General features: G+C 38.7%; 2 protein-coding genes and 1 non-coding gene across 3 annotated transcripts; all 3 read right to left on the bottom strand.

Moving 5' to 3' along the window:
* Window positions 1–33,986: 33,986 nt before the first annotated feature.
* Window positions 33,987–54,666, bottom strand: LOC139723553 (scavenger receptor cysteine-rich domain-containing protein DMBT1-like). The gene is made up of 6 exons (XM_071634793.1): window positions 54,501–54,666; window positions 44,954–45,265; window positions 44,213–44,521; window positions 42,853–43,161; window positions 35,832–36,141; window positions 33,987–34,687 (listed from the first exon to the last, which is right to left on the bottom strand). The coding sequence occupies exons 1-5, from the start codon at window positions 54,562–54,564 to the stop codon at window positions 35,837–35,839; spliced, it is 1,299 nt and encodes a 432-aa protein (XP_071490894.1). The 5' UTR covers window positions 54,565–54,666; the 3' UTR covers window positions 33,987–34,687; window positions 35,832–35,836.
* A 564-nt stretch (window positions 54,667–55,230) lies between these two features.
* On the bottom strand, window positions 55,231–55,303 carry Trnat-cgu (transfer RNA threonine (anticodon CGU)). The gene has a single exon. It is a non-coding gene; the product is annotated as a tRNA-Thr (tRNA).
* Window positions 55,304–67,024: 11,721 nt separating this feature from the next.
* On the bottom strand, window positions 67,025–72,010 carry LOC139723564 (guanine nucleotide exchange factor for Rab-3A-like; the record flags this gene model as incomplete). The annotated part of the gene is made up of 5 exons (XM_071634808.1): window positions 67,025–67,095; window positions 67,221–67,287; window positions 69,380–69,479; window positions 70,813–71,021; window positions 71,885–72,010. Coding segments are annotated over 5 exons (573 nt in total), but the record flags the coding sequence as incomplete, so codon positions are not given.
* Window positions 72,011–72,089: the final 79 nt, after the last annotated feature.

The following is a 72,089-nucleotide window of genomic DNA, read 5'->3' as shown; positions in this document are numbered from 1 at the left end:
GTACAGTAATATGGGATTAAGAACTGTTTAAATTCTAAACATGAATATTTACTATTTGCTTTAAACAACCCAGTTGTATAAAATTACTTTTAAACAACCCGGTTGTATAAAATTACTTTTAAACAACAGTTGTTTAGAGTTTTAAACAACTTTTTTTAAACAACTCAGTTGTATAAAATTACATTTAAACAACAGTTGTTTAGACTTTTAAACAACTTTTTTTAAACAACCCAGTTGTATAAAATGACTTTTAAACAACAGTTGTTTAAATTTTTAAACAACTTTTTTAAACAACCCAGTTGTTTAAATTTCTTTTAAACAACAGTTGTTTAGAATTTTTAAACAACAAAGGGTTAAAAGTTTAAACAACTACGTGTTGTTTAATTTTTAAACAACAGTTGAGCGATTCACCGGTTAACTTGTGGTTGTTTAAAATTTTAAACAACCTTGTTGATTTTTTTCTAACAGTGTAGGGTAATAAGTAATATGTTTCTAATCTTAGACCAGGTAGCCTGAAAACGATATCTTTAAAGTTTTGAATGACAAGGAAATAGTGGACCTTTCTGAAGGAGTGAAACGAAGCGGAAAGGGGTGGGGGAGTTCGAGGGGTATTTCCCTTTCCTGACCTGAACCTGAGTCAGTCAGTCAAATTCTAAATTATTGCTGCATTGTTTAATTCATTGATGAAATTATATGAAACTATTTTGAAGGGCAGTGACAAACCGGAGGGAGGAAGCATTTTGTAGAAGAGAAAAAAACAACAAAATAAAACTTTCCAGCTCGTGCATGTGTCATACATTGTGTTTCTAAAAAAAAAAAAAAAAAAAGAAAGAAAACGAGCAGCCCGTACCCCCTCTGATCTCTGATAGGTAGATCAGTGGATGCCCCACCCCAAACCCCGATTTGCATACTACGCTTGATGCATGTATAATGCACAAGGGGTTCAAGTGAACGACAGAGCAAAAATGCCGACATCCACTTTAATTTGTTTGTTTGTTTGTTTGTTTGTTTTTATTTCTGCATTCAATCAAATACAATTTGAATACAAACTTCAAAAAGTACAAAGACAAAGAATAACAAGTGCAGTGAAATAAATCGATAACAGTGCATAGATAGATACACATAGGTGATTGCATTGAGCAATGTAGATACACAGAAACATAAAATAAGATATACAGTATTTTTCAGTAAACAACAAAGATCATTGAATGCAGGAGACCACCATCGTAAGCGATTAAGCTTGAAATGGATGGAGGCCTCATAAAATGACTATCCAACGACACAACTCTCTTGGAGGAAGGTTATCAGGTGAGTGCAGTGCTGTTGCAGGTGAGAGCGCAAGATGCAGTTGAAGGAAGAAAATAGAGATTGACAATAAGATGACAATCGTTTGCCATAAATATTTGCTAGCTTAATTGGTTTGGAGAATATGATTGTATCAAATATCGTTTTAGTGAAGCTTTCAAAGAATAAATACTTGAACAGGACTTTATATTATCCGGGAGATTTTTCCAAATGTCCGGACCCGAATGTCTTATAGATTTATGTGTCACTAATAATTTGGGATTCAAAAGGTGGAAATTTCTACATATACGAGTAGGGTACGAATGGACAGAACTATTAAACCTAAACATGTTATTAAACGATGATGGAAGTTGATCATGTATATATTTAAACATAATTACTGCTGCTTGAATTATTCAAATCAAAAACCTTCAATGTTTTAAGCTCATGAAATAAAGAATCTGTATGAGCCAGAAAATGCGATCCTGTACAGATACGTATAACTTTCTTTTGTAATTTGAATATACAATTTATTTTGGTAGAGCCGCAAGTACCCCATACAACATTGCAGTACTTATGTATAGAAGAATTAAGGAATTATATAGTAGGAATAAAGTTGAACGTGGAAGAAAGATCTTCAGCTTGGAAATAATCCCTATATTTCTAGAAATACACGTTGTAACATGATGCAAATGCTCATTCCAAGTCAAACTTTCATCTATATATACTCCCAGAAATTTTGAATTCGTTTTCTTTTCTAATGGGATATCATCAATGCTAATGGGTATCAGCGTATCTTCACTATGAGGATGAAGTTTGAAATATATAAAATGAGTCTTTCTTTATATTCAAAGAAAGTTTATTAGACTTAAACCAAATTGATACTTTACTAATTTCAACATTTAAAGTATCATTTAAAATCTTAAGATCTTTATGAGAGTAAAATATGTTGGTATCATCAGCAAATAGAACAAAAGAGAGAAGAGAGGATGTTCTAATAATATCATTGACATAAAGAAGAAATAATAGTGGGCCCAGAATTGAGCCTTGAGGAACACCACATTTGATTAAATGGGGACCAGATTCACAACCATTAAAAGTAACATATTATCTTCTATTAATTAGATAATCTTTAAACCATAAAAGTCCTTGTCCCCGAATCCCATAATGACTAAGTTTGGAGAGTAAAATAGAATGGTCAAGAGTATCGAATGCCTTACTCAAATCGCAAAATATACCTGCCACATGTTCTTTATTTGCAAAAGCACTAATTTGTATTAATACTAAATCAGTTGAATAATTCTTTCTGAAACCATATTGATTGGGAATAGGTAAATTATACTATCAAGAAGTCTATAATAAACATTTTTTTCTAAAATTTTGGGTATACCAGGCAACAAAGAAATGGGACGATCATTACTAATTTCATGAGGATCATCTTTTTCATAAATAGGATTAACTTTAGCTATTTTCAGCAGATCAGGAAAAATAACTTGTGATAAAGAAAGATTAAATATATGGCTTAACGGTTCTGCGAGTGGATAAACTATTTCTTTCAATAACGTCATACTTATTTTATCAAAACCACAAGATTTAGAGCTATTCAAAGATTTGGTGATATCAATAATTTCACTGGGACTTGTTGGATTGAAATGAACAGACTCTTGATTTTGGTCAAAAAGATAATCTGTAAAATGAGCAGTATTGCTGATTTTAGTAGCAAGTTCCGGACCGATGTTAACGAAAAATGAGTTAAATGAGTTTGCATACGTATTGGGATCATTTATTTTGATGCCGTTTAATGTGATATCATCCGTTGGGGGTGAATCAGGCTTTTTACCTAGGACCTCTTTGATTATTTTCTATGTTGCATTAGTATTCGAAGAAACCTTTTTCATCCTGTCAGAAAAATATAATCTACGGGATAAACGAATCAATTTTGTCATTTTATTTCGATAATTTTTTACATATTTAAATTAAATTCAGTTGGGTTAAGAATATTTAACTTACACAAAAAAAAATTACAAGTGTTTATGGATTTCTAAATACCTTTTGTAATCCAAGGATTTCTTGGTTTACTTCGGTTACTTTTTATTCTACATAAAGGAATATTATTTTCATAATAAAACAACAATTTATCATTAAAACATTTATATGCCAAATTAGCATTATCAAAACTATAAATATCTGTCCATTCCTCTAAAAATAAATTCTGTTTCACCATTTCCACATTGCGTTTTGATTCTTTATAGTACCATATTTTATCACGTAGTTTGTTACTACCCAATTTACATTCACAAATTGAGAATATTGGTAAATGATCAGAAACTTCAGAACATAATATACCCCCGTAATTGTGTTACTACATACATTCGAAAAAATATTATCAATCTGAGTTGATGAGTTCGGATTTATTCTGGTGGGTTTATTGATAATCGACACAAAACCATATGAGTACATTAAATGCATAAAATTATTGTTATCGGATGTGGGGGAAAATTTAATGTTGAAATCACCAAAAATAAAAACATGTTTACTTTCATTACCTATCTTATGGAGATATAAATAAAATAATTCACAGTTCAGATCAGGGGGTCGATAAATCAAACCTATGATAATATTTTTAGAAATTGGGTTATCAATTTCAATGAATAACGTTTCTGCATATCGTAATGTGATTTCAGAACGGATTTTGAACTGTAAATTTTGCGCAATTCATACATTCCCCGCTTCTGTCACAGGTTGCTGGCCTTGGAGTAGCATGTGAAAGTAAGATGTACAAATTACACGAATCTGCACAGGTGTAGGCTTTAACTGTCGAAAAAGAATTAAAAAAAAAAAACTTTCTGAAATAAAAAAAAAAAGCTTTCAGAAATCATTTGTTTTAAAAGAGTTCAACCAGAATTACAATTATGAAAGATCATATGCATGTACGGCAATACTACTATAGCGGTCAAAATAGTATTCCAGAAGGCATAATTATGCCATCGCTGGCAATGAAAGTTTACGAAAGGCCTAAAGCCCCGGTCACACAGCACTCCACGTCTAAATCACGTACAGAAAGTTATGAAAATCTGGTGAACGTGGTAGTAAGTGGTAATTTTTTGGTCAATTTTGGTTTGGCCGTGCTTTGTAAGGGGTATGGCCGTTGGCGGCTGTTCCACTGCTGAAGCACTGCCTAAGCACGGCTAACCACGTCCAGCCACGTGTATGTACGCGGGAAAATCCATTTGTGAGTGATAAGCCGCTAAACACACGCTATTTCCCGTGATACCAACGCGTAACACGCGTCAGATGACCGTGCTCTACCCGTGACAGACGGCTAAACTTTTCGCGTCTCCTCAAGTTTTAATCACTGCCGGAACACGGATTATCACGTGTGTTTCACGTGTGTTGCACGTTTTTACCACGTGTGCCACCCGTGGTTGTCCGCGGAATAAAATTTTGAGCAGTACAAAACTTTTTACCGCGTCCGACGCCGTTCCAATTTTCCCCCACGTCCTGCCACGTCTATAAATCGACCGTAGCTCGTCTTAAACTCGACATCAACGCAAACAATATCGTCTGCTTCACGGGAGACCACTTTTTGACGTGTTTTGGCCGTGATTAATCCGTAAAGCGCTGTGTGACTGGGCTTTAAGGTTTGGCTTTTCGTGCAAACTCACCAGTGGCAGACGCAGTAGACAACAGTGACAAGACAAAAAGCGCTGCGATGATCATTTTGCTCATCTCGACAGGCGTTGCAACCGTGAAAAAAGGGTTCAACTGAACGTAGAAAGTGAGTGATAACTTATTCAAAACAGCGTTTGAATGCTTTCTCGATAAGGCGTAGGAAGTCCCCATATTTATAACCATTTTGATTGAGAAAAAAAAAATATGCCGCCACTATTCAATGCACTTGGTAAAGCGCAAGTGGCCACTTGACACAACAGGTGCGTGTCTGCACAAGTAAAGTGTTTCGTTTGATAACAAAACGACTTTGGTTGGATATATTCTTGAAATGGTACTTGCTTTTCATATAATATTCGGAAACCCAATTGAGACAATTACAAGGAGTAACGCTATATCTTTAAGAGATCTAACCTGCACGCAATGCATTTTTACCTATCAAAGAAAAAATAGAACTAATGATTCTTGTATAGACATCATGTTCTTTCTTGTAGGCCTACAATCGTATTAAAATGATTCAAGAGTGCAATGAACTAACTTAACAGTAAGCCTTAGGTAGTGCAAAACTTTAAAAACTTTTAGGGCTATGGTATGACGGTATGATTACACACAACATTGCTCAGTCCAGACCCGGGATCAAACCCGGGTCCTTAGGATCGTGAGTCAGACGCGCTACCGACTGAGCCAACTCACCGCCCGAGAGGGAGTAACTGCAGGTTTCTGAAAGTAAAAAATAGCAAGAAAGATCAAAAGCTCAGTACGTAACGCGTTTCAATGCACTAATCCTTTTAGGAAGAAATATTTGTGTAAGATGTTCAGGTGAGACGACTCATTCATCGCTCATACACAAAATGAGAGTAGTACTGCATCACATCATAGTTCCCGAGATATTCTTGGTATTTTTTTTTTACTTTCAGAAACTTGCAGTTACTCTCTCTAAAACAAAAATCAAGTGAAAGTGTTCACACTTGAAGGAGCGAATTACAGAAAAAGAGTGAGTTGAGAGTGAAATTTGAGTGAATTTTTAGTCAAAATTATCATTTTCACTATAAATTAGGGAATGACCTCAGGGATGATTCGAAGATTTGGAGTGATCCCAGAGGTCACTCCAAATCAATCACTCAAAATTCACTCCAATTTCAGTCTAAACTCACTCTTTTCTGTTATTCACTCCTGAAGAGAGAACATTTTTTTTCACTCGATTTGTTTTGAAAGTATTAAAAAAAAAAACTTTTGCTACAACTTCCATGGCTCTCATGATTCAAATCTAATCTTTCTTTACCAGCACATGTTACAAAGATGATGAGAAAAGGTAATTTCCATATTTAATCCAACACCACTGGAGCCTGTCTGGAGAAATATCATGTTTCATTTGTTAACATAACGAGTCTGACAGGATAAAGCTTTGGAGTGATACTTGCTTTTGATAATGTCATCCCACCGGCACCCAATTAAGACGATCACGAGGAGAAACACTATTTTAAGATCAAGTGTACACGCGATGCTGATATTTTTGAAGCCTTGTCACACCTTTCCGGGCTAGCTACGCGGGCTTGTTGCGAGTCGGGATTTTCCAGCACGCAGAATAATTTTCTGCGTGCGGACAAGGAAGTTGACGAGTTTCGCATTTGGGTCTTACCTGCTAGTAGAGTGGATTCCGTGTGACCTGCGTGAGCTTGAAAGTCGATCCGTTTTCATTTACGAGCGACATACGGGCACTGCGAAGTACGGCTGCGTGTTACTTGCGGGGGAGTTGCCTTAGAGGTGCAGCGGCTAAGGGCCTCCTACTGGTGTTCTGCGTGGACATCTGCGGGAAAACCCCCGCGACTCACCCGGAAAAAGTTTTGAAAGTGGCCAAGGCTTTGTCACACCATGTCCGGGGAAGCTTTGCATGTTGACTTGCGGGGGAGAATTTTTTGCAACCCGGAGCACCCCGCAGATTTCCCGCACCTGACAGTGCCTAGCACGTTTTTAGCACGTTCAAAACTAGATCCGAGTGAGTCGCGGGGATTGCCCAGAGGTCCAAGCAGAACACCAGTAGGACAGTAGGAGGCCCGTAGCTGCCGCAGTTCATAGGCAGTTAACCCGCTTGAACTACGTAAGTTGCCGTGGATCTGCATGTCATTTGCAGGCATTCTACTAGCGTAGTACGGGTGTTTTACTGGTAAGGAACTGAGTTGGTATTAAAAACATCCGTGTAGCTCGTCAGTTCTGCTGGCGTGGAGCGCGAGTTTCCAGCAGATTGCAGGCATACTGTCAGTTACTGGTACTTCCTTTCTGTTAGTAATTAGTCGAGAATCGCCTGCGGCCATGATAATGACATTCTGGGGTATCACTAGAATTCCTTTGCCGAGTTTTCAGCCCTCAAGCACTACCTTGACACGCAGGTCACACGGAATACACGTAGGTATAACCACTGGCGTAGCCAGGGGGGGGCGATGGGGGCGATCGCCCCCCCTAAGATTTGGACCGGGGATTTGGGAGGCGGGAAAAAAAATGCGTGTATACTGTATGCATGCACATGAAGCGGGTCCCCTTTGCAACCTTTCATCAAATAAGATATTTTTTTGAATATTTCACTCAAAGTGTGCACCAGATCGTTGAATTTCAATTCAAAATATGCAAAATCTCTCGTGCTTGGGAGGGGGATACCCCCTCCCAAACCCTCCCCCTCTGTGCCTCTTTCCCCAGCTTAGTACACTTTTTAGATTTACAAAAAAATTATGAATAATTCTGAGTGCACAAGACGTATCACTTATATTCCGAAAACTCAAGGTTCCCTCATGTATAAGGAAAATTTCCCCTTTTAATTGACCCTTTCCTCCCTCAGTCCCCCCCCCAATCAGTTTGTGTGTGTGTGTGTGTGTGTGTGAGTAGTATAGGTGTACGTATAGCGTCATAAAAATATGATTCATATTTCTATTGTTCTAGAACAAAAGAAATATGAAAAGACAAAAGAATTATGAATTATGAAATATGGATTATGATATGATTTATGATAAAAAGAAGGATTATGGCATGATTTATGATAAAAATATGGATTATGATATGATTTATGATAAAAAGATGGATTATGATATGAATTATGATAAATCGATGAATTATGATAATAGATATGAATTATGGATATTTGCATAACAATAGAAATTGGAAAGAACAAAAGAATGTATGAAATATGAAAAATGAAAGATGAATATTCATGAGATATGAATTATAAATATGAACGATGAATGATGCTTATGAAATATGAATATTTATGGATCGATATGAAATATGAAGAATGAATTATGAAAAATATGCTATTGTTTTAAGAATCCGCGTCATTGTTTCATCATATTCTTTTGTTCTCACATCGAGAGATATTTTCGAAGGCAATGGTCGAAATGGTCATAATGACGATTGCAATCGTATTCATGACATTTGTTTGTTTGATGACGTCACTCCGACAAGTTCGGACCTGTCCTCTGACCAACGCTCGCCCGATCGATAACAAAAGAACTTTAAAAATAAAGAAATACATAAAAATGGGACTCGAGCCCGTGACGAGTTCGGACGTGCCCTCTGACCGCCGCTTGCGCAATCAAAGACAAAAGAACTTATAAAATAAAGAAATACATAAAAATGGGACTCGAGCCCGTAACGAGTTCGGACATGCTCTCTGACCGATCCTTGCACAATCACAGGGTAATGTATACAAAATGGAGAAATACATAATGACAACAGAAATATTAAAAAGTATGACATCATCGCATAACTTTGGAAAGCGACGTACAGTTACTAAGAATAGTTTCGGAATGGGGATATAAAAACTCAGCTCCGAAAAGAACGGAGCATTCGAATACCCTGAAGGAATTGCTACGTGAAAAGCTGTCAACATGTTCTCATACTACGGCAATGCCTACGATACTCGTTCAACGGCAGCACTGCCAGGCATGGATAACGAAGCCAGCAGAGGTGAGCTTCAAATAGACACTATGGGCAACTCCGAACCAGTCGGGATAATGGAACAAGAACAACGTCGCGATCGTGATTTTAGGGGAGATGGCAATACAATCAACGCGTCTGGAAATGGACAAATTGACAAAGACAAGACAGCGTCTGGAACCGACGAGGCAGGTGTCTGGAACACGAGCAAAATGGGTACAAATTGTGATGGCTACGACGTATGCAAATTCCCCATTAACACAACGCCGAAGAAAATCAGATACGTAACGGTCAAAGTCTTCAAGGAAAATGTCTACGTTGATATCCGAGAATTTTTCACATTGGGAGGCAAGCATTTTCCAACCAAAAAAGGCATAACGCTACCGGTCGACGATTTCAAAAAGCTGCAAATGATATCAAAGATCCTGAACGCTGCTATCTACCGTGCACGCTACCAACAGCGCTGAAATTGTCCCGATAGCCGTCAACTAGACCGTCTGATTCAACGTCAACTAAGAGAGATCCATAATGGGAATGCGTCGAAGGAGGTGCAAATGCTTTCAAAGAGTTTGGACACCGCCTTCTACTGTCCGGCAGTGAGCGTTACATACAACACAACGTGTCTGGACTTGACCTTTGATGCGTCGAGACTGTTTCTTTCAAACATCATCAACTTCGTCTAGCCTTATTATGTGAAGGGACTATCCATTATGAAACGTAATCCTTCATTCCTTTGAAGTTTTGCCTATAAATAGGGAAATCACCATCAACTAAGCAGTTTCGAGAGCCAACTCGAGGGATTGTGGTCATGCCGTTGCTCTTATAGCTGAGAACCATGTCTTCTCAAGAGTCACAGTCTCATTCTCAGAGAACCTCTAATTTCATTTCACAGTTAAAGAGTTTGTTGAGTTCAGCGTATAATTCGTTAACTAGCTCGCAAGTACAGACAACCGTCGACAAGGCCGTTGCCGAACTACAAGGCCATCTCCATTCTCCAGCCACTCCAAAGGGTCGAGAAAAGTCATCCTCGGTAAGTGAACGCAATACTAATCATTCGAGAGATGTGGGTTTAGATAATAGTAGGAGCGGGAGTTCCCCGAATGTCCCTGCCAACCAAGATATTCCGGGCCCGTCTCATCACCAAGGCCCTGGCACAAATTACAAAAGAAATCCTCGCGATGCACCGCCACCGCCGGTGAATTACTTTTCTTCGAGCGATGAGGAAATGTTTTCTTCTCCCGAAACGAAAAAGAATTCAAATAGGAAACGTTCAGGAAGCATTGGGAATCAGAGAGGGGGGAACGTGCAAAAGAGGGGTAAAAAACGGGTCAAGAGATCTTCCGAGAAAAATGAAGAGGGAAACCCAAAAAAGAAAAAATCGAAAGAAAATCACATTCCAGTGGAAGAGAATGAAGAAGACATGTTTTCGGACATTTCAGCTTCACTTCCCTCATCCCCCACTTGGGAATTCATAGATCAAAGAATGTCTAAGAGATTTGGGGTGAGGGAAGTGTGGTATGACTTCAAAGCAAACACAAAAGGTATTTCTAACATACGGGATATGATTGACTACATTCGCTCATCGCTCGATGAACTGAAATCCTTACTCGTGTCTAACACTTCAGAGCGCGATTACATGCGTCTCGTATTAGTTTCGGAACAACTCAACGTTCCGATCGCTTTCCCTTGGGCCCTGGTAAGAGATTTTGACGTAGAACTGATTCTAGAACGAATCGAGCAAGTGTTGAATAGCAACCAAGACTTTTTCATCAGTCCGGGATTCACTATAAGATTCCATCATGTGGTGAATCCCGCCGGTGGACGGGCGTCGAAATTCGACGGCCTTCCATCGCGTCTCGCGGCCCTCAAGAAGAAGTCGATAATCACAGTGCCGAGGGACGAAGATAACCTATGCTTTGCAAAGGCAATTGTCATTGCAAAACTGCGAAAAGAAAACGATAGGAGATACAGACTGTGGTCAAGAAATGACCGTAATACCACGACAAGACTCCGAAATGAGGCGCGGGAATTACACAGGTTGGCAGGGGTACCTGAGGGAGAAGTAGATCATTCACAGTATGACTCCTTTCAAAAAGTGCTCCTTCCAAAGTACAAACTGGTCATTTATAGAGGACGATATGAAGAAGCGTTAATCTACAGCGGTCCTCAGGCTTCTGATACCATTTATCTCTATCTGTCAGACCGTCATTACGACGTGGTTGCCAATCCATCGGCGTTCCTGTGCTCCAAATTTGTTTGCGACGAATGTCACGAAACATATCGCGATCCCAGATATCACGAGTGTTGCCACATGTGTCGCGATTGTCAATCGACCGATTGTGATCGCGATAGCTTTGGTGAAACCGATCGCACGCTAGTATGCGAGAAATGTAACATGACGTTTCTAACCGTGAAATGCTTTCGAGCACATACTGTGAAATTATTCAACGGTAAAACAGCTTGTCAGAGGAATTTCAAATGTAACAAATGCAACAAGGTCTTTGACACGGATCTTGTTGATGGCGATTCCAAGAAACACAATTGCAACGAAATGAAATGCAATGTTTGTAAGCTTGTGGTCGACGGAAGGTATCACGATTGCTACATGCAAGTGACGAAAGAGAGTCCCTTCCACTCAAAAAACGTCAAGAAAAGTGAATCAAACCCTCCTCAACAAGATCAAAAGTGTGAAAGTTCTGAAAGTGACTCGCAGTCCCAAGACAGAAAAGCTAAGAAATCTCCTACCAAGTATATATTCTTTGATTTTGAGTGTACTCAAGAGACAGGATTACACATACCAAATTACGTGCACGCAACATGGGAATGCACGAATTGCATGGATAGGGAAATGTCGGCAGACACCTGCTGCGAACGATGCGGCCCTCCCGAAGACCGTGCCATAACATTTCAGGGAGCGAATACCCTTGATCTTTTCACAAACTGGTTGTTTTCTATGGAAAATCACAACTCGGTAGCAATCGCACATAACTCAAAGGCGTATGATTCGTATTTCTTACTAAACAAACTAATAGAACAAGGGATCGAACCCCACGTAGTGATGAATGGCGCTCAGATCATAAGTCTCGAAACACGGGAGCCAAAAATTAAGGTTAAAGACTCTTTAAATTTCTTTCAGATGCGGTTGGCAAAACTGCCCAAAACATTTGGCTTGCAGGAAATGAAGAAAGGTTATTTTCCCCATTTTTTCAACACTCCCGATAATGCCAATTATGTAGGATCACTGCCAGACAAACGTTTCTATGGCGTGGATTCCATGATGAAAGCAGACCGAGAACAGTTTAATGCTTGGTACGATGAGCTCGCGCTAGCCAATTATGTCTTTAACTTTCAGGAGGAAATAAAAGCCTACTGCGAGAGTGATGTCAATATCTTGCACCAAAGCTGCAAGATATTTAGAAGACACTTCAAAAGTGTGAGCGCAACAGAGGCTAATCCCGAAGGAATAGATCCATTCATGCGCTGTCTGACGCTTCCCAGCGCGTGCAATCTTTTGTTTCGAACGAACTACCTTAAGCCCAAGACAATCGCGCTCATTCCCCAGGAAGGGTATGGAAAGGGGAAAAGACAGTCCTCCTTAGCCGGAGAGTGGCTTCATTTTGAGGCACAGCTTTCAGGATTTCACATTCGACATAGTTTCAATGGTGGGGAAAGAAAAGCACACGGACGTTTCGTAGATGGCTATGCCGAAAAAGATGATGAAAAACATGTTTGGGAGTTTCTCGGGTGCTTTTATCACGGGTGTCGCGAATGTTACGGTCCCAGTGTCGAAAACCCAAAGCTAGGCAAAGCAATGGGTGTACTGTTTAATGAATCCATGAAACGTCTTGATGCGCTCAAAGAGAATGGATATATTGTACACTATATTTGGGAATGCGAATGGAAACAATTGCGCCAAATGGCTGATGTACATCCACACATTGCACACCTTCAAATGGCTTTTAATCAACAATTAAATCCACGTGACTCGTTCTATGGCGGGAGAACTGGAGGGTGTTCGCTCTTCTACGAGGCGAAGCCCGAAGAAAAAATCCTTTACTATGATTTCACCAGTCTTTATCCCTTTATCAATAAGTTCGGCAAATATCCTGTCGGCCATCCCAGAATTATCTATTCTAACTTCCCTTCACTGTCTCGAATTTTTGGACTCGTCAAATGTAAAATATTACCTCCTAGACGTCTGTTTCATCCAGTGCTCCCCCATCGCTCAGGGGGTAAACTTACTTTCCCTCTATGCAGGACCTGTGCAGACACCTTGAATCAGGGGCCCTGCAAGCACGCAGATAGGGAGCGTGAGTTAGAAGGCGTGTGGGTATCGGAGGAACTGAAAAAAGCTGTAGAGATGGGGTATACACAACTCCGAATGATCGAAGTATGGCACTTTGACAGGTATACAGTGTACGATCCCAAAACAAGAACGGGAGGACTGTTTGCGCAGTATATAGACAGCTTTATGAAAATAAAGCAGGAAGCCTCAGGCTACCCCGCCCATGCCAGTACTGAAGAAGAACGTGAAAAATACATTCGAGATTATTTGGCCCATGAGGGAATTCAATTAGACTCTAAAAACATCGCGAAAAACCCCGGTTTACGCGCCATTGCCAAGGGCATTGTTAATGTGCTGTGGGGGAAATTTGCTGAGAGACCAAATCTGAAACAAACGCGCTTTGTCAAAACCAGCGCTGAGTTGTTAGATTTCTTAAAGGATCGCACTATCGAATTACAAGACATTCTCGTTCTAAACGACGACATGGTAGAAATTCATTTCAATCAAGCCGAAGGCTTCGTGGACCACAACGTCAACACAAATATCATAATAGCCAGTTTCACGACGGCATTGGCGCGACTGAAATTGTATTCTGTCTTGCAGAGGCTGAACGATAGGGTCTTGTATTACGACACTGATAGTGTAGTCTTTAGAACAGACCCAACAGTACAACATCACGACCCCAAAACCGGCGATTTCGTTGGTGACTTGACGGATGAACTTGGTGAAGGCGAGTTCATTCAAACCTGGCTTTGCGGTGGTCCTAAGAACTATAGTTATCGCACCAACAAAGGCAACACCGTGTGTAAGGTGCGTGGATTTACCTTGAACGAGGCAAACTCCCTCGTTATAAACCATGACTCTATGCGCGAATTGATACAAGGTGAACCGGGATGTCTGAAGACTATTGTGGAAAATAGAATTCTCAGAGACGTAAAAAGCAAGTCCGTGTACACTTCCGAGAGAAAAAAAGACTACAGGGTAGTCTTCACGAAACGAGTTAGATTACCAGGTGGCACGACACTGCCTTATGGACACGCGGACATTCCTCGCTTATAAAGACCTCAATGTGTCTAATTGCCAATCATTCGCTGTTTATACATTGTCGCAGAAGGTGGTACTTTCTCATCAGCTCTGTACCTACCGCTGGCATTGTCGTTGCTAGGAAATCATGGATAAGTCGCGCGCATCATATATGTCCACAGTGCTCAGAAATGTACTGAAAAGTACCAATGCTGGTACAAATGTATTTTGTTTGGCGCTTTTTGTATTTCTCTTCTTTCTATTGTTTTATCTCGAGTCTTTGCTCACTAGAGATGCCCATTTGTCAAATGGAACGGATGGGTTTAATTTTTCCTTAAATAAAACTGACGTTATCCCCGATGTCAGTTCTTTCGCGGGCGCTTGATTGCAGCGCATTATACCGTTATGTTGCTCTTGAATATACCGCGTAATTTTAACAGTTTGCTTCATATCGTCGTCTTATTCTTTTAAGAAACTTAACTGAACCCACATCTCACGTATGATAGAGTATTCCGTTCACTTACTTCGTTTGACATTTGCTCTAATTTCATTTACAGAACTTAATATCTTATTGTGTTATTCATATAGCTATATTTGTACTATTTGATGCCGTTAATTACAATGGATGCCCGACTCAAACATAGTTTTTCATGTATGGTGGTCGGACCGAGTTTTTCAGGGAAAACCGAATTCGTGAAAAGATTACTGAAAAATGCCTCGGAAATGATCGATCAACCTCCTCGCAAAATTATATGGTTTTACGGGGAGTATCAACCGTGTTACGCGACAATGACACGATCCTTTCCGAATATTGAATTTCATGAAAATTTACCAGCAGATTTCAATGATTTGACCGACCCCTCCCGACCAGTGTTATTTGTCATCGATGATTTAATGGATGTGGCTGGTGATGACAAGAGAGTAGCCGCCTTGTTTACTAAAGGTTGTCATCATAGAAACGCGAGCGTTATTTATATCACTCAAAATCTCTTTCATCGTGGAAAGGAGTCTAGGACTATTTCATTAAACACGCAGTACTACGCTTTATTCAAAAATTGTAGAGACAAACAACAAATTGCTTGTTTAGCTAAACAGATGTATCCCTCGAAAACAAAGTTTTTTCAAGAGGCATTTATGGACGCCACAGCCGATAAATGGGGTTATTTATTCGTAGACCTTAAACCAGACACGCCGGAAGAATTTCGTCTCAGAACGAAAATATTTCCCGGTGAAGTTCAATATGTATATGTTCCTAAGATATAAATTGTCGCGTTCGTGTATTAAGTCATTTATTAGTTAAAAATGTCGCGCCGAGTGAAGACCCACGCAGTCCTGCTCAAGACCCTCGCACACTGCTCTCCTGATCAACGGAAACTTCTCATCAAGACAGCTAACAAGAACTTCATTGACGCCATCTGTGAATGTGTTTTGAACGTGATCTGCGGTAATGTCAAGCTGTCGCAATCCCACAAGAAAACTTTGACTAAGCACAAGCGAAAACTCCGTAAATTAGCGGATCGTCGTACATCTCTGGCAGAGAGAAAACGAATCTTAAACCAACGCGGAGGATTCATTGGTCTCATTGCCAGGTTGATCACGCCTGTACTCGGAACTCTCGCTTCTAACCTCTTTGCATCGCCAAAGTAGACGCTGTATAGAGGTACCGCGTTGATAATGGAGAATGCGCGCAAGATGGTGCTTGTGCCACAAACTATGCTTCATTCTCTCAAAAGTCAATCTTCATCACCTACAGAGCAGCGAATCAACGAATTGGACGATCAGATTCGTTCGGTGTTGGACAGGCCCGATCTACCAGAGTATGACAAGGCGTTGTTGTATTCGCAATACTTACAGCGGTTTTTGAAAGCGACGGACAACGTTAAGAAGCCATTGTCTATTGAAGTCGTTAGCGACAGCTCAAGAGACAATGACAGCACGCATCTAGTAACTCATGGACAGAGGGTCGCGCCAAAATCTGAGGACGCAGTGGAGCGTGACATCTTGCAGCACGTGCCTAAGAATTTTGTGAAAAGAGCTTCGCAGTTGCTGGAAAAGATGAAAAGGTGCGACGATGTGGGATGGACGGACAAAGGGGAGCTGATTGTGAGCGGGGAAAGTGTGCCTGGCAGTAACATTTGCGACTTAATGTACGACATTTTCAGAGAGCGAAGTGGTTATATTCCTACTGGTAGTGAACATTTTATTCGTGCGCTGGCTCGTTTGAACATTCCAGAGACTGCGTTGACCAATCTCAGCCGACGTGACCAACTTCAACGTGTTAAGAGGGGGAAAGATTTGGAGACCCCGATTCATCGTCGTTTAGATTCTCCAGACCCCAAAATGTACACAACCCCTACTACAACTAAAAGTTATACACGTACAAGGCGTACAAGAGCTAGTGATGCTAATGGTTCTCAAACCCCAAAGTGGCAATCTTTTTAAAATACGGCTTAAACGGTATGACCACAATCCTCGTTAACCCGAGCTGTTCTCGTTAATTCGTGTAATGATTTTATTGTATGTTAATTTACTACTCTTCTATTTCAAACAGTTATGTACAATTTTAAATAGTAGCCCTTACCATTATGATCTGCGTGTTGATCTAGGTGGGTGTTGAAGTACGCCATCGATGTTGCGTATGGGGTGATATGAAAGTGTGTACACAAGCATTTACATACTTAATATGTATCATTATATTTTACGAACGATGATTTTTTGATTGTATTAACGTTAACATCGTTACATATCCCCAACCAATTATTTCATCAGGTGACCCGCAATGTGTATATAAGATTGTACGGTCTATGTTCAGATGTGAAGGAGTGTATACATACATAATATTCTGTTTGAATGTATTTGAAATTTTGATGCTAGCTGTTCTTTTGAATTTGTCCGCATGATATAGCGATTGACTATACTATCTTAACGTTTCTCCACTTCAACATTTCATCGTCTGAACATTTCGACTAGTTGCTATGTAAATATTGTAAATATAAGTTCGTGTGACGTTTGATTTTATCTGTGGTGTTTACCGAATGTGTCATACATTTTATCTCCTGGCGTAGTTGTACATAATATGTCTTACTTCATGAAACGATGTAAATAGTCAAATCCTGCCTGGTTTATGCATTATTACATTCAGTGGTGAAAGTAGTTGTTTTTATTATTATTCGTAGTTAATTCCATAAAGACCGTCATATTGTACATATATCCACCACTTCGACGTTTCGTCGATTCGTCATTTTGTCATTTCGTCATTTCGTCATTTCGTCATTTCGTCATTTCGTCATTTCGTCATTTCGTCATTTCGTCATTTCGCTGTTTTAAATCTGTGCATGTAACGCATGCAAATTTCTTTTTTTTTAATGTCTGTTTACCTAGAATTAATAACTTTGACGAAACGGAAATACACTGTAAAATGTCTCACGCAGATTCTGCAGATTGATGACTACATCACCTCAATGGTTTATAAGTTGTTAATTATTCTTTCATCACCATGTATGATTTAAGCCATGCTTGAACATCGAAACATAATTGAATAATGTATTGTATTTTTTATATGAGGAATAGTTCTTTACGTATCCAGTGGAAATGTATATAGTTTGTTCGTTGCACGGTGTAATGATTTTTTTCTCACAATCACAAAACGTAGAAGGAAGCAAAGAAAAACAAGTACAACAAGGAGTAATTTATTTACATATTCATAGTCTGTTGTTTTATTGGAGAAAATAAAACGGGTACCACGTACAATATTCTTACGATACAAAACGCACTCGTTACATCTTATTTTTGTTTTGTCCTGTGTGATATGTGTTATACAGCGTGACTGAGGAAAAGAGAAGCGAGAAAGAAAACGAAGAGCGAAAGAGAAAATGAGACATATACTCGTAACGAAAATAACAAAGTGTGTATTACTATGAAGAACGAAACCCAGCCCAAGTTTAATCTAATATATATATATATATATATATATATAGGTTACCTAATTTTACAAAGTATTCAAGCGGTTGTTACGCTAGGTACGCTAACCTAAGTAATATATGGTCTATGAATTGTAAATGATAATATATTCCATTGGTAACAAACTGTCACAATCACTCAACGTTTCGACATAAAGGTACAAACTTAATTCTCTTATTTTCAAACTAGCTTTCCCAGACATGGAAGAACATATATTCATGATTTGGAGTTATATGATATATATATATATATATATATATATATATATATAATAAAAGAGAGAGAGAGAGTGAGGGAGTGAGAGAGAGAGAGAGAGTGAGTGAGAGAAAAAAGGTAATAGTACAGGCTTGCACATACGATATATACAAATTACTACTAAGTTAAATACTGTTAGATATCTAGCAATCCACATCAAGAGAGAAGTTTACACTACGTTATACACGCTATTACAATATCTTCTTACAAACTATCGAAGCTACGTGCGATTTGTAATAGAGTAAAAGATGTATCATGAACACGATGGGAAACATCAGAACGTCGATTAAACCAATCATTCACTCTCTTATCATTTCTCGTATAATCCTTGCCAAACACATTTAATACACTTCGAGTTGTTTGACCCCCCACTCGTTTCGTCACGTAATAGATACAATATTGTCCGCAAACTGTGGATACAGTTCCTTGTAGCCGTTTGGAATTAGAGGACCATGCCGAGGCATTATTGTCCAAAAACTTTACAAAGTCAAGACTGTAAGTTAAGGGTTCATATCCGTAAGAGTCAAAGAATTCGCCTTTTCCGTTGCAAAAGTAGAAAGCCACCCAGTGTGTTCCTGGTTTATCGCTAGGATCGGTATTCGCGATGAAGCACTGCATCGCCCCATTAATTGATCGCGGTAGACAATTTGACGCATATACTCCTTTGAAATAGGGCTTGACAATAGGATCGTTCTCTAAGAAACGTTGAATCTGCGATGTATCCATAGTCGATTAGAATATTTCGGCAGTCGGTTGTCCGGAAGAGGTTTTATTGGTAATCGTAGATGATGTTTCTGCTTTTATCAATCTGAATCAGTCCCTGTCCTTCCGAGTAGACGATACAGCGAAGAATGATAACGAGAGTAACGTGAATCGTGTTTTTAACGCGGAGTTAAGTGTCGAACCCAACTATCAAATTCTTTGCCATACCCTGACCAACGAACTAGGTATTCTTTCTGCCCATTGCGCATGCGCGTGCGTAAAACCTTGTCCACGTTGTAAGTAGTCTCCTTGTCTTTCGAAACTCTTATCAATTCCCTTTCATAGAACGTACCCTTCACTCGTTCCCCGTTGTAATCCTTTATTCTGTAGACAGGTACCCTCCTATTGACGCGGGAGCTGATTGTAAAGACCTCCCTCGAAAAATTTGCTTCGTAACCCTTTTCGAACTTTAGTTTGCTTTTACTAATACGAACTTGATCTCCGATTTCATACTTGAATCGTGGAGCTGTACGCTTCTTCCCTCGCATTGCCCTACCGTAGAGACTTTTTATGGCACGCTTTTGATTCTCAATATTCACGTCTTTTGGTTTCATGCCAATACTAGAATGAATGGTGTTGTTATAGCCTTTGACCAAATCTTTTATTACACCGAGATACCTGTAAGTGTTTTTGAATGTGAAGAAGCGCCACATTTTTGTTCGCAGCGTTCTATTGAATCGTTCAGCAACGCTGGCTTTGGTTTCATTTTCTGTTGTGTAGAAGTGAATGCCTTCTTTCTCGAGATATTTCTGAAAATGTCTGTTTGTGAATTCCGAACCTTTGTCTGTATGTAGCATTACAGGCACTCGGCCCTCTTTCAAGATGCTTTCGAATGCCCCGACAATGTCTTTTGATTTTTTGTTTTTTAAAGGAACCACCCAAGCATATTTCGACAGTACATCTATACACGTCAGTAAGTAGCGATAACCATTATTAAACCTTTTCAAATTTTGAACATCTACAAGATCAGCCTCCCAGATTTCGTCGATTCCTCTCACTTTCACAACATTTCTTTTAAATGTCTTTCTCGCCGGTGCGTGCATTGTATACGCATCTTGTTTCGTTAACCAGTCTCTGACACCCTGCAAGCTCGCTTTTTCAGTTTCCACCTCTCTCACCGCATTCCACAACTTACTGACACCACCGAAACTAGCTGGATGTTGAGGATCGTAATAGATTTCCTCTAACGCTCTCTCAAATGAATTAGACATTATTCGTCTCAGCAACCACACACTGCAGAAGCAAACATCAGAAATGGCATTCCTTTCACGTTGCAATGACATAAAAGGCATCAATGATAGACAAGGTAACGAGTAAAAAAAATCATTTGAAAATGAAACGCATCATTTATTGTACACGCATACACACAGTGCAGCGAATTTCGTTGCTTGAATCAATTCACATTCTATTAACATCTACATTCCATACATTATACAACATATACAGACAAAAATGTAAAACGTATCGCGACATTAGTCCAACAGTCATTTTCGGAGCGTGTTCCGACCAGCGCACTTTGTAGCGTTTGAGTCCTTCCACGAATTGCGCGCGAAATTCCTCTTTCCGCTCGTCCGGTATGCAGGCATATTGGTAGATGTTGACAAAATAGCATAGAGCCATCAGCGAACGTTTGTACTTGTTGGGATGATTGGGGTTCTCTATACAATTTTTGAGCAGGGCCTCTATACAATCGTCGAACCTCTCATTGCCTCGAAGCTTGATTCGTCGCACACGGGAAAATTGTTCCTCGCTTGCAATTGTCCGACATGCGCGTAAGATTGTCTCGGTGTCTACGGCGTGAAAGTCGGAAGGAAATGTGTCCTTTATCACCGTTAATAGCAGTCGTTCGTCTAAAGCACGTTCCACTGAGGGTCCGTCAAGACAATGTCGGGCAGGCCGGTCTCGAGCCCCAAGGCCCTGTAGACCACTCTCACAGCGGCCTCTATCCCCTCCACGTGTCTCCCTATGTTGACTCTTCTTTGTTCCAGCTGCTGTTGAGTCTCTCCCCTCAGAATAAATTTGATGTACTCCAGGAAAAAACCGCACTCGACGAGATCTGGTCTCATCCAGAGCACCCTGCCAACGTAAGGGTACACTCTCTCCACAGTCATTGGGTCCAAATGATGAACCGCCTGGAACACTTTGCGCTGTGGATCTTCGGGAGTACCGTCTATTGGAGAATCTGGCACGTTTTGCACCCGTTTCAAGACTTCGATGAGAGTTAGATACTCCGTCAACATCAGCAAGTCCACCTTCTCCACCGTCCTCTGCATTTCGGGACACCAGGTGTTGGCGATATTCGGCTGAGACATTCTGTAACATGTGATGCTCTCGGAAGGTTTCAAATTGAAATGTGTCCCTCTCGCATGTTCTTCGAGTTTTTATTCTTTTGCTTTGCAAAGGACGCCACCATCTCTTTGAATATGTATGAGACATCTATTGTTTTATGCAGGACGAGTCCGAACCCGTCACTGGCTCCAGGTCCAGTTTATGTATTTCTTTATTTAAAAATTCTTTTGTCTTCGCTCGCGTACAAGCGTGGGTCAGAGGACAAGTCCGAACTTATCGTGAACTTGAGGTCCAGTCTTATGTATTTCTTTGTTTTTCTAGTCTTTTGTCTTTGAGTGTGCGAGCGTCGGTCTGAGGACAAGTCCGAACTTATCGTGAACTTGAGGTCCAGTCTTATGTATTTCTTTGTTTTTCCAGTCTTTTGTCTTTAAGTCCCCGAGCGTTGGTCAGTGGACACGCCCTGACTTTTGTCTTCGATTGCGCAAGCATTGCGCAAGCGTCGGTCAGAGGACACGCCCCCATTTTTATGTATTTCTTTGTTTTTTAAAGTTCTTTTGTTTTCGATCGGGCGAGCGTCGGTCAGAGGACAGGTCCGAACTTGTCGGAGTGACGTCATCAAACAAACAAATGTCATTAATACGATTGCAATCGTCATTATGACCATTTCGACCATTGCCTTCGAAAATATCTCTCGATGTGAGAACAAAAGAATATGATGAAACAATGACGCGGATTCTTAAAACAATAGCATATTTTTCATAATTCATTCTTCATATTTCATATCGATCCATAAATATTCATATTTCATAATCATCATTCATCGTTCATATCTATAATTCATATCTCATGAATATTCATATTTCATTTTTCATATTTCATACATTCTTTTGTTCTTTCCAATTTCTATTGTTATGCAAATATCCATAATTCATATCTATTATCATAATTCATCGATTTATCATAATTCATATCGTAATCCATCTTTTTATCATAAATCATATCATAATCCATATTTTTATCATAAATCATATCATAATCCATCTTTTTATCATAAATCATATCATAATCCATATTTCATAATTCATAATTCTTTTGTCTTTTCATATTTCTTTTGTTCTAGAACAATAGAAATATGAATCATATTTTTTATATGCAAACTGTTCAATGATAATCTACATCAAAATATACTGCTACCTTAAACAAGTGGGACTGTTTCACGTCGATAAAACGCGCAAAAACATGCATCAAATTGCACCATTTACAACATCAAAATGCAAAAAGTTCTTACCGTGGGAGGGGGGACACCCCCCTCCCACACCCTCCCCCCCTCGCTCGCTCCGCTCGCTCGGGCTCGGTCGCTTCGCTCCCTCGCAGACTAACCGCCCCCCCTAAGATGAAATCCTGGCTACGCCGTTGGGTATAACGCAAGTAGCACGGGTCCAGCAGGTAAGACGCATACGAAACTCCCCCAAATTTTCGTCCTCCCGCAAAAATTGTTCCCCATGCTGGAAAACCACAACACGAAACATAGCTTGCCGGAAAGTTTTGAAAGGGCCTAAACTTGGCTGCGAGTAAATAGGGCTTGTGTGCGCAATTCTTGGCAACTATGGTACTGTCATGTGCGGGCAATCTGCTGGGACATCCGGTTAGCAAAATGTGTTCTCCCCAAGTCACAAGCAAGGCTTGCCCGGAAAGATGTGACAGGGCCTTAATACTGTCTTCACTAGATAAGAAAATGACTCTGAAAGAATACATTTTCGAATGATACTTTCTTTTGATAATATTACCTCTCCGGAACCCAGTTGAGACCATTATAACATCTAGGGAGAATGCTAAATTTATCGAAAATGAAACTTACGCGCGATATGTTTTAAAAATTTTACCTCCATTCAATACCATAGCGACTCTGAAGGAATAATTGTATTCTTGAAGTGGTTCTTGATTTTGGTAAGGTCATCCCTACCGCATACCCAATTCAAACGACATCAAGGAGTAACACTATATTTGTTTTTAAAAAAAAACCCCAAACACATATTTTCCAATCTCAGAAATCACGCTTAATGTTATAACATGTATAGCCTAAGGGTGCTTTCCCTCATTTCTTTAGGATTTGAAAAGAATAAGTTTTCAAAGTGTAGGCCTCATGCAATTAAAAGTTATCAAAACCATTGCTGCTGATGCTATACTGCTATGACTTTTCCACTGAGGCAGTATTCTACTAACATTGACTAATATTGGCAGTAACGCGCGATCAGTATATTCGACAATCCATCAAGTCCTGCATGGTCGCAATACACTGCTATAGTACTGCAGAAATTATCCTAAGATTATCTTGTCAAACGTGTAATTGGTGATGTCATTTTATAATCTCTATCGGAGAAATGTTAATTGAAGCTACCGAAAACAGCCTCCTAAAATCAGCTTCCGAAACAGAAAATACAAGAATTTGCTTAAAATGACAAAGCGCAGCCACATAAGTGTGGCTTCCGAGACTTGGTCGAACGAAAAAACAAAAACAAGAAAAACAACAATAAACACACTCGTCTATCTTTTTCCGCAATTGTTTGTTTGAAAATCTCATAACGTTTGGCCGATCACTTAGTGTAGGCTACCTACGTCCAGTTGTAAGATGGTAAGATATCGTCTATGGCAGTTCGTTTAATTATCGATTTAATTTCATTATCTTCCATTCGTCTATTTTGCATTTTTAAAGATAGCATTTCTAAGCGTATATACGAAAGTATCATGATAGATGAAAACAATATTTGCCCAGTATATTCTGCATATGTTAAAATAAAAGTGTATATCCAATAATATCTTTTATGTTAGATTGTAAAGCAACTTGGCATGAGATTAATATCCTTTTCCAAAGATTTGGTCCATATTTCACTATGTGTTATATTCGACTGGTTTGATTTCGATAGATCTAATTTAGTCCGATCTGCAAGAATATCAGGACAATTAGTGTAATCACTAATCACAATTTGGTGTAAATCTCATGAAATCACCACGGACTACTCTCGTTTTGTCTTGGGTACGCGTTACTAGCACTAAAGGTAGATATATGTGTATCACTTATTTTTGCAACGCGCGTCTGTTCTTAGACCCCCTCTCCTCAGGCGGCCAATCACGTAGTTGTTGCAGGTTCTTAAAGACACCCTTTAAAAGGTTGGTATAGTTTTGGCTGAGATGGGCTTCAGGTGTCCCACTTTTTGTGAGATAATGAGAAACATTTTATGAAATATAAAAGCGCATGCCATTCTAAGAGGGATTCAAAGTCTTTTGATGAAAATTGTTTTTGAAATGATTGAGATATTCATAACAAAGAAATCTAAATCAAAGGCGGTTTCTGAGTATGACACAAAAAGTTTAAAGCTCAATCCTCATCTCAACCAATAACATACTATCCACTGAAGGATAAAATCAGTTAGGAATTTAACCCTCTATCGCTGGGTTTTGGAAAGGACGCCATCAAAATTACCCCCCCCCCCCCCCACAGATTGTTGGGAAGGGAAGCTAGCAAAGCAGCGTGACGTATACAAGGGCCTACATGCAGCGCGTATGAAATACGGCAAAATGTCGTCCGAGAAAAAGGCCAGCTCGGGCTGCTTTGCAAAAACATGGACAGTAAGTAGGCCCTAATGAGACAAACACTTCAGCGCACTTCCACGATATAAGAATTTTCGGAAGTTTCATTGAAAGTAACGATATTCGGGACCATATTTGAGTGTTGCTCAGATAAGATTTTGAAAACTTCCCGTAATAAGTAGTTTTATGTTTAATTTTCATTATTTTTTATATCATTATACATACATGACGTCATAGATTGTTTTAGTCTCCAGCGATGGCTACGTTATTCGAACTTCGCTCATGTGTTCTATGACATCGCTGCTTTCCATCAATTTGCATTTATGTTTGGGATTCATTCTCCTTTAAACCATGTACGCGAACAGGCGTATCAAGCGGCATCAGAAACCAAAGTTGTAAGTATGAAAAGAGAAATGATCAGTAATTGAGAAAATCACCCAACAATAGCAGAGTTTGTTCTTGTTTTTTCTTCCATTTCTTGGATTTTTTAATAGCGTTTTTTTTTTGCATATCCTTAGATATCGTAGTATGATACACTGCATTATTATGATTCATTATACATTTGTCACCACTCCATCCCTGCTCTCCATTCGTTGCTATGTTTTGTCATTTGCCGCTGAGCGCTATGCACCTCCATTATAGACTTAATATGATCATGAAATCTCATTTTAAAAATTCGAGTTTCGAAGGTTCGTATTACCGAAAATCAAATAAGGTTTGTCATTGCGAAGGTTCGTTAACCCGAAAAATGAAAGAAGGTGTGTTTGTTTTGTTTTTTCGAAAGTTCATCATTCCGGAAGCAAAAAAAAAAAAGTGTTCTTTTTAAAAGGTTTGTTAATCCGAAAACAAAATTTAGGTCGTCATTCCGAAGATTCGGTAGTACGCACCTTTTGGTCTTTTTTTCGGATTTCAGATTTTCGGAGCCCTATTGTTTGTCAATCTCTAAATTCTTACTTCGACTTGTGTTTACTGCAACTGATTGATGATAAATTGCCCTACATCGACCTAAATAAGCATCGATTATTAGAAGAAGCCATGGTGAAAATCAAAGCCATACATACTCGGGTTGGATTCAAACCAACGATCTCCTGCATGAGTGTTAGACAGGGATATCGTATCCACAGTTATAGACTACAGAGCTTCCACCCGACGGCCGGTGCTATCTATTCTTGTCCCTCGCAGCAGCGTGTCCTGCAAATATTGTATAAAACAATTCTTTAGTGTACTTGTTTTATGGTAATTGTTTGGCAGATTGCCCTTCATCAGCTTATAAACACCAATTATTCAGTGTTTTAGAAGTAGCCGTCATTAAAAAAAAAATGGAATACATATTCGGGTTGGACTCGAGCCAACTGTCCAGATTATGATAGACAGTGAGATATTAAAAGAAATGCGTCTTCTTTACTTAACACCAAGATTCCGCTATTATAAAACGGCCATTTGCTAGTTCATATCCTTCAAGGCAGTTGGTATTGTTGTGTAACAGTTCTTTTTTTTTCCAGTTGAATAGTACATTTTGAAGAGACTTTCACCTTCTAAGGATCTGCAAACTTCATTAGATCGTACTGCTGCGTAGTTGGCGTACGTACTCGAGCAGGAGTCGAACCTAAGACCTCCTGATACTAATAAAACACTGATCAATTCAGTGCTTATTTACGTCCATGTAGAGCAATTTGTCAATCAGTTGCAATGAAAACACCTCGACGGAAGAATTTCATGAATTTGAATAATTCCGCAGTACCCGCTGCATGCTATAAGGATTAGAACAAACACTTCTGTCGGACAGAAGCTCGATGGTCTAGTGGAGATGACGCCTGTCTGGAGAACAGAAGGTCGTAGGTTCGAATACTGCTCGAGAACGTATACGCCCATGATTTTTTATTATGGCTACTACTAAAATACTGATCAATTCAGTGCTTATTTACGTCGATGCAGGGCAATTTGTCAATCAGTTGCAATAAAAACATCTCGACGGAAGAATTTCATTAATTTGAAAAACCCGAAATGGCGGCCATTTTTAAGGCAACATTTTGGATTTCTCAAGAAGGTCAAAGAGTTCTGATAGTTCTTGTGTGTTTCGAAATTTCTTAATACCGTATGGGGATTTTACCTAGTTCCATATACTGCAAAAAAAAAAGTATCTAGAAAATGACATCTTGTACCGGGGTTATTTGCGTAATCATTATTTTGTTAGAGAAATAAGAAAAGCTGGCCAGTTGGGTCGTCATTAAATTGATTCAAGGAATTCCAGGATTCCAGGAAGAGCCCAATTGTATAAATTGACACTGTTGTTTTTTGCAAATCTCAAAAATATTAAAGTACTTTTGGAAGTTCCTTGTCTTTCATACACACACACATACACACGCACACACACACACACACACACACACACACACATACACACACACACACACACACACACACATATATATATATATATATATATATATATATATATATATATATATCCGTTTGGTATATATCCGTCGGGAATATGTAGTTTGATGAGGATTGAAAAAGTGCTCAATGCTGTAAAGCAGAGCCTGAGGATCGCGACAGCGTGAAACCGCCCTGACAATGGTCCTGAACAATGGCCAGGGTTTGAATGCTTCATTATTTATTCATGAGAAATTCCACTATCACAACTAGTCTTTATTCAGCTTCTGGCAGTATCTGTGTAAAGTCAAACGCCTGTCGATACTGTCGTTGAGTCGCGAAATTACAATGAGTACCATCTGTTCTATCGTAAACGTGGTGACAGGAAGCAAAGAAAATCAATTAGAGTGTATACACTTGTGTATATGGAGCCTTAAATAAATCTACTGTGAAACAAATCGCCCCAATGATAAATGCTCCTGAACTCTTTACCAAAAATGATCTCTTTTTATCGAAAAAGCGAAAAATTTGTCAGACTATTTAATTAGTAGACAGTTGTATTAAAATGAGGAACTGAAGATCATTTATGCTTATTCATATCCCAAATTTAGTGATATGTGAAGCAAAATTTGAAAAATGAGTGCCAGCTGGAATGAAATACATTTTGTATGGTGTTTGCAAGCACTTTACCGTGCATGAATTCAGACTAGCAGTGCCCAGGGCAATCCACATGAATTATTGATTAAGCATTCATGTGCCAGGGAGCGCGAGACTGACGCCTAGTCAACAGGTGGTTCAGGCATGTCCATTGTTCAGGGCCATTGTCAGCACACACTCACATACACATCATTGGTTCCTGTGCGAAGTTCAAGTTTTGTACAGAGGGTTAAAATGTGACCAAAATCTGAAACCCTACTTCAAAATCAATCTTAGATTTAATGAAACTGAATTATGCTTTCATATCCAAATTACATTCAACCAAATTGTACACTATCCAGCTATTACTCATATCAATGACAGTTTTATTGGATGAATAGTTTTTGAACTATTAATGATCAAAAGTGGGAAATGTTTTTTGAAACACCTAGTATTATCATTATTATTATTATTATTATCATTATCATTAATTTTGTTATTATTATTATTACTATTATTTATAGTGCGCTTTTCCCACAAGGCCCCAAGCGCTTACAATTAATTCAAAACATGTACGACAATATGTATAATTGGATGAATGTTACAGCTACGAACTAGTTGCTATTGAAAAGATGTGTTTTCAAGGTTTTTTTTAACACACTGACTGATGGAGACTGTCTAACGGTAAGTGGTAAATTGTTCCAGTGCTTTGAAGCGGACACAGTAAATGTCCTATCACTGGCTAAGGTGCGAGTAACAGAGTATGTGAGACGAAGCGGATCACTAGATGATGTCAAATTTGATCTCAAATGATCTCAAATTTCTAATATATATATATATATATATATATATATATATATATATATATATATATATATATATAATTCAATTTCCTCACATATTTTGCCACAAACAGAACTTATATTTGCTGAGGAAGACATACAAAAAACACCAAGGAAGAAAACTGAGGAATTGTGTTTTGCTGCTCGATTGTGATCTATGTCACGAAGAGATGTTAATGCCCCCCCCCCCCACACACACACACACATGCAAAATCCACTGATAAACTTTCTTGATTTTTCTGTTTTCAAACCAAGCAATCAGGAAGACATGCCCGTTAATGTCATAGTGATCTATGATGCAGGTAACTGCTGTTACTAAATTGTGTGCATAAATGAATGTCATGAGTGACTTATGACATTATGCCAGAATAATACTTGCAGATTTTAACAGCTGAATTATACTTGCATACTTCCTCTAAATTCCTCTAATGCAATGTGATAGAATGAAGAAGTGAAACATTTCTGTCGTCGTTTTATGTCTTTCAGGGTTCGAGGGTGGTCATTATCAAACATTCTGAGATTTTTTTCCAGCTGAATATATAATGTTCCGAACCGTTGTCCCGCCATAGAGTCAAACTTACGTTATTACAAAAATAATGATGAGAAGTTCATAAACTTATCATGGCTATGGTGGATTATGACAGTTAACTTTCCAAAGTGAACAATATTTCAGTTACAAGAAAATATCCTGGATCAACATTTCAAAATGCCGCCTTTGCTTTCAGTTTTTGTCATTATCACACACGTAAACTGCCTTTATAGTACGAAGGCTTGAAGGGATGGTATAGTATTGGTTAAGGTGAGAATTCAGCTTTTAACATTTTGCGAGATATTTAGAAACCACTCTATGAAATGGTAAGAATTCTACAATTCTAAGAGGAATTCAAAGTTAATTTTATGAAAATCTGTTTTGAAATGGCTGAGATATCCAAAACAAAGTAAAACAAAGTGATCCTAATAAAAGTTGGGTCTCACCTTTTATAATACAGTTCGACCTCGATTATCCGGCCTCCTTTTATCCGGAAATCTCTATTATCCGGACTCGTTCACGCAGTGAAGGACTTTTTTTTTTCATCCAAAAATTGAGAAAAAACAATGACTTTAAACTCAATTAAAATGTTTACAAAACTCACACGATTTACCTACAATATTCCCGACAGAACAAACATAAATTCACACCACATTATCATCGCAAAAGTAAGCAGTCATCACCACCGTTGTGGGGTACGCTACCTGCCTAGCTGCCAGTGCACCGGGACGGCAGCTTGGACGGCAGCTTTTTCATTAACATTGCGTCTCCCATATCCGGCCAATTCGCTTATCCGGATGAGCGCCGGTCCCGACATGGCCGGATAATCGAGGTCGAACTGGTAATCGCTTTCCTCTGGATATCTCAGTCATTTCAAAACAAATTTTCACCAAATAAACTTTGAAGTATTCTGTTATTTATATTTATAATCATTGTGATTTTTCATATTTCATAAGGGGTTTATCATTATCTTACAAAATTATCACCAAAAACCTCAAACCCCATGTCGAATCAAACTGTACAATCCCTTTGAAATACCTGTATACCATGGAAGCATAAAGGTGCTTCCTCATAATGTCGAATTTTCGTATAGGCCTATATATCATGCATAAGGAGAACTACTGGATGACAAGGTCTCGGATGTTGTCTGGATCTACATCCTGTATAAAACATGATCAGATGAGAAGAACTTTTTAGTTTTATCATCTTTCCCAATAGGGTGTTGGGAAGTTATTATAAACCAAGAATGAAAATTTCCCCGCCTAGCAAGTTCTGACAACATCTTAAATCTTCTAATCGAGAAAGGTTAGCTCTCTGTTTTTCATGTAATCGCCATCTCTTATGATGCGGGTTGTATCTGTATGGTTATCCCGGATATTTTAGCAGAACCACCAGAGTAAAGATTTTGAAAAGGAACCAAAAGTACCATCCATCTTCTGTAAGTTTTGACGACGTAATCGCTTTATGATTTATCTAAATAATGAAAATGTGCGGTAGTCTCATACCGTGGAGTGATCTCACATGGTAGGAAAGAAATTAAAGTTGTCATCAGTTTGTTTGTTTGTTTGTTTGCTTTTCCTGGAGGCGCACAATTGTATCACTGTATCACATGTATTTTCTCCCTTCTTTTTATTGCTGTTATTTTGGTTTTGCATTGTCTTTATATTATTGCATTTTCTAGCTTTTGTTTTTGTTTTCATAACAGCACCAGAAGGCATAGAAACACCCTTATAAAGCGCCATAAATGCAATTATTAAGATTATTATCATTTTTATTATCATTATTACTATTTTTATCTTACATTTTGCTATATATGATACAATTTTGTTTATCAGTAAAAAGAAATTGATTTGTTATATATGAAATTTCGTGAGAACCATGACATAATGCATGCACATACAGCACCTACCATTTTACTCCTGAAGAACCAGTTTGAAATGCTCTGGCGTCGTAAGTACTCTGTATTGTTGGCGATGGTATGCTTGCAGGCATCAATTCTTGATAGGTGTTTTTAGCTCACCTGAGCCAGAGGCTCAAGTGGGGGTGCGCCTTTAGCGTCGCGCGTCATGCATAAACTTCTTACATTCACAGCTTCTCCTTGAAACCCCATGTATGGATTATCACCAAGCTTGGCGTGTATCGTGACGAGGGTAACAAGATCTCTTTTTTTTTTCTTGTCAAATGGGGACCATGTCACACGACCACCCAACTCCCATCATGAAATTAAGAATTCTTTGAGAATCTTTCCTATAGAACCGGAAGTGACAGAGCTCTAAAGTTTATAGTGTCATGAGTCGGTACATTGATGACTGCGGTTTTAAGTCCTTATCATGCTGGATTATACGGGTGCCCCATCAAACAATGTGTGTGTGTGTGTGTGTGTGTGTGTGTGTGTGTGGGAGGGAGGTACCAATTCGGGTCTGATTTCTGCGGTTTCATCTTCTTGAATACGCATGGTCAATTTTCTTTCATTTTCTTTCAAAATCGCTGAAGGAGATACAAATGGGCACACCAATCTACCCCACTCAAAGTATATCATTTTGTAATTCCAGAAATAATTGAGTAAATGGTATAAATACATATGTGATTGCAGTTTCATGTTAGCTTCCCTTCGTTTTATGTAGGGAGGGGGGTGAGATGACAGTGGGGGCCAAGTTGAATATCTTCTTAAAAACGCATGGTTTGTCACCAAACTTGGGATATCACTATAGACACCTGATAGGGTGTAGACGGATTGTTCGTACAAATTATCACTGTGTTCCCTCTGGGCCCCCAGTATGCTCCAGAGCCACCAATTTACGCGAATTAAAAGAAATGAAAATCTTCTTTAAAACCAGAAATGCTCTGTGTGCATACAAATGCACAAAATAAGAGAGAGTGGACGCCTTTTAAAGTTGACGTAATCTGCAAGGAAAACTCAAAGTTTGCAACACACTTGATCCTGCAAAAGGCGGATAAATCACAGTTCAAGGGGATCCTCACTGAAAGGATTACTTACGGAGTAGTAACTGACCCGTATTGAATAAGGTAAGAAATTGATTACATGAAATCAATATAACAAAAACAAATCATATGCTAATCACACCAATGATAATAATAATAATAAGGAATACGGGGAAAAGTAAATGAGCTATTATATTTCGAAAATCTTCGTGTGCTGTGCAAGAATATTTAGTGTGTATAAAACGTATTTTTTCCGTTGTCATGTGCTGTGGATCAAGTACTCCTGTAAAGTCCCGTTAGACGACGTGTCAAACCGACTAATACTGAAATTCAGATCTTCGAACGAACTGAAATTTTGTTTCCATCCTTCAAAGCTTATTTCTCATAAAAGAAACCAATGTCACTCAAATTTCCCACAAGGAAATTTCTTCATGTTTCAGAAAGCTTACTTATACTTTCGTGATCGCTGAAAGATAGTCAGGTATATAGCATGTAATTCTTCACCATTCCACAAAAACTATTTTCCGTGATGATAATATGTAAAGTTTTCCTTGTGTTTTTGGTCCCAACGAGATTTGTCTATCTTTTTTTTTTCAATTGCAAATACCCTAGTCGGTGCTATGACGGCAATGAAAAAGGAAACAGCAGCAATCTTTCAAAGAATTGATCCTCACCTTCTGTTTTCCATTTTTGGCATGATGATTTGTGTTTGACGATAAAGCAAAACATTGTATTCACACATATTGTTTGATGCAATGAATGTGATTGTAGGGTCGAGATTACTATCAAGTATTGTGCACGAGCTGTTAAGATGCGAGGCTCATAATCTATTATTATTCCCATCCACACTGCCACATAATCATAGTGGTGCACGTTTTTCTCTACTTAAGTCTTTTTGGTTCCTCCGATGTTTGTACATGAACAAACAAACGCCCTTCCACACACAGAGACGCAGAAACAATAATTAGTGCCAATGAACAATAAGTTATGAGGCAATAAGAAATTAAAAATAGTATCATAAGATCTATATGATCACTACTGATGTAAAATGATGAATAAGTATACTTATAGGATTAACGATAGTTTCGTTGATTTGACATTTAATCCTTTTTTTATCCTTTGATGTCTTCTTGGATAGGTATTCCTATGCATTTATATAGGGAAACCACAACTTTCAGAATACTTCAGATTTTTGACGCCGAACCTGTACACTACTTGAACTTGAATTTGAAAACGGAAAGTTCGAACAAAGTGCCATCACAAAGTTTTAGTAGTCCTGAAGACTTTGCAAGCCATACGATACTGTATTGATCCTATGGTTATAAATGCATCTTCTATTTTCGGGCACCCATCCAAAATGCAGTATCAAACTCGTGATGCGAACCAACCTAACATTCAATTTTCAGTGAGTTACTGCAATGAGTTTAATTTATTTTGATGTCTTGAGAGGGTGTGGAGAGGGCAGAATTGCTATTCCTCGACATGAAATACGTACCTTAATAGTGTATTAATTTGATGGAATGACCTTTCCCTCCAAAACGGGTGATAGAGAAAGAGAGAGTCGGCAAAAAAAAATTACAGTGAAAAATAAAAAAGACAAACAAATAAGCAAACAAACGAGTTTTTCGATGCAAAGAAACTTTATTATGGCAATGTAACCGCCACCTTGGTGAAATTTCTGGAATAACCGTATAGTCGAAACAGAGAAAAACAAAGACAAAGACAAATATCTACTTAAACATCATAGCTATATAATCCGTTTTCACTCCGCAATGCTTTTTTTCCAAATGAAATGGGTGTACAACATTCACCTAAAACTTCTTCATTGGAATTTGCCTAAATTTTGTCTTTAGACATCTAACCGATTTAGAGTAAGAACGAAAAAGTACACATTTATCTTGAAGAAAATAAAACCAAATAGAACTGTTGAATTCCTAAGTCCCCTCTTGTGCAATGTTTACATGTTTTACTGAAGGCTGAAGAAAAAAAAATGAATTAGGCATCATTGTCCTTATACCATTGTCATTCTCATTATAAGCCTATATAACCAACTAGCTTCAAAAATCAACTATGAAGTTGCGCATTTCCCATTTAGTTAGCTGGTGAAGAATATAGTGTAGTTATATATCAAGAATTTAAATGCCATTAGGAAGAAAAATTATACATCAAGAAGTTTAATGCCATATGGAAGAAGAATTATCTAAATGATTTCGTAAAGAATTCCCAGCTGTCGTAGCTTGCACTGCTAAGAAGGCATCTTCATCTTGGCCCTAAACTCTTCGTCGAACTGCGAGGTCATTCGTCAAAACAGTAATACAGTACCTAAAAACGAAAACATAACATTATATTTGATAGCAAACATCTGGCTAAACAAATTAAGAATACAATGAATAATTCCAGAAAAGAGAAATTAATTGTCATTGTGACATTAGAGCAGTTCTTGCGGAAAAGCATGTCCTACCTATATCCAAAATTCCTACCTCTTTTTCAAAATTCAAATGAATAACAACTAATGTGCTTTCATGAACGTTGACGTGACTTACCACACGTTCCCATAAGTTGTAGCTATAAAACTTAAAAAGTGAAATCTTATCGATATTTAGCTTTCTCTATTTCGCTCCGGAAGTACAAGTAAATCTCATGTAGAGAAGTTACCGACGCCAATACCTAATAAGTTAGATATTGTATGCAGTCTTTACATTTCAAAGTTACTGAAGGTGGTTTGTAATCGTACTCGTAAACGTTTTTTATCGGTTTTTTTTCTTAAAGGAGACTTCCGGATGATTGTCAGATTTTTACATTTGAACAACTGTAAATTAGTTATGCTGAGGACAGAGCTTTAGAATATTGTGATAATTGGGATGAAGAATACGAATATTTTTAAGATTTAGAACAAATTGCCATGAACAAGGATGATGACATGGCAGAGTCACCAAAAGAATGCATGAGTTGGGGCTCAAGGAACCAGAACAAAAGAAGAAGGCATGCATAGATTATACACAGGTGAACTGGCAAGCAAACGGTATTGTAATGGAATTACACTGATATATTTCTAAAATATGTGAACCTCCTATGTCATCATCCTTGTTCAGTGTAATTTGTTTAATGTTTTTACAAAGCATTGACTTGTTTCTCTGCTCAAGAACCACAATAAATTCCACAAATCTATACATGGACTTGTCGATTTATGTACTACATGATGTAAAATTACGAAAATCGTCTGGAATGTCCCTTTAAATTATTATTTGGGGTGCTAGAATGGCTGATTATAATATCGCTTCAGAGAGGTCATCAACACTTTACTGTTAAGAATGAAATGGGGGAGACCGCTCTTACGACTCTTAAGTTCAGGCCATATGAATAAAATGGCATATTCTCCAGGCCATATAGGTTAGACAAAACAAAAGAAAGAAAGAAGAAGAAGTGAAGCGAATAAGTGTCAAAAACGAACTTTCCAAGCCCTCACTTTATTTAGGTACATCTCACTCCAGCATCTTCGAAATGGAAGCAGTTGTGGACTCCTATCCCACGGTTGGAGCAGCTGAAAATGCACTGTTCGTTTCCTGTGCACTCGACGTCGTCAAGGAAGATCGGCCCAGATCCTTCTCCGAACTCTGCGCTGGAGAAGGCTTCAGAGGCCTGGGAATAACCGAGACGTCTGCAGACCACGTTGGCATCCTCGATATCCCAGAGATCATCACACACAGTTCCCCAGGCACCATTGTACAACACCTCCACCCTTCCTTCACTTTCCGACTCGCCCCCAACTAGTCGCACTGAGACAGATAAGGTCGAATGAGAAGGAAGAGCTGCCTTAAAAATATAAAATGCGACTATAATTCGTTTTGAAGTTTGTGAATAGCTGATGGTTTTATTTCAGGGCGCAATTAACATTCCCACTAATGTAATCACCGATATTAGGGATTTGAGTAGCTCATGACATGAATAATTTCACAGAATAAGCCCATAATGTATGTGCTGAAAGAACGAGAGGAAAAAAAACGAAACTTGCTTACTATAGGTACAATTAACGTTAATAGCATAGTGCCTGTTCTTGTAATATGTCAACAGAAAAATCAAAATGTTTGAGAAAGCTACACTTTTATAGAACTTTCACGGTGACTGAGTGCCTATTACAACTGCCAGCCAGGCCAAAACATTTGATTTTAGTTAAAGCTACTTTGATCCACCAATAGGAAATTAAAGCTGTCCTGAAACAGGTAATCGTTAGTGGAACATGTTATTTCACTGCAAGTGACACACACTGCACAAAGTATACAAGGATAATGAAAAAATAATTTGCTACTATTCCTATACCTACTCTGGCCAGAATAGTCGCCTTTGCCAATAAGATGTTTCGACATAATGGAGCTCAGACATTAGAATTTTGTTGTTTTTTCCTCTTTTTTCAAAGTAAAAATGGTATTGGCCAACTTATCGCATCCTATTAAGTTTATTAAGAAGAAAAGAAACATTGTAGACAACACTCTTGCGTTCTATGAACTGTTATGTTTTTTGAGCGTAAAGTTTATTTCCAAGTTCAACAATAACATTAAAAAAAAAACTGACTGTGTCTTGCCACAAGGCATTTCAACTATGCAGTAACCACCCCACAGAATAGGTTCACCGACCCGACATATTATCCAATCTCAACTTGTATTGCTAATCTATGCTCATGCATTTGAACTGTTGTTTGTCCACATTCTATGCTGTTATGATATCTCTATAGCATTACGAGCACCTGCTTACATTTAAATGCACTTGTTTTGTCCGGTTACTCGCCTGACATGCCTGAATTGGCCGCACAGCTCGCCGAGTCGACATACCTATTAGTAGTCAGATGTTATTTTGGCACCATTGTGGCGCTACCTTGTCATATTGTTCGTTAATAGTCACATATCCCTGATCATGTACATTAATGGTTGAATGAGTTTCCTTCAATAGCCATACATTATCTGATGTCCATACAACAGCGGTACAGACTCTGTCTGAACTATTTTTACACTGGTTCCGTCCCTTTTGACTTTCTTTTTCCTATATTGTTTAACAAAAGTATACCAAAAAGGTGTATATATAATTTGATATCTTCTACAAACTCGTCATTAGAGTAAACGCCATGATTATGTATTACGTTACTCTTCTGCCATTTGCTTCTGTGTATTTTTGCTTCGGAAGCCCACAGAGACACTCGATTTGTTCTTGTTATTGTGTTGTGTGTGTTCTATGTCACTCTCTGTTAATGCCTCTGTACATTCTCACTTACCTTATTCTGCTTTTTCTCGTTTCACGTTCTTCTTCTCCGCAGCGATCTTCTGCTTATCGTGATTTTGACGTCGTTTATGCTTATAGATTACTTCAGTGTATTGCCTCTTTCTGACGACTAGTCATTTTCTTGTACCATCCACTTATCTACGATATCCTAGTTTTGCTGATATCGCAGACTTTTGTAATCTCGTCTCGTATCTTCAATTATGGCTAATTTTCTTAATGCTCCTTTTAATTCCGTATCGAATGATGACTTTTTTGAATTGTTTAGGAACACCAGTTTAGACTCTGACCCAGTTAGCGGGCTAACCAGCATACGATCCACCCCTTATGATGATTTTGTTACCGAAAACCTGAATACAGCAGCTAGTGAATTGCCTCATGATTTTAGTAATGATCTCACTCAAAATATGTTGTGCAATTATATCACAGTGAATCAATACAAAGATATGATTCACAACTTCTCTGAGGATACGTTTTCTTTATTACACTTAAATATAAGGAGTTTGAATAAACATTTTGATGATTTAAAGTTTTTATTAGAATCTGATGAAAGTCAGTCGCTATCGGTTATCGGATTAAGTGAGACATGGTTAACTTCCAATGCAGGAAATTCTTTTGCAATCGATGGTTACGATTTATTTGTTAATAATAGGCCTGATAAGAATGGTGGGGGTGTTGCATGTGTTGCATTGTACATATCATGTTGCTTTGAGTCTATTGTCCATGAAGGTATTTCTAGAATGGACAATGCTGTTGAATCTTTGTTCATAAAAATTCTCATCCCAGGATGTAGAAATCTTATGGTAGGCATTATATACAGACCTCCTAACTCAAACGCCAATGATTTTTAACGTATTACTCAGATTTGGCAAATTCACATGTTTTTCCGAAATAAGGATTGCGTTTTGCTCGGCGATTTTAATATTGATTTGCTCGGCGATTTTAATATTGATTTGCTGAAGTCTGAGCATGATAATATCTCTAGTGATTTTCTTCACACACTTCTATCCTCATCCTTTCTCCCGCTTATCTCCAAACCCACACGTATTACAGATCGTTCTGCCACCCTCATTGACAACTTTTTTTGTAATATTTTACCCCTCCCCGATTCTTTCAGATATGACTGATTATTTTCCAATAGTGACTTATTTTATTCATAAAACATCATCTAATATTAAACCTCTGTCATTTCCTTTGTTTAGTCGTAGAGTTTCACCCGAAAAGTTAGCTAGTTTTGATGTGGCTCTCGAGAATGCTGACTGGTCAGGAGTGTTTGGCAGCGATGATATCAATATATCTTTTCATAATTTTATGGAAATATTTAATCACCATTTAGATGATGTAATTCCAAAACAAAAAAGTAGAACAGACTATAAAAAAATTACTCAGGTTACCTTGGATCTCAAAATCAATCCTTCGTTCAATTAATAGGAAAAATCGTTTGTATCATAAGTATAAGTTGGAAAAAACTGAGCGATCGAAAAATAGATATACATCATACAAAAGTACTTTGACAATGATTTTACGTTCTGAAAAGAAAAGATATTACTTCAAGCAATTCTCGAGATATAGGTTTGATATGAAAAATACTTGGAAAATTCTGAAACAGGCCATGAATGTTCCGAGTAAACACTCTGACATTGACAAGATTAAAGTGAATGATGAATTAATGAATGATTCTCTTCATATTGAAAATATCTTTAAATTCCTATTTTTCAAAAATAGGTTAAAATTATGCTCAAACTATTCCTGCAACAGAAACTCATTCTACTGAATTCTTAGGCCAGCGCAACTCTGATTCCATATTTTTTACACTAACTAATAGATTTGAAATTATTGATATAGTTTCCTGTTTTGAGAACAAACGAAGTTCTGGTTATGATGAGATAGATAATGTTATACTTAAGGGTGTTATTTCCTCGATTGCTGATCCACTTGTTCACATATTTAATTTGTCAATCCTCAACGGTGTGTTTCCGGATAAAATGAAATTGGCTAAAGTAATACCAATATTTAACCCTAACTAGGCCGGGCTATTTAGGTAGATGATAGAGCCGGGGGGGGGGGGGGGGGGGCTCCCAGGCCCCCCCCCCCCCCCCCCCCCCTCCGGATCTCGGCCATCGACCGCGCGATCGCGACGAAAATTGGCACACGCATTGCCTATGATGTAATCTAAAGTACCATGAAGTTAATTTTTTCAAAAATTATCATTTACACTAAATTATGCTAATTTATGCATAATGATGCATGAAATCAGACAGTTTGGTATAAATCACTAAATAAAGCTCAAAACAGGCACAATTTTGGTGTAAATATTCTTTTTAGTGTCCTTAGCAAATGTAAGGGAAAAAAATTGCACAATCAGAAAAAATTTCCTTAGTATTTTATTGCTTTTTGAATTTCTTATGTATTACTTTGTTTTTCCGACTTTATGTTTTTCATTGTTTTTTCGATGAAATTCGTCCGTGACATTGTTCCGAACAAGAAAATGCGTTATTAATTGATTTTAATCAATAAACCCCCAAAATAATCATGCTTTTATGAAATTTGCCTGTAAACACAGTTTGCATTGAAATTGTACACAAATTCACGTTTTCGAGCAATTTTTGGTCTGACATGCCCATGCATATTTATGCGCAACTTCAGAACCTCGCACCCGAGCGTCGCAAGTTTGGTGTCAAAAGATGCGGGAGACTCGAAAGAAAAAAGTCATGAAACGTCGCGGCGATAGCTTCTCACGATAGCGATACATCGCGCGAAACGTCGAGGGGGGGGGGGGCCTCAGAGGCCCCCCCCCCCCCCCCCCCCCGGCCTAGTTAGGGTTAAGAAAGGTGATAAACTTGTAGTCAGTAATTATCGCCCAATTTCATTATTGTCCTCACTGTCTAAGGTTTTAGAAAAACTTATTTATAAGAGAATGAGCAATTTTTTGAAGGTACATGAAGTTTTTACGAACTCTCAGTTTGGTTTTCGTGAGAAACATAGTACTTCGCATGCTCTTTTATAATTCGTTGATAGAGTAGTTCATGCCATTCATAATCATTCTCATTTAGTTAGTAGTTTCTTGGACTTCTCCAAGGCCTTCGACACCATCAATCATGACATTTTACTTTATAAATTATCGCATTATGGAGTGCGTGGGAAGGCCTTGGAGTGGTTCAAGAGTTATTTGTTCGATAGAGAACAATTTGTTACAATTAAAAACAATGATTCAGTTATCAGAGAAGTTAAATGTGGCGTCCCACAGGGAAGTCTTTTAGGGCCGTTATTGTTCATTATTTATATCAATGATTTTTGTCGTGTATCTGATGATTTCTCTTTTATTCATTTTGCAGATGATACAAACGTATTTTTTGCCCATAATGATATTGATTTTCTTGTTCACAAAATTAACATTGAATTGAATAAAGTGACAAATTGGGTCAGAGCTAATAAGTTATCACTTAATGCTAAAAAAAACGAAATATATGATTTTCAGCAATACTGTTGATAGTTTAAACACAAATATAGTTTTAGATGATTCTCATCTACAAAGAGTATCAAATATTTAATTCTTGGGGGTCATTGTAGATGATAAACTTTCCTGGAAATCACATGTTGATAATACTTGTAATATAATATCGCGTAGTACAGGTGTTATTAATAGATTGAAATTTCATATTCCACAAAAAACATTACTTATGTTATATTCGTCGTTAATATTGCCTCATTTGAATTATGGAGTTTTAGTTTGGGGCAACACGCATCAGAATTTACTTGAAAGAGTGTCACTCTTGCAGAAGAAAGCCATCCGCATTATCTGCCATTCCCCTGTACGTTCTCATACAAACACGTTGTTTGCCTCCAATAAGCTCTTAAAAATTAAAGCTTTATTTTTGTATAATTTAGGCCAATTTATGTACAAGTATTGTAACAATTTGCTTCCATCTATTTTTGATTCCACGTTCCTAAAAAACCAATCATTTCATGAATATCCCACTAGGCGTTCCAATGAATTTCATTTACCCCTCTTACGCACGATCCTTGCTAAAAATACACTTATTTATATCGGCCCAAATTATTGGAATTCTCTGAATCATGATATAAAAAACGCCCCATCCATACATTCTTTCAAGAGGAGACTGAAGTCCTTTCTATTGCAGTCGTATGACTATGCAGGACACAACTAGCCATTTGGCATTCTTTCTCACGTACAGACTTACTCACTTTTTCCTCTTTGAAGAATAAATTGTAATCTTTTGGATGTCTGCTGCCATCTACGCTTTCGCCAAAAGAGTCAAAGACATGAATGTCTGTCTTATTCTTGTTCTCACGTCCCTTCATTTCTTTGCTTTTCTCCTTTCAGACGCTACAATATCACCTTTTTTTTTCCTCCACAACTATCATCTGTTTCTCTTGACACGCTTCTGTCGAAGATCGCTGTCTCTGTTGTGCATTTTCGTGTGCCATTTTGTCTTCTATTTGTTAATCGTTTCCATTCCGTTTTGTCCCGTACAGCCTTTTCTTCAGTAGTTGTTTTGTTGTCTAGTCTTGTTTCATGTTTGTTCGCCTCTGTTAGTCTTGTCCATCCCGTTTTGTCCCGTGCAGCCTTTTCTCCAGCAGTTGTTTTGTCTAGTCTTGTCCTATGTTGTTCACGTCTATGATAGTAAGTGTATTTATCTGTGAATCTATTTCTCAGTGGGCTTCCAGACTTCTTCCTCTTTTTTTTTCTCTCCTTTTGTTTTTATGATGCTTCAATCAATCTTTCCATTGATGTTATTATTCCAGAGGGGCCCACATTCTACAAGCTCTGTCTTTTTAGTGGGTCTCTCCATTTTTCGCACTTTAAGCAAAGTTATACATGTACTTTATTTCGATCACTTCTGTGTTTTTTTTTTACTACAATGTATAATTACTATAAGGTCCTCCTCAATTGTTTTACATTCTTTTCGATACATAATGTTCTGTTTACCTTATTCTCTGTTGTCAAAAGAAGTGTAACTTATATGTTTTGTCGAAAAATGAAATAAACTTTGAATTGAATTGAATTGATTTCTCTGAACTGTACCTGATACATTTTGTGAACATTTTATATACAAACGATTCTTATAACTGAATAAATGCATGAATAGAGTTGACTTATCTAATATCATCATTGTAATTATTATTATTATCATCATTATTTTCATCATCATATTGTTGCTGTTGTTGTTGCTGTTGTTGTTTTAATGCGTACTTACCTTCTGGGGAGCATTGAACTCCTGCATCCTCGTAATGGTGACAGTTGTGATCACCGAAGTCGGAACGTGGGCATCTAACAATGGATGATTCTGTTCCCGAGCACTCAACGTCATCGAGCAAGATGCGTCCAGTTCCCTCTCCAAACACAGCTTCCGAAAAGGCTTCTACAGCACTTTCAAATCCGAGACTTCGACAGACCACATTGGCGTCGTCAATATCCCAGTAGTCATCGCAAACGGTTCCCCATTCTCCATCATGCAGGATCTCTACCCTTCCCTCGGATGAACAATCACCACCGACGAGGCGAACTTGGTAGGATTTCGAAGAGACAGGGACACACAAACTTAAGAAACGTACTGGATGCATGTCCACTCCATTGCTATGTGCTCCCATGTATTTATATTCAATACGGGAATGTCTAAAGAAAAATGATACCAGTATTAAAATCAAACGTGTTTTGCTTTTCCCAAAATAATGCGAGGCAAAGTGGAGAGACATAATCATTCCAACACATTGAAAGAGCGGAATGATATTCTTTGATCTTTATGCATTAACTCTTATAATGTAAGAACTAATTGTCCGGGAGTGACATAACGCGATGCGTTTAGTAAGCCGCAATACACTGATACCGGGGTCAGTTTATAGCTAGGGCGTTACAAAATATAATATCGGGAGGAAGGATACATTGCCGACAACCTTGATTTTGAATGAAACATTGATATTACTAGCGAAGGGTCTTGAGTATTTCAAATACCTTTAACGACCATGGTTTTAAAGGAAAATGAACAAACACCTGGTCAGTATGAACTCAGCATATTTATCTGTTATGATGAAAACCTCCAAATAAAAAAAAAAAAACCCTTTGTGATTGTTTGTGTAATTCCCCAAACTTTAAGTGAAATATTCTTTTCCTGTTTCTGCCGCACTGACGTATCACAGATATCAAAAGCTGAAACAGAATGCTTTAATAAAGTTTATTAAAAATAAGGTTTTTTTGTATTTGATAAAAGTGCTTTCCAAACACAAGTACCATGAAGTCTGAGGGCTGTTTGCAAATTGCGGATTAAACCTAAAACAACGAGCTACAGGGGGTCGGTTTATTCAAACGCGGGAATCATTACAAACGTGATCACTCTTGTGTTGTATGGACATCTATCATTCTGACTTCAATCTAAAAATTACCCATAAACACGCCTTCTTCTTTAGAAAACCGCCGTGTGGCTATCAAGCCCCGCAACCGCAACCACGACCATAGTCTTATGTCTATCTATCTATATGCAGACACGTCGGTGTTCCACCAAAGTATATCAGCAGTAACCATTACAACTGCTATCTAAAACGACATGCATGTACATGTACCTCCTTGAGAGCATCTCACTCCCGCATCTTCAGAGTGGGCGCAGTTGTGGATCCCGGGTCCGGCGTTTGGACAATCGAAGAGACCTGCCTCGTTACCGATACATTCAACGTCGTCTAGTACGATCTCGCCAGATCCTTCTCCGAATGCAGCATATGACGTTGCCTCGAGTGCAGGACCATGGCCAAGGCTAGCGCAAACTACGTGTGCGTCTTCCAAATCCCAATAGTCGTCGCAGACAGTCCCCCACTCCCCGTCGAAATAGACTTCCACCCGTCCCTCCAGCACGGAATTACCTCCGACGATTTCAACTGGATCATTTAACGGAAAACAGTTATAAAGCCATAATAATTGAATTCATTCGTTTACTTCTTACTTTGCGGCCTCATGCATCTCTCAATACTTGAAAATTTTCTTAAACAACCACCCCACCACCACCACCACAAAAAAAAATGCAATGAACAATATGCATTGAATTTTGAAAGAGCCTCTGTAGTCTTGAGAGTATAGAACATCCAATTCTAAAGACAATGATTTTCCATACATAACACAGAATTATGTCCGTCTTCAAAAAAGGTTCTATACAAATACTGACTTTAAGTAGAAAGTCATGACTAAATTGCCTCTTAGGATAAATTGTGAGGTTGATTGTTTACCTTGTTTTTCTCCAATCTTTAAAAGTGTTCAGAAATATTGTAGCGTATAAGGCCTGAATGAAGTTCAAATAAAAGGTGTCCCATTACCGCGTGGAGAGCTGCATTCAACTCCTGCGTCTTCGTGATGCCCACAGTTGTGATCCCTGATGCCGCTATGATCGCAGTCAATAATGGATGATTCAGTTCCGTAGCACTCGACGTTGTCGAGAAAGATGGTGCCTGTACCCTCTCCGAAGTGAGCGTCTGACAGAGCTTCTACGGCGCCGTCATACCCAAGACTTCGACAGACCACATTGGCGTCGTAAATATCCCAGAAGTCATCGCACACAGTTCCCCATTCTCCATTGTAGAGGATCTCTACCCTTCCCTCACGGACAGACCCACCACCAACGAGGCGGACTTGTTCATTGATAGAAAAGAAATACATTGGAGAAAATTGAAAGCATGCTCACTCAACTCTTTGTTTAGTTTACCTTTACCACTCTACTAAAGGTATTGAATCTGACCTGTAAATTTTCAGGCCCATGATACAGCCGAGCTTCAAGATAGATTTGACCATAAGGGTGATGTTCGCAATTCCGAAGATTCGTTAATCCAACACACAAATTCCCTTTACCTGCAGATTCGTTTACCAGAAACTGAAATAAGATTATGGTAAGTTTTGTAATAGTGCTGTATATTGTACAAGCTTATCCTTGGGTTTTATATTTAAATGTCTAAAGAAACCAGCTGGTAATGATTTTTGGCCGATAAAGCATTAATTTACTTGACTCAAATTTTCTGCGTCCTGTGTCTTCTTCAGGAGTCTTGACGTCATCCCACGAGACCAACACCCATGCCACGAGTCATACAGCTACAGCTCACGAGACCGACATTGAACATAGGTCCATGCGTCATACAGCCCGTGAGTTCGACACTAGGCAAATACAGCCCATCATTTCGACACCAAGCGAAAAAAAGAGGGCTTACCAGACCGACACCACGCAAAGCCCAGGAGACCGACACTACTTAAAAGAGGCTCACGAGACCGACAAGATGAACAGCGTCATCTATAGGTCAACTACGAGTGTGTATCCGTACAGGGTACACGTGTTGCATGAAGAGGGGTAAATAACATGGCGACTGTGGACATCTACTTGGATGTAGTGTACCATGAACGATGCATGGCTTCAAGCTTAGGTCTTTCATAGTGACATTTCCTAATTTTGATTTGTTTTCCCCATTTCTAGCTGGAAGATATTTATAGGCAGAATGTAAGATTTTTCTTCTTTTTCATCTCTCCATTAGTTAAGTATTACAATGTTACAATGTAGCTATCCTGCGCTGGTAAGGAGTTATAGAGAACCAATTATTTGTCTCCGTAACTATAATGTATGATATTGATGCAAACTTTTTATATCGCAGCGAGGATCCTCGATTTATTGGCTTGTGTTTGTGATATAATCATTCTCCTAAAAAACGGTAATTTTTTGAAAGAATAAAGCTGATTTCATAGATGCATTATTTTTGTTTTCCTGAATCATAACAGATATCTTGAAAGGCCATTGCGTTATTTTGTTTAAATTCACATTAAATCCACGTTTTTGGTGATTACTACGCCACCTCCAGATCATGTAAAGCAGGATATGCACTGGGATGTGCGCTGGTATGCGCTGGTATGCGCTTGGATACTGATCATTTTGGGAAATATTGTCTAACTAACTTTTCAAGTGGACTTTTTCTAGCAGGCTGACCTGAATAATTATCCTCATTATTTTGCCTGGGGTTCTTTTCCTGAGTGAGTGTATGTAGGAGGGGACAGGACGGCTTCGATGGATAAATTCTTCTACATCATTAAAAAAAAAGAAAAATGGGCGACGAAGCTACAATTTTTCATGAAGAACTGTTATAAACTATAACAACAAAATTATTATAATGAGGCGCTTTTAAGGAATTTTGATATACATAGCAGTCACATTTTCTTTGAAGGTCCAACACTAGAGTGTAATTACCATGGCAGTGCACCATCTTTTTTTAATCTTTTTATTTTAAAACTATTAAGGGAGGGGGACAAGACTACCCGAAAATGTCGCGGAGTTAACATGCAAACGACGGTGCCTCTGCATTTTAGGAATTAAAGTCACTGGCGTAGCCAGGGGGGGGGGGGGGGCGATGGGGGCGGTCGCCCCCCCTAAGATTTGGACCGGGGATTTGGGAGGCGGAAAAAAAAATGCGTGTATACTGTATGCATGCACATGAAGCGGGTCTCCTTTGCAACCTTTCATCAAATAAGATATTTTTTTTTTAATATTTCACTCAAAGTGTGCACCAGATCGTTGAATTTCAATTCAAAATATGCAAAATTTCTAATGCTTGGGAGGGGGTATCCCCCGTCCAAACCCTCCCCCTCTGTGCCTCTTTCCCTAGCTAAGTACACTTTTTAGATTTACAAAAAATTCTGAATAATTCTGAGTGCACAAGACTTATCATTTATATTCCGAAAACTGAAGGTTCCCTCATGTATAAGGGGAATTTCCCCTTTTAATCGACCCTTTCCTCCCTCAGCCCCCCCCCCCCCCATCATTTTTTTTTTTGGGGGGGGGGGGGAGGGTGATTTCCCAAATGTTGATTCCATCAATTATGCGTATACGAGATATCTCAATTTCAACCTTAAAAAGATAAAAGCTCCATCGGAAGGGAAGGGTGGAGATAACACTCGCCCACGCCTTCTCCCTGCTTGCCCCCCCCCCCCCTTCACCCCGCCATGCAAAGAAGTAGACTGTGGCTATACCCAGATCGCTTTATTTCAATTCTAAAAACGCAAAAGCTCCGCGAGAAGTATTGCACCAAAAATTTGCACCAGATCGCTGAATTTCAGGTCTGAAAACGCAAAATCACCTTCGTGTGGGAGGGGATATGCCCCTATCTACACCCTCGTGTGCATGCTTTTTCTGTTTGATTGCTGAACAGACAGCGTTCATGATATTCAGTGTAAGAATTAATACAAGAAGACTAGTGTATTTAAATTATACCATTTTATAGGCAATTGTTCAATAATAATCTACACTAAAATGTACTGCAACCTTAAACAAGTGGGACTGTTTCAACTCGTTAAAACACGCAAAAACATGCATCAAATTGCACCATTTGCAACATCAAAATGCAAAAAGTTCTCACCGTGGGAGGGGGGACACCCCCCTCCCACACCCTCCCCTACCCCCTCGCTCGCTCCGCTCGCTCGGGTTCAGTCGCGTTCATGATATTCAGTGAAAAGAATTAATACAAGAAGTGTATTTGAATTATACCATTTTATAGGCAAATTGTTCAATAATAATCTACACTAAAATATACTGCTACCATAAACAATTGGGACTGTTTCACGTCGATAAAACGCGCAAAAACATGCATCAAATTGCACCATTTGCAAAATCAAAATGCAAACAGTTCTTACCGTGGGAGGGGGGGACACCCCCCTCCCACACCCTCCCCTCCCCCCTCGCTCTCTCTGCTCGCTCGGGTTCAGTCGCGTTCATGATATTCAGTGAAAAGAATTAATACAAGAAGTGTATTTGAATTATACCATTTGATAGGCAAATTGTTCAATAAAATATATACTGCTACCTTAAACAAGTGGGACTGTTTCACGTCGATAAAACGCGCAAAAACATGCATCAAATTGCACCATTTGCAACATCAAAATGCAAAAAGTTCTCACCGTGGAATCCCACACCCTCCCCTCCCCCTCGCTCGCTCCGCTCGCTCGGGTTCAGTCGCGTTCATGATATTCAGTGAAAAGAATTAATACAAGAAGTGTATTTGAATTATACCATTTTATAGGCAAATTGTTCAATAATAATCTACACTAAAATTTACTGCTACCTTAAACAAGTGGGACTGTTTCACGTCGATAAAACGCGCAAAAACATGCATCAAATTGCACCATTTGCAACATCAAAATGCAAAAAGTTCTTACAGTGGGAGGGGGACACCCCCTTTCCACACCCTCCCCTACCCCCTCGCTCGCTCCGCTCGCTCGGGTTCAGTCGCGTTCATAATATTCAGTGAAAAGAATTAATACAAGAAGTGTATCTAAATTATACCATTTTATAGGCAAATTGTTCAATAATAATCTACATCAAAATAAACTGCTATATAAACAAGTGGGACTGTTTCACGTCGATAAAACGCGCAAAAACATGCATCAAATTGCACCATTTGCAACATCAAAATGCAAAAAGTTCTTACTGTGGGAGGGGGGACACCCCTCTCCCACACCCTCCCCATACCCCCTCGCTCGCTCCGCTCGCTCGGGTTCAGTCGCGTTCATGATATTTAGTGAAAAGAATTAATACAAGAAGTGTATTTGAATTATACCATTTGATAGGCAAATTGTTCAATAAAATATATACTGCTACCTTAAACAAGTGGGACTGTTTCACGTCGATAAAACGCGCAAAAACATGCATCAAATTGCACCATTTGCAACATCAAAATGCAAAAAGTTCTTACCGTGGGAGGGGGACACCCCCCTCCAACACCCTCCCCTCCCCCCTCGCTCGCTCCGCTCGCTCGGGTTCAGTTGCGTTCATGATATTCAGTGAAAAGAATTAATACAAGAAATGTATCTAAATTATACCATTTTATAGGCAAATTGTTCAATAATAATCTATACTAAAATATACTGCTATGTACCTTAAACAAGTGGGAATGTTTCACGTCGATAAAACGCGCAAAAACATGCATCAAATTGCACCATTTGCAACATCAAAATGCAAAAAGTTCTTACCGTGGAATCCCACACCCTCCACTCCCCCTCGCTCGCTCCGCTCGCTCGGGTTCAGTCGCGTTCATGATATTTAGTGAACAGAATTAATACAAGAAGTGTATTTGAATTATACCATTTTATAGCCAAATTGTTCAATAATAATCTACACTAAAATTTACTGCTACCTTAAACAAGTGGGACTGTTTCACGTCGATAAAACGCGCAAAAACATGCATCAAATTGCACCATTTGCAACATCAAAATGCAAAAAGTTCTTACAGTGGGAGGGGGACACCCCCTTTCCACACCCTCCCCTACCCCCTCGCTCGCTCCGCTCGCTCGGGTTCAGTCGCGTTCATAATATTCAGTGAAAAGAATTAATACAAGAAGTGTATCTAAATTATACCATTTTATAGGCAAATTGTTCAATAATAATCTACATCAAAATAAACTGCTATATAAACAAGTGGGACTGTTTCACGTCGATAAAACGCGCAAAAACATGCATCAAATTGCACCATTTGCAACATCAAAATGCAAAAAGTTCTTACTGTGGGAGGGGGGACACCCCCCTCCCACACCCTCCCCTACCCCCTCGCTCGCTCCGCTCGCTCGGGTTCAGTCGCGTTCATGATATTTAGTGAAAAGAATTAATACAAGAAGTGTATCTAAATTATACCATTTTATAGGCATGTTTAATAATAATCTACATCAAAATAAACTGCTACCATAAACAAGTGAGACTGTTTCACGTCGATAAAACGCGCAAAAACATGCATCAAATTGAACCATTTACAACATCCAAATGCAAAAAGTTCTTACCGTGGGAGGGGGGACACCCCCCTCCCACACCCTCCCCCCCCCCCCCCTCGCTCGCTCCGTTCGCTCGGGATCGGTCGCTTCGCTCCCTCGCAGACTAACCGCCCCCCCCCCCCCCCTAAGATGATATCCTGGCTACGCCGTTGATTAAAGTACATGTTCAAAGATCTGGTGCACACTTGTAATGAATTCCATCAGTTTTTGCACAAACAATCACACACATAAAGATCTTGAAAGTTCCTGGGGTGAGAGAGGGCAACTGACGCAGTAACATCTTTCCAATCACTTGTTTTTTTCCCTATATCACTATCAGGACACCCTATACAACGATCATGCATTCTCCATTGGTTTATAGATGGCGCTGTTCATCCTGACGGTCCCTCTCGTGGGCCTTATTTGCCCAGTGTCGGTCTCGTGAGCCTGAGTCTTCCTGTGACGTTCGAATCAAATTTTTCATCCCTTGTTTCTAAAAAAAAAAAAAAAAAAAAAAACCTAGGTTGAAGTCTTTTTAACGGTTTGATGAAACTGTTAAGTTTTTGTGGGCTCGGGACATGATAACCATAATAAATAAAATTCATTTGATGTGTTCCGCGTGCTCTCATTATTTGCTTGTTTGGGGTTTTTGTTGTTATTGATGTTGATGTTGTTGCTGCTGTTGTTGTTTTTTTTTTTCGCTAATGCACGAGGGTGCGAAAGGTGTGCAAAAAACGTAACTGCACTGCGTGCCCTGGACAGATTACCAATATTGCTACGTGCAGGTAGCTCCGCGCGTTCCAACAGCCCAAACGATCGCTTTGATTCATTCCTTTGTCTGCACGGCCAATCGAACAGCCGTCCGATTGTATCTAAATAAATGCAAAGTTCAACAAGCTGATATCAGAGTTCATAAAAACGTTTTATAAAGCAGATGATGCACTGGTTTAAGTCTATGATGATAGTTGAGATGCAGTACCCTCGAATGTGTATGCCTCTCCACCATAAATCAACGCATTCTCACTTGTATAATACAAAGCGTTTTTTGTTTTTTTTTCTATATTTTTCCTGTGTTGGACGTGTTGGAAGGCGAATTTACACAGAGAAGTGGAAGCAAATATACAAACAAGATATCAGGCATTCATTTGTGTGGGAATGTGAGGGCAAGAATTGTAGCCATGATATCGGAATACAAAATAATAATAACAATAATGATAATATCACAATAACTCCTTTACCCTCTTTTTTCACATCTGGAATGAAGTAGAATTTAATTAATTCTATGCACTTTGTTGATATTGAAATATGTTTTATTTATCATTCTAATGAACTACATCAGGATGAATCGGGATGAAATCGGTCATTTCACCGACAAAATGACTGATTTTGTAATGAAATAGGCCATGCGACACTTGGCGCCCCAAACAAAACTACGGTCTTTGTCCATAGTTTAAACCATGGGCAAAGATTGTACCACCTTCGTGAATTCGGGACTTTTAGTTTGCGTAGAATAAATATAAAGACAAGCAGCTAGTTATTTCGGGGGAGATGTCATTCCAGTCTCTGGGGCCTGTATACATTATATATACATTATCGTTTTTTGTTTTTGTTTTTGTTTTTGTTTTCAGCGAAAATTGCTCTTGTACGTGGAAGGTGAAATACGTTGCTTTGGCGGGTAGGAAAACCGTGAATCAAATTATTATTATATTCCTAACATACAAATAAAAAAAAAAAAATTCCGGTAACTTCTTGGCGGAAAATTGATACATAAATATGCCGACGTTATAACTGAATACAGATAGATCTGATGTTTTCAGTATTTTGTTTTCGAAGAATAGATAACAAATGTTCGCATTGGAAAATTTCCGATATGGTTGATATTTCTTATGGCACGCTTTTGAATACGTAACAGCACATCAAGAAGAGTTCTAGTTGCATTTCCACCTTACAAAAATACCATAATTAAGATACAGAGATATCAAAGTGGAATAAAGATTATACAAAATTTGACAAGAAAAAAAAAATACTCTTAAGTTTATCAAGAACACCCATGTTTCTAGAAAGAATATTACGTCGATATTGCTATCACTATCAATGAAAAGCCCTAAAAGTTTTGTACAATTAACTTGGTTTTATTCAGTTTCATTAAAATACCTGATATGAAGGGGAAGCGTTTGAAGACTGTTACTAAAAAGCATACAGTGAGTTTTATCTATATCGAGTGATAAGTGTTGGCATTTATCCAAGACTGTTATAGCGTCAATGAGAGTATAAGGATCTCTGTGTGTACAGAACAAATTGGAGTCATCAGCAAAATATATAAAGGAAAAATTGCGAGGAACAAGGAAGATCGTTGATCTACAAAATAAACAGAAGTGGGCCTAATAATAAGCAACCCTGTGGGACACTACAAGGAAATTAACTTCAACTGAGAATCGCGGCCATTTATAGTCACAAATTGTTTTCTGTTAGATAAATAATATCGAAATCAGTCCAAAACTTTCCCAAGTATTTATAATAATGCCGCAGCTTGTAAATCAAAATATCGTGGTCGAAAGCCTTTGAAAAAAATCAAGAAAAACTCCAATAGTGTGGGAGACATCATCTATCACTTGAGCAACTTTATGGATAAAAGTGAGTAAGGCATGAGTCGTACTGTAATTTTTCCTAAAACCAAATTGGGAGTTACAAAAAACTTCACACTTTTCATACTTTTCAGGAAATGTGTGCGTGCGCGTATATACCAGTCTTTCAAGAATAAACTACATGTATGTTGAAAATGAAGTCAGCAGAGAAATAGGTCATAATTTAATCAATTTTGCCCTTTTTTAAAGATTGTTACTACTCTAGCTATTTTTCTTCTTTGAGGAACTATGCTATATAGGCGATAACGATAAATCAAAAATGTGTGTTAATAGTGAAACTACTTCATTAATGATATTCTTAAGGAGAAAATTTGTGATTCCGTCACATCCCGAGCTTTTCTTGGTTTTCAAATTTTGCACGATATCTTTAATTTCCTCTTCAATGACTGGTTCGAAAAAAAAGAGAGACTGCTGATTTTGATCTTTTAAAAAGTAATGGAATTCAGTGTTTCAATGCGGGGTTCTTGAAAAGCTTGCCTCTTATAACATGTGGCAAGTCGTACTGGCATTTCTCTGGAATTCATAACTTTCAGAAAAATGTGATCCTTGATATCACAAAAATTGCTCATGTGTCGATTCAATCTATTATATCAAAAGACGTCAGTTGTTGACCAAAGAAAGCCAATTCTCGACATCACTAAAATATTTCTTCAAATCAATGTGAATTAATCAATAGTATCAAAGACAATTAGTTATCTCTAACATGTTAATATTCTTGATATAAGGAAATGATTTTGAGTTATGAAGAAGGAAAAAAATATGTTGATTTCATTATAACAAAAAATAATTACAAAGTTAACATATATAGATTTTATGAAACCAAAGGTGAGATTTTTCGGATAGCAAGCTAGTGGCATTTCTTCATTTTCAAAAGCAAACACACAAATCCTTTCTGATGGTACAATTCGTTTCTTATTCAAATTCACGATTTTTTTTTCAATTTTCAGATTTCAGTGCTTATTTACGTCGATGTAGTGCAATTTTGTCTATCAATTCGTTGCTTGTTATACATTCCAAATTCTTTACATCACAAATTTAATTCTTGACATAACAAACTCTTCTCGTATATACTAAAGTTTCCTAAAAACCTTTCATACCACAAAGTTTTCTTCAGAAAAAAGTGTGGATATTAAGACTATTAAGACTTTGAATCTGCCAACGAAAGTACAGAAGGGGTTTGAAAATGTTTTCAGTTTTTTCTTGTGCTGTCACACATTCCAAATTCTTGACATCACAATTTGAATTCTTGATATAACAAATTCTATTTCTCGTATAGGAAGCTTTCATGACACATTTTATACCACAAAGTTTTCTAATAAGAAAAAAATATTGAATATTAAGATTTTCTTGAAGACTTAGCATTATGCCAACGAAATTACAGAAAGGGCAAAGGTTTGGCTGGCCATCAAAAAAACAAACCAACAAACACACACACACACACACAAAAACTCACCATCGGCAGAAGCGGTAGACAACAGTGACAACACCACAAGCGTTGCGATGATCATTTTGCTCATCTTCAACGCGTCAAGTGATAGACGATGCTCCCTGCAAAAAGGTTCGACTTACCGTGGAAAGTGAGAAACTGCTAATTCAAAGTCGCGTTTGAATGCGCTCTCGATCATTCGTACAAAATCTCCGTATTTATAACATATTTTTGAACGGCAACGGACACGCCCCCAACACTTGGTTCAGCGTCACAAGGCAACCTGACACCCTAGGAGCGTGTCTGCAGAAAATATTATGTTTCGTTAAACACCAAAACGACTCTGAAAGGTATACTCGGTGAGTGGTACTTGCTCTTGATATCAACGTCCATCACCTTAATAAGACGACTTTATACAAGGAGTAACGCTATATCTATTTATCATCAAGAGATCAAGCCTGCACGCAAAACATCCTCTGTGATACAAGAACACAGTTACGATATCGATTTGACGTACTTTCGTAGGTACTTCATCTAAAGAGTGTATCTTCATGATATTAAGCCTAAGGTAATTCAAAACTTGAGAAACCGTTCAGCTTTATAGCTACTGCTTCTGCTATTATGATAACCAGAAACAAGACAGCAACTGATTGACAAATTGCTCTACATCGATGTAAATAAGCACTAAATTGATCAGGGTTTTAGTAGTAGCCATGACCAAAAAAAAAAAAGAAAAGAAAAAAGATCATGAGCGTACATACTCGAGCAGGATTCGAACCTACGACCTCCTGATCACGGGACAGGCGTCATCTCCACTAGACCATCGAGCTTCCGCCCGACAGCATGACTTAGTGTTGGTTCTAATCCTTATAGCATGCAGCGAGTACTTCATGAATTTGAATAATTACGCACTTATTTGGGGGATTGTTGGTTAATTAGTAAGAGAAAGTGGCGCCAAAATAAAAGGCATAACATGAACAACACTAATCGCTCCATAGACCATATCATTGATGTGCTAAATAAATACTAGAGAAAGTTTTCTTGTGCTTTGTGTGAGTGCGTGTGTGCGTGTGTGTGTGTGTGTGTGTGTGTGTGTGTGTTTGTGTGTGTTTGTTTGGGGGAGGGATTGACGGCATCATCACTTTCAAAGACCTGTTTTTACTTGTTCTATTTTTCCCCAAGTATCTTTCGAGGTCCTTTCCGCTCGATATCACATTTCTCTGCGATGCTTTCCGATAGATCAACTTCTTCCGGAGCGTCCAATCCCTCCCTCCAACACAAGCTATGACCAGTCATCAACGATACATCAACACGGTACAAGCAGTTTTATTATACATGTAGTTGCCTGAATCCGACGCTCTGAGACTGGCGAGATATAGGAACCAAGATTTTCTCCCTTTCAGGAAACAACATTTACCATACTAGATAATGTCTCAGATCGAGATACATCTTACGATGATTATACTTATTACGTGCAATATAACCCTAAATACTGTACTCTTCTCGTCATATTTCGTGTTTATTACAAGTGCACAAAGAACTTGGGATCATGTTCAGCACCCTTTCGTTTTTCTAATGATTTAATAAGGAACGTATTGTCAGGGCAGTTCACTTGTGAATCAAGAGACAAACTCAGGGCATGAGGCCATTTCCTGTATTGTTGATGTAGCAGATTATTATGTGACTGATATAATATTCGTTTCCTACGAACAGTGAACTGTCCTGTTCCACAATTTTATGAATTTCTCATCATTTGAGAATAAAGGAATATTTTGTCTATAAGGACAGACAGCGGTTCAAAGCATTTGGTTTGTCCGTTTTTGTTTTGTTTTGTTTTGGTTTGGTTTATGTTATTTATTTTTCATATTATCATTACTATCACTTTTTCTGTAATGAATCTCAAAAACCCTTGGATATTACAAGACATCGGAGACATAATGTTAACACAGACACATCAAACAGTCCTTTTTTTTTTTTTTTTTGTTCGATCATATTATGCACTGGGGAACTTACTCAGAATCAGCAAAGAAAACAAGGAGAAATATTTTCTTAACCTTTCCGCATCTGAAATCAATCATTAAAGAAAGAAAAAAAAATTAACATCGACAAGCATACACTATGAAACTGCAAACTAACAAATTGATGGCAAGTTATTTGTGACATTTATTTATTCACATATTTGTAATAACATCATCAGTTATATACATCGTACAGCACATTTGCATTAACATTATATACTGTAACGTCCAATATGATATCTTTCAAAACAGTATATACCAAGTGATTTCAACATGATATGTGTTTCATTACATTACAGAGCGGTAAAAATAATCTATATGACGCCCATTATGAAGATATCGAGCACACTGTCAATCAAACTGTTAAAGCTATATATTTATAATGCTACACATCTGTCACTTTCCTTTGCAAAAATATTACAAAACTCTTTCAAAATAGCTCAATTCAAAACCCGTGAAAACATTGGCTTCATATACACTGTCTTGTACGGTTTTTCTTCTCGTTAATCTGTTTCTTCCCAACATGGCGTATAGAACTTGACTCACTCTTGATCTAAGTCTGAATTTGTTCTACTGCTCTGCACAGTTTAAGTACTTCTTTTGGAGAAGATTTTACACATTACAGAAGAAAATGTGTTGGCAATTCTGATCGTGAATTTGTTTTTTGTTTTTTTCACCTATGACCATAAACAAAATAATATATATGATTTCATGTTACAAAATGGTTGCTTAATACTGACGAAGTGCTTGTCGAATGAGTGGAAGTACATGTATTTTGCATTCTTGATAGCGGTGGTCATAACTTCAGAGTGTTCTTTTTCAAGAGAATGATCATAGAGTACACTTCTACCTAAACGAGATACTATCAAGTGAACGATTTCTCTCAGTTTGCCCAAATTTTCACTGACCTGAGTTTCTGCGATGTCATTGCTCTCACAACCACCCCTTGGACAATCTTTTTCCTCTTTGCCTCTCCTGTATACATGGCCATGCAATTTTTGTGCGATTGATGCCACTGCCTGCCACAGCAATCATGAAACAAGAGACCCGCGGGTCTAGCGCTCACCTGAGTATCGCAAGTTCACCTTTCACGCAGTCACTAATCTAAATTATTCACAGCTCTACCAAAATTTGACGAGGCATTCTCAAGTGGAAGATGAAAATGTACAATAAGGGCCCAATTTTTTCAAGATTCCTTAATTTGGGGGAATTGGGGCCCCCTGGGGCCCTCTGGGTGGGGCATGGTGCCCAGTTTGATAAATTGAGATCCTGACCACCTAGGGATGCTACCTGCCAAGTTTGACAAAAATCCATCATGAGGTTGTCAGGAAGAAGATGAAAATGTACAATTCAGGCCCCCATTTGGACCCTTCCAACCACCCCCCTCCCCCCTACCCCCAAGAGGGGCACCCCTGGATCTCCTATGAACAAACTTGAAACTACAGTCATTAATGTACTCACTCATAGTATTATCTCAGCTCTATAACTTCTGATTCTAGAGAAGATTTTTAAAGATTCCTTCATTTGGGGGGTTTGGGCCCCCCTGGGGGCCCCCTGGGTGGGGCATGGTGCCCATTTTAACAAATTGAGATCCTAACCCCCTAGGAATGCTACCTGCCAAGTTTGGTGAAAATGGGTCATGGGGTTCTCAAGAAGAAGATAAAAATGTACAATTTAGGCCCCATTAGGACCCCTCCTCACCCCCCCCCCCCCCCGGGTCCCAAGGGGGGCACCCCTGATTCTGCCATGAACAAACTTGAAACTACAGTCATCAATGTGCTAACTCATAGTATTAACCTAGCTCTATCACTTCTGGTTCTAGAGAAGAAGGTTTTTGCGGATTCCTTAATTTTGGGGGGTTTGGGCCCCCTGGGGGCCCCCTGGGTGGGTCATGGTGCCCATTTTAACAAATGGAGTTCCTAACCCCCTAGGGATGCTACCTGCCAAGTTTGGTGAAAATGGGTCATGGAGTTCTCAAGAAGAAGATGAAAATGTACAATTTAGGCCCCATTAGAACCCTTCCCCACCCCCCTCCCCTGGGTCCCAAGGGGGGCACCCCTGATTCTGCCATGAACAAACTTGAAACTACAGTCATCAATGTACTAACTCATAGTATTAACTTCGCTCTATCACTTCTGGTTCTAGAGAAGAAGATTTTTACAGATTCCTTAATTTTGGGGGGTTTGGGCCCCCCTGGGGGCCCCCTGGGTGGGGCATGGTGCCCATTTTAACAAATTGAGTTCCTAACCCCCTAGGGATGCTACCTGCCAAGTTTGATGACAAGGCAATCGCCAAATTGTGTCTCGCCCATTCGCGTACAAGGAATTAATATTTTTTATAACTCCCACAAGTTAATTGACCTGCTTATGACCTTTGACCTTGTGGTGACCTTCAACACCCTAAGGGACATTCACCATCCAAGTTTGGTCACAAACGGACAAAGGGATCAAAAGTAATGAGCCATAATCGAAACGCGCCATAAAAACTTAACATTGGGCCCTAAAAATTTGTTGACCCCTTTCTGTGACCTTTGACCTTGTGATGACCTTTAACTCCCCAAGGGACATCTACCGTCCAAGTTTGGTCACATACGGACATAGGGATCAAAAGTTATGAGCCACAATCAAAACGTGCCCTAAAAAATAACATTGGGCCCTAAAAGTTTGTTGACCCGTCTGTGACCTTTGACCTTGTGACGACCTTCACCTCCCCAAGGGACATCTTCCATCGAAGTTTGGTCACAAACGGACAAAGGGATCAAAAGTTATGAGCCATAAACGAAATGTGCCCTAAAAACTTAACATTGGGCCCTAAAAGTTCGTTGACCCCTGTCTGTAACCTTTGACCTTGTGGTTACCTTCAACTTCCCAAGAGACATCTACCATCACCCAAGTTTGATTGCCATTGTAGCAACATGTGCTGAGTTACGTGTGATAAGAGTCTTGCAAGTAAACTTAAACGTATGACCTCAAATGACCTTTGACCTTATCATGTGACCTCTTACGGCACCATAACATGAAGGTACCCCTAGTGCATCCATCACCCAAGTTTGATTGCCATTGTAGCAACATGTGTCGAGTTACATGTGATAAGAGAGTCTTGCAAGTAAACTTTAACGTTTGACCTCAAATGACCTTTGACCTTATCCTGTGACCTCCAACGGCACCATAACATGAAGGTACCCCCAGTGCATCTATGACCCAAGTTAGGTTGTAATCCAAGCAACTTATGTGAAGTTATTTGTCAAAAGAGAGTCTTGCAGGTAAACTTTAACATAGAAAAGAGAGTCTTGCACATACTCTTTAATTTATGACCTCAAATGACCTTTGACATCATCACATGACCTCTGACAACACCATAACATGAAGATACCCCTAGTGCTTCTATCACCCAAGTGTGGCTGCCATTGCTGTAACAGATGCCAAGTTATGCATCATAAGAGAGTCTTGCAGGTAAACTTTAACATTTGTGACGGACGACGGACGGACGACGGACGGACGACGGACGGACGACGGACGACGGACGGACGCCATTTGGATCCCTTAGTCTCGCCTTCACCTCCGGTGGGCGAGACAAAAATCGGTCATAGGGTTTTCAAGAAGAAGATGAAAATGTAAAAAGTTTACGCACGACGCACGACGGACGACGGACGATGGACGACGGACGACGGACGACGGACGACGGACGACGCACGACGCACGACGCACGACGGACGCCGGACGAAGGGCGATCGCAATAGCTCACTTGAGCCTTTGGCTCAGGTGAGCTAAAAAAGTCTACCTGTGCGAAACCACCACAATCAAAACAGCTGCTGAACGACTGATGTCTTCTATCGAGCCCGTTTAAGACCGAGGTTTGACAGGCATGTTATAAAAGCTGGATGGCTAATTTCTATAGTAATACAGGACTCTATTACATTTACAGCATCATCTATTCTGAATACCTCTGCGTAGATGAAACAAGTGACTATAAATTTCTCTTTAATTTGGCAGGCAGGACCATACAGAGACCTGAGCGAAATCTAAGGAGGCCTCTCAATATACATAATTGCATAATTGAGTTGTTACAAATTAGCAACCTAATTATTTCTTTTACTAAAATATAGTATGTCCCCAATTCTTACAAATCTCTGCACTATTTCTGCAATACTGAATTTGACATATACAAAATACAATCTTACATCATTCAACCACAGCAAAATTAATGCCACGCAAAATGCATCAAAATCAAAACAACTTTGCATAATTATTTGCTAAAATATGAAAAGTGCATATCATTGTTCATGTTAGACTAGAAATGCACAAATAAGTACATTTGATTTTCACAGTAAACACAGAGTAGAACAAAATTGAGATAACATTAAGCAAACGAGTTGCAAACAAATTATTCATATAACTGCAAAATACTATCAGCACCGTTATATCTTAATGGCAATGTTCTTTTTATGGAAATGCAGCCTGAAAAAAAAACCAAAAAACTGTCAGGTCACACTTGTAATTCACTGAGATATCTAAGTGAGTAGGGCACTGTCTTTACAAACTTAAATTTCATATTCAAATTTAATGGAATAAGTGAACCGATACTACAAATTAGGACATGACCTTTCAAAAGTTTGAGCCTTTAAGCCTTACCTTTTTTTTTTGACAATCTGAACCACATTGTGCAATGATACATTAAGTTGTGTTTTTGGACACTAATAATAGTTTTCACACCTCAAGAAATAGATCTCATGTCAAATGTTCCTGGCTTTTCAGAGTTTGAGTACAGAATACTGTTTCTGTTGTTACACATACCCTGCATGACAGATAACACAATGCACTGTTTAAAAATGGCATTGTGGATTCCTTATTGCTTTGGTAGACAGAAACATTTGACCATCTATTTAAGCCACAATTCAAGAAACCGGTTCTTTACTACATGTATTCTCACATATCAACATGAAATGCAACCGATTCAAGCAGAAATTCATTGTCAAACCATTCAAACCCGCTATAAGGTAATTCGTACGATATGTAGCATAAAATGAATGAATGTTCTAAGCCATAAAACAACTAGATATGACAGTGTAAATGATGGATAATGACGGCTATCTGAGATCTAATTATCAACCGCATGATTACGGATCCATGAGAACATCCTGATCAGCAAACTGAATAAGAGAATTAAAGGACAGAGTACACCCACATCTATGCATGCTGATTCAATCCTGCAAGGTAAAATAGATTCAATGATTGAAGAGCATCAAAACGATTGATACTGAATAAGAGTATCACAATATGAAACTGACATGAACAGTTCAAGGACATTTATATTAGTAACCCCAACAAAAGTGGCTTTAAGGAAGACTTCAAGTGGGCAGTGTTTGCTATAACCCATGAGTCAGGTCTTGGGAGATTACATGGAAGACTAAATTCAGAGGAGAGGTTTCTCAAAGGTTGGTGGGATGCGTCAATAGGGGGATTTAGATTTTCGCGACGCGGACGTTCAGAGGGGGAAAAAAAACCAACTGTTCTGCACACGCACAAAATTGCTTACCAAAATCGATCTCGCTTCATTTGAGTTTTCACTACGTGTTCTGGGCCATCTGCATTGGCTCAACCCACAACGCAGAGAGCTACATGTGCTTTATGCAATAATTCTATGGGGGTGCCATTTTACTTTGCATATAAAGATACATGTAGGTCTTCACATAATAATCTAAGGCTACTTTGCAACAGGTCGAAGGTAAAGAGGAGAATGGCCAGTGCAATTATCATCTGAAACGTCCGCGTCGCAAATCTATAGATCCCTTTTAGAATAGCTACACATGAGAACTTCTTCAACATTTCATATTAAGTCAGAGAATGTGACTCACTAGGTGACCATCGCGTACTGGATGTAACAAACTTCTATACCACAAACTACTTCTGAGTACAACATATATATATCTCAGGTCTATAAATGAATGAATTTACCCCTAGATGCAGCATTCACTGTGCTTTTATGAATTCTGTTTAATGGGGAACAGTCTCTTACTTTTCTTCATCCAATCTATCGCAAATTTAGGCAAGATTTTGTGCATTGCAATACAACTACAAAATGATTTCAAACTTCAGAAAGGTCCAATAAGAACAACATATCAGGAGTTTTACTTGGCTCTAGCTCATCTTAAATAAACCTTCTATCTGTTTGTGTGTGTGTGTGTTTTGTGTGTGTGTGTGTTTATGTGTCTTTCTGATTCTTTGTTCAGTTTTGTGGATTTCACTGTCTCAGAAGAGGCACAAAAACTCACTGCATTTCCCATCTGATTCAAGGTATTACATCTCCCAATAGTTACAGGAACAAGTCAAATTCATGACATACATGTAACCTTTTCTTTGTGCTCTAAAAATACTGTTGTATATTTTTTCCCCTAATGTTTATCACAAACATGTTTTCATAAGCATGGAGAATAAATCAGTAGTCCATTGCAACTATTTACATAATAATAGTTTAGTGAGTAAATATCCTTGCATGAAGACAGATAGGACAGAAATAAATCAGAACCTGAAGTACTCAACAGTTTAAATGCAAGCCTCTCTGCACTGAGTATCCCCATGTCTCCTTGATACATTCTTAAATATAACCAAGAAGCAAAGCAAAAGCTTACACATTTTCAGTGAGCTGCAGTTCACTGACAGATTTGACACATTCTCTAGAAGTCCAGATTAAATACTACAAGATAATACTTTCATGTTTATTGCTAGTCTGATATTTGTGGAAAAATTAATTGTATATAAATAACCTGTTTATATTAGACTTAATTGAATTACTTCACTTGAAATGAAGGTTTGGTTACCTTCTTGTGCATTCTACACAATGCAACATCTTCATGACTTGCACTTGTTTTTGTTTTGTTTTGCTTTTTTTCATCACAATCCACATACGGAAAGAGTATAAAAACATCATATATAACTTTGGCAACTAAAAAATGCATAATGCTGCATACCGGTGGCGGTGACACACATAAGGACATTCCTCTAAAATATAGCATTATATTACTATGTGTTTTTTGGTAACTGCAGGACATCAAAAAGGTCAATCTACCTCCATCAAGAATGCTTTAACCTTATCCAAATGGGGGAGGAGGGTGGCGGATTCCTAATACACTTGGAACGTTCACCACAGATTTGACTAGTGGACATTTTTCTTTTTCTTTTAGCCAATTACTAATTTCTAACTTAAAACAGAAAAAGAAGAACAGTCTCTTCCCATATCACTACACTTCTTCTTGACGTCATATACCCAGTTCACCATTTTTCAATAAAAGCGTACATCCAGGTGTCTCAGCCTAAGAAAAAAGTAATAACAATAAGATGAAACATTCCACTGTTTTCTATGTTTATAAACAGTTAAATTGGACCTTGTCTGTCGCTTTACAATACAAAATGTAGAGAAAATGTACAAATGTCCTACTCTAATAAGTCAATGCAATAGTTACAATATGTCTACACTTAGTAGCACATTTCTGGGTAAGACATTTATTTATTTACACATCACTTTTACAGCCCCATATCCAGCTGCTTTAAGTCACTACACATATAAAGTTATATCTTTCATCATTGTATGAAAACAAGAGTATGGCATATCAACATAGAAATTAACAACATTCGTCTGTTTGTTTGTTTGTTTGTCTGTTTGTTTGTTTGTTTTTTCTGATCATATTTTGCTCTTATACAACATTTCTCATAACAAACAAACATCAATAACAAAAACCCACATGATACATCAATTTGTTAATATCAAAGTGGAGCAGTAACTGTGTCATGCCCGGCATTTCATGTTTACAATATCAATGCTGTTTCAGTTCTAAAAACATGTTTCGTTCTTTTTTTTTATGACTCGTTATTGTCAACATGATCAGTAACAATATTACAGAAGAGTGTGTTATCAATTTTGCAAGCCTTTTGAAACTGTGATTGATTTCAATCCTACAGAAAAAGAAAACATTTAATAAAATTCTCCTAAAATATACTATATGCTACACACAATAGCACATATTTTAACCCATTCCTCCAGCGTTTCTCTGAGAGCCTTCGATGTCCCCAAACGCCATTCTTTTTGCAGGTCAATAGGTATCAGACAGGTTGGTAGTCCACCAGTGCAAAAGCAGTCAAGTGGTACATGTATGCCCTCTCCACCGTCAACTACATGTACATGTGTCATCGAACAATGAAACTACAGATGTATCAATTGGGTGCGAGGTACTAATAGATGTGTGCGCTGATGGGCTCACAAACTTATTTGTTGTACACAAAAGAGGCACCTGAATGGGGTCAGCGAAAGCCGGAATCTACTGAGCTCAGCCTTGATCACTTTGTACATCTTCATTTGAGTTTTACAGCAAAACAGATGCAAACTGTCATTTTTCTGAGCAGAATAACACAGGTCAAGTAAGCATGAATTTAGGCCACGAATGCAGACACTCTTGTCTACATTTGTGACCCGCTACAACAAAAGTATCCTAAAGTCGCTCACGGCTGAGCCGAGAAAATCGAGTTTGAAGTCACATCATCAAAATTGGTCAAAACAACAGGATTTCTGCTTTTGGCATAATTTTGTAGTCTAATGTTTTGTCTATCATCTGCTGAAATTTCAAAGCTAAATGATCAAAGGAAAGGCAAGAAATCAGCATTTTTCTGGGCCATGATTTTCCAACTTTCAACGTAACAGAAACGTGTCCGAAAATTTGGATTAGCAACGAGGGAGTGATCTTATTGGTCAGTGCGTGGCATTCTGATTATGGATTGGTCATGAGTTGTGCTATATATGAAATTAAAGTAGAAGAGTACGGGAATAATGTTATGCCATTTTCAGACTTTCGGATCCTTAAGTTGTAGCGGGTCACATTTTGTCTACACCTGGCATACCAGGTACCCATACAGTGGAGGATCCAGAGGGGGGCGCAACCGCCGCACGCCCCCCCCCCCCCCACCCCCCATTTTTCGTTAAAAATAAAATATATAAAAAGAAGAAAATAAAATGAAGCCCGGAAGTGGCACCAGAAATATTAGTAGCCTCCCCCCCCCCCCCCTTTACAGACTTCCTGGATCCGCCCCTGCCATATATATAAGTTGATGCAATGTTAACCTTGTATACCATGAGGAATGGGTTAATCCAATCACAGTTTTAAAACAAATCGGATGGCATTGTTCTGGACATACAGGTAAAAAACGAAAAAAAAAAAAACACACACAAAAAAAACTGCCAATCCCCCCCCCCCCACCATATGACACCAACAGTGGACTTTACCATACCCATGCATTATTCAACATGATGATGATGAGTTGTGTGTAAATGCTTTTTTGAGAAAGGTATCTTGCATAGACAAAAACATCTCAGAATTTTATTTCACTATGTTTACTCCAAAACATATATCTTGTTGTGGGGATAAATATAAAAGAAGATATCTACTACACTTCAATGTAATATCTACATTGTAGGTATCAAGATCATTGAAATTGTGTCAGTAGTTTCGAAGTCACTGTCTGAACAGTAATAGTGCATAGTTTGAGCCTAAAACCAGACTTTTCTACCATCCTTCTACAGAATGCAATCCAAAAGTTCCAAGTTCAAATAACAGTAAAGCTACAACGTATGTGTGATGAAATCAAATGTTAGGTAATTTCTTCATACTTTTGTGAAAAATTAAGTGCCACAATTTCAAGATGACTACCTTCCTTGGTCTGGGCTAAATCTGCTGGAAATACAATAATAAGAGACTCAAGTTTATTGAAAGTCTCCTAACATTTGAATAAACAGAATTGTACCAGAACCTTGGACAAAATGTTATATCTTTCACCAGATTTGACATATTTTGAGCGTTTCTGACTGATGCGTGATAATAAAAAGTGATCATGCAAACCAAAGTCCAAAGGTATGCAAAAAGAAAACAAAAAGGTTGAAAACATATCATCTCCAGTCCTCACGCATGACCTTAACTTGCTGAGAACCCGAGTATACTCGGGCAAACATCTATGGGAAATGCGTGTTGTAGCAAAATCAGCCAGTCCTCAATGGGTTATAAGCATAATTGTTTCAAGACAGTTTGATAATCAAAACTTTTTGTATCACACTTGCTACAGAGACATCTAATCTATACAAAATTCTTGATAAGGAGTACATACACAAGGTTCAAATGACACTTGATGCAAGCCTTTCTCTAACATTCAAAAGCTCTGCTACACTCATAGAAAAAGAAAAGCCTCATAAAGAATTACTTACACAGATAGACATGAATGATGAGATTAAAAAAAGCAGACTTGTGCACTGCCTGAGTTAATATATCCAACATTGAGGTACATGTGATGGTGGTCATGTCTTGTCCTTTTTCCGTTTTTCTTTTCTTTTTCTTTTTCTTTTTTTTTTGGGGGGGGGGGGGGTGGGGACTAGGCTCGGTTAAGCCATCTCTTTTAGCACACCTTGCATCCAAGACATAAAGGAATAAAGACCCTCTGGCATCACAGAGTCCTTGCAGGAACAGAGCCAACAAGGTTGAAAGGGAATCCGACCCCCTCACACCAGGCCGAGCTTGGCAAGAGCCATCTGCTTACGGAGTCGGATGATCTCCCAGTAGTTCTTTTGCACTGGAGATGTGGGAAGGAAAGCAAAGATGGAGGGAGGTGTACTTGTGAACATCAAGAGAGCAATACACCCAAGGGGGTAAGGGGGGGGGGGGAAATAGCGTATAATGTATATAATGTATACTTACGGTCATTCTTGACAATGCCCTGCTGCATGTATCTCAGGTATGTGTAAAAATCACATACCGCTGTTATCTGCAATGCAAGAGACAGGTACACGTGTATGATCAGTCAATTACATATATATCGATGACACTCAACACTAACAGATAGGAACACACCTAGCATGCATTTCATATCACATTTCATTGACAATACATCAACTGCAGAGAGGACAGGTGAAAGTATGATTATGATCAATTGAGAGACCTTTTCACATCTTCTCATTCATCTAGGACCACCAGGCCATGTCAGGCCAGCCTCAAGAAATACATTGTGCATCATCACTGAGCTGATTAAACATTAATGTGGGTTCAGGTATGCATCATCTTCTCTAAACATTGACATCAGTCGTGTAAGCTCTATCCACTACTGTATACGCTCAATATTTTGCGAGGTTTTTATTTTTGCAAATTTCGCGAGTCAGCCGCTATTCCCACAATCAAAAAACCTGTGAAAATATTGACTCTAATGCTGATATGAATGTGACGTACAAGTTTACATTTTTCCGTTCAATACAGGACTCCAAAATCACGAATTTTAACCACTCGCAACATTGTCAGGGAAGTCCTGATTCGCAAAAATTTAGACTCGCCAAATATATGGCATACTGTAAAAGTGGATATTTTCGCGTGACTAATTTTTCGCGCTTGGCCGGGTAAGAAGAGTTTTGTGTGTTTTAAATTCCGCAGAATCAAGACATCACGCACAGGAACATATGGCGAGTAAAAATATTCGCGTGCATTTATTTTTGCACTAGTTTCTGGTTAATGATAATGAATAACATTTATATAGCGCTTAATACTGATGTTTCTAAGCGCATTGATCCGGAAAAAAAAAAGTATGACATTAAAATAAAATACAGCATTATGTAAATATACGTATTATGATATAACATGCAACAGCAAAACAACATAATTAAAGTTGAGTAAACAGATAAGTTTTCAACGATGACTTGAACTTATCAACGTTATCAGCATTACGAATATGGAGAGGAAGTTCATTCCAGAGAGACGGGGAAATAACAGAAAAAGCCCTATCACCATAGCGGGTGCAGGTGCGGGGACCATGTGATAGTTGGAGAGTGGAGGAAGAACGAAGAGAACGGGTTGAAGTGGAGGAGCGGAAAGAAATTAAGTCTTTGAGGTAAGATGGAGCAAGATTATTACATATCTTGTAAACGATAAGGAGGATTTTGAAGGTGATACGGTGATGTATGGGGAGCCAGTGGAGGGATTGGAGAACAGGAGTAATGTGGTCAGATCTTTTTGTAAGGGTTACAAGCCTAGCAGCTGTGTTTTGAATTCTTTGAAGTGGTGCAATACTAGAAGCAGGGAGACCAACAAGAAGGGAATTGCAGTAGTCAAGGTGGGAAGAAACAAATGCGTGGATGAGACGTTCAGTGGAAGACTGATCCAATAACTTACGGATTTTACCAATTTTACAGATACCCCAAGCAGCAGAACGACATGAGTTCTTAATGTGTTGTTGAAAATTCAGGTGCTTATCTACAATAACTCCGAGATCTCTGACGGACTGAGAGGTGGGTATAGTTCTGTCTTCGAGGGAAAATTCTGTGAGAGAACCACCTCGCCTAAACTGAGAATGAACATATAAAAATTCTGATTTAACACAATTCAATTTCAAGTAATTATCACACGACCATTGCTTAATATCTTCAACACATCTACTGAGTTTGCAGAGTGCTTCGACTTGAGTATTTGGTTGTATGATTATATAAATTTGAGTATCGTCGGCATACATAACATGTAGAATATCTTCATGAGAGTTGATTACAGAAGACAGAGGGGCTGTGTATAGAATAAATAGTAAAGGACCAACCACAGACCCCTGGGGGACACCATGTCTGTGAGGGAATGACTGAGAAAGTGCGCCGTTAACCTTTACCATCTGGTGGCGGTCATGTAAGTAAGATGAAATCCATCTCAAGACTGTTCCCGTAAGACCAAAGTTGGACTCTAATCTGTTCAGAAGAATCACATGGTTGCGCAAAATGCGCGAAAAGTTCAACACCGCGAAAATTTCCACTTTTACAGTACACAGTAACTTGTTATTCTTCACGCCACTGGAGGCAGAAAAAGCCACAGCCGGCATCCCAGTTGCTTACCCTGTTTCTGGCTGGAGCACAGATTGAATGCCAGTTATCAGAATCGGCAAGCTTGATGCGGTAGTGGCAAGGTCTCTGCTGGTCACTGAGAGAGCATCTCCTAAAAAGTGAAATGATAATTTTTAATAAAAAGTCAAAAATTGATTACGATTACAAAAGTGCAGATGATGGTGATAATAATGCTAGAGTCACACACGGCCGGGTCAAAAAACGGATTTGATCCGGGTGAAAATGAGCCGGATTAGTCCCAGAATGGAAGGCAATTTATGCTACAGTCAAACACGGCCCGATTTCAAACCAGGTCCATAAGGAATTAAAAGCGTATCATTCCGGTTCGAGCCGTAGAGACCCGTATTGACCCGTATCGAACCGTCTCAAAATCTGCTTTAAAATCCTTAACTGAATCCTTTTCGACCCCTATCGACCCGTGTCAACCCGCTTCGACCAGTATCGACTCGGATGTAAACCTTGTCATCATCCGTTGCATAAAGGCAATGCGGTATACGGCAGGGGTCCATACGGTTTTACGCTGCGGGTTGCAGCAGGTTGATGCGAGTCAATGCGGTTCGAACCGGGTCAATTCGGATATCAATACGGAATTGAAATTCATGAGAAAATTTTGAACATGACCAAATATTTTTCACCACCGTATCGTAGCCCCTGGAATCCATCAGGAATTGACACAGGTTACGATGCACGTCAATGCAGGTCTCTACGGCTCGAACCGGGTCAATACGGTTTTAATTCCTTTTGGACCCGGTATGAAATCCTGCCGTGTGTGACTCTAGCATAAAGATGATGCAAAAAGCAAAACATCAAATAGTTTCACTTTTCTACAAGCTTTACATTTATCTGATTATTTTTGCAGCCATAAATACTTGCAAAGTACAAAATTTAACAAGTTGTAACATCAGGCTGTATCAATATCACTGCTGCCCCATACAGCAAACACACCCACATCCCCAGCTCTTTGAGTGACAATTAGTACTTCAAAGTTCAGGAGATCCAAGTGCAATTATAAAGGGTGTAATAAGATTAGGAAAAGTAAAGTTTGACAGTTTGTAATCCTATTCATAAATTCAGCTTCATGGTGTCAACTTTCACGTCCTTGACTAACGTACCAATGTACACAAGTAAGTAATATGTGCACAAAGCGTTGTGCCCTCATCTCTAATCCCTTAAGGAGTACCGCACAAGAGTTACGACTTTCCCACGCCAGTTGAGGATACTACTTGTCCTCCACTTATCCAACCTTGCAGGTATACACTCAACTAAATCATCAAGGCCAGGGGAAGCAATTCAGACAAGATCATGTGTAGTGACAGCTCCTTGGTCAAGGTGATGGCTACAAGGACCTGCTTGATATCTAGGTACCAAATATTCCACGCCAACCGCAACGACCACGACGGAATACCCCAGTGTACAATAGGTACCTGGGAAGGGTAGTTTTGCCATTGATGGTCTCGATGCACAGCATGTTCTTCTCGATGCTGGATTGCAGCTGTAATGACAGCGTGACATTGCAGAAGGTCAGGCACGGCTGGATGTCCTCTGCAAATATCCTCTTAGTGAAGGGGTTGTCGACGTCCATAGAGGGCGCCTCACGCCAACCCTGGAAGTCGTGCAGTAGCAACGTGTCGACCTGCACATTTGAAACATATGGGCAAAAAGCATCTTAAGTCATTAAACAGAAAAATGTGACTGCCCAGCTCAAAACCTGCAAAAAGTAGGCTACGACTACTTTCCTACAATTTTTTTTTTAACGTAGTTTTAAAGAGTCAGCTCTAAGCTTTAAACCTAAAAGCGCTGGAGGATGGGGGTGGACTCCACCCCTACATGTTTCGCACAATAATTTTGCAATACGAGAAGGTATCCTCATGTCACCCCCAAAATTGTGTGATTTTGTGATTTGTGCACATTTTGAATGAAAAACAGTGCTCTGTCATGAAACTCATAAAAACCTGACTATTTTAACTATTTATCTTTTTGTTGATTAATTTTATGCTATAAATTATGGTAGAAAAGTGGCCAGAGAAAATTGGATATGAAACTTGGCACGAATGCACTCACCTACAACCGACCATGATTCTCTAGCATAGGTCGATACATTTTGTGGCAAACTATGCCTATTTCACTCAACCTATTGACAGTATTTGTCTACAGTTGCAAAAATTCACAAATTCATGTACCCCTGGACTGACAGGGAGCAAATTCTGTAAAAGGTCTTATTTTCGCGTACAGATATTTTCACAAATGAGGAGGTCACGGACGTGAGATTTTGTTATCGCAATTTTGACACCGAGGCTATAACAAGTGCACTAATGCCTGTCCCTTTTTGTGTTGTTAAATTCATGGTCAAACCATGATTTATGAAATTCATGATAATTAAACATTCAAGAAAACAACTTTTACAGCATTTACAGTAAAGGCTGCTCAACATAGAAAGATCATATGCAGAAAGACTTCTTTTTTCTCTCAAACACTAGAAGAAGACAAAGCGCAAACCTCCTTAGCTTCTGTGGTGGGTGAGGGTGTGGTAGCTCCTAGTGAATTGTGGGAGGTTCCATTTGCCACCGGGGGGTGCCCAGTGTCTGAAGTTGGTGTGATTGGACCCTGAAGACTGTGAGCTCTATTGTGTAAAAACAAACAGGATGATTAGCCTTGTTTATAAGAAACAACTACTCATGCCATTTCACAATTTCTTCTTGGG

The sequence above is a fragment of the Diadema antillarum genome, unplaced genomic scaffold (genome assembly GCF_040938485.1).
Source record: "Diadema antillarum isolate AM-2024a unplaced genomic scaffold, OU_Dant_1.0 scf00000192, whole genome shotgun sequence".
In the NCBI taxonomy this organism is placed as follows: domain Eukaryota; kingdom Metazoa; phylum Echinodermata; class Echinoidea; order Diadematoida; family Diadematidae; genus Diadema; species Diadema antillarum.
The sequence above is the reverse complement of the archived record's forward strand: the minus strand, read 5'-3'. Positions and strand labels throughout refer to the sequence as shown.

Bases quoted from the DNA above. Each gene is read 5' to 3' on its own strand.
- LOC139723553 (XM_071634793.1), bottom strand. From the start codon at position 54,564: ATGAGCAAAATGATCATCGCAACGCTTGTGGTGTTGTCACTGTTGTCT. The intron at 45,266-54,500 runs GTGAGTTTTTGT...TCAATGAACAAG, and splicing joins GTCTACCGCTTCTGCCGATG to TCCGCCTCGTTGGTGGTGGG. The intron at 44,522-44,953 runs GTAATGGGACAC...TAAATGATCCAG, and splicing joins TGAATGCAGCTCTCCACGCG to TTGAAATCGTCGGAGGTAAT.